The 68,784-nt window shown below is 55.4% G+C and overlaps 3 protein-coding genes across 13 annotated transcripts; 1 reads left to right on the top strand and 2 right to left on the bottom strand.

The window, feature by feature from the left end:
- The first annotated feature begins 8,664 nt into the window (after positions 1 to 8,664).
- On the top strand, positions 8,665 to 35,224 carry LOC142074973 (carbonic anhydrase 9-like). Its single transcript, XM_075135975.1, has 9 exons — positions 8,665 to 8,764; positions 23,086 to 23,115; positions 28,756 to 28,926; positions 32,062 to 32,204; positions 33,503 to 33,595; positions 33,891 to 33,957; positions 34,330 to 34,487; positions 34,629 to 34,770; positions 35,121 to 35,224. Exons 1-9 carry the CDS (start codon positions 8,665 to 8,667, stop codon positions 35,222 to 35,224), a joined length of 1,008 nt encoding a protein of 335 aa, XP_074992076.1.
- A 3,079-nt stretch (positions 35,225 to 38,303) lies between these two features.
- Positions 38,304 to 51,139, bottom strand: LOC142074655 (gamma-secretase subunit Aph-1b-like). Its single transcript, XM_075135415.1, has 7 exons — positions 50,935 to 51,139; positions 49,773 to 49,943; positions 39,810 to 39,883; positions 39,530 to 39,652; positions 39,064 to 39,191; positions 38,658 to 38,781; positions 38,304 to 38,417 (listed from the first exon to the last, which is right to left on the bottom strand). The coding sequence occupies exons 1-7, from the start codon at positions 51,045 to 51,047 to the stop codon at positions 38,380 to 38,382; spliced, it is 771 nt and encodes a 256-aa protein (XP_074991516.1). The 5' UTR covers positions 51,048 to 51,139; the 3' UTR covers positions 38,304 to 38,379.
- Positions 51,140 to 54,112: 2,973 nt separating this feature from the next.
- Positions 54,113 to 68,549, bottom strand: LOC142074660 (tropomyosin beta chain). Of its 11 annotated transcripts, none has more exons than XM_075135419.1 (9): positions 68,411 to 68,549; positions 67,489 to 67,614; positions 60,825 to 60,958; positions 59,617 to 59,734; positions 59,409 to 59,479; positions 59,097 to 59,172; positions 58,375 to 58,437; positions 57,598 to 57,667; positions 54,113 to 54,417 (listed from the first exon to the last, which is right to left on the bottom strand). In XM_075135419.1, the coding sequence occupies exons 1-9, from the start codon at positions 68,522 to 68,524 to the stop codon at positions 54,335 to 54,337; spliced, it is 855 nt and encodes a 284-aa protein (XP_074991520.1). In that variant the 5' UTR covers positions 68,525 to 68,549; the 3' UTR covers positions 54,113 to 54,334. The 11 variants fall into 11 exon arrangements, with proteins under 11 accessions (XP_074991520.1, XP_074991522.1, XP_074991523.1 ...); XM_075135421.1 differs by lacking the exon at positions 59,097 to 59,172 and adding an exon at positions 58,569 to 58,644; XM_075135425.1 differs by lacking the exons at positions 54,113 to 54,417; positions 59,097 to 59,172 and adding exons at positions 54,625 to 55,742; positions 58,569 to 58,644.
- Between the last annotated feature and the right edge of the window lie 235 nt (positions 68,550 to 68,784).

Raw genomic sequence — 68,784 nt, 5'->3', positions numbered from 1 at the left:
ACAGACAAGATCCTCAACTCTGCTTATTTCTTATTCATTGAGATGTTGTTTCTCTTTCCCTAATGCCAGTTCACACTGTGACAACAGACAGGGGAGTAACTTGGTAGTTTCCTGTGACTATAACGCACTTCAGAGTTTGCTAGTGGCTTCTAACAGAAGCCACTTGCACCAGCCACTGCTTGCTCAATTTAGACATCCAGGGAACTAGCCTGAGTTGATGGTCATTAACATTGTTTCTTAGACATGGGGAAATTATTGTATACAAGCTGGTTAGAGAAAATAACCTTATATTGAGTGATAAAAAATTAATTACATAAAGTAGAAGGTTAAAAATGTTTACAGTCAAGATTCTTAATTTCAAGGACAGCAGTTAGAGAAATAAATTACAGAAACTAGTTAATGAAGTCACCTGGATGGAGAAGCATGAGGACTTGGCATGGAATAGAGAGCGGCATGGAATTTTTTTGTTCACTTAGTACAAAAGCTGTCTGAAATTTGTGTCCTGAATAATGTGTAAATATTTTAGGGGGTGACTCCAGCCCTCAGTGGTTGTATAACTACAGTGAATGATACTGAGAATGAACAAAGAATCTGCTAGCAGCAGTAAAAGCGGTGGATCAGCGGTGGATCACCGTGGCTTGGAGGTGAAGATGCGCATGGAAAAACCTGAGAATCGTTCCCAGTCGAGACCCTACAGAGGAAACTCTAATACTCCACAAAAGGGTCTTTAGTAGTATTTGAAGGGGATTGGGGGAACAACAGAGGGGAGATGGCCCCTATGTAAAGAAAGAAAATTAAACTTCAGGTGTGACTCCACAACTGAAGTATTTGCCTCCATGTTGCTAGACATAGGAACAGAAGCAGAGGACCCAACAAAAAGCAAGTATAAGAACAAACCACCCCATCCAGAAAAAAGTTCAGAGATTAAGGCATTCAAATGGCTTGGAGTTCACAACCTGAGAGCTGAAAGAAGCAACAATCAGCTTGCAGGTCTGGTGTCCAGCTGAAGGTGGTGCCACACGAGAGAATAATAAATATACCTCACTTTCAGTGGAGAAATGGGATCTAGATATCTTTAGATGAAGGAAAGTTATAGAATAAGCAGGAAGAAGGATAAAATGGAATACATATTTGCTAAAATGATTTTGTACCAAACTAATCTAGTATCTCTCTGTGATGCAGTAGGTACAGTCTGTTACAGTACCTCTTATTCCATACTGCTCGCTTCTTTAATTCTAAACAATGAAGACTTGTTGCTTAGGAGTTAGGTAACTAGCAGGTATTGTGTTTGCAGGTGTGTAGCATTGTTAGACCCTAGTAATGATTAACCTTGAAATTAAGAACCATAAATGAACGTGGTCCAGACATGGCTCGGAGACAAACCCCGACCTTATAAGGAAAGAAAGGAACGGGTTCATGAAGAGTTCACTACCCTACCGACCACCAGAGACCACTCGAGACCCTCAAGAAAACCCTAAAGACTTTAGTGCGCATGTGTCTAGGATGATGTAATATTATAATTAGTTCTCGGAAATTCAATGAATATGTAAAAGAGAAACTTAAAATATGCATGAGAAGCATGGATATAAGCAAAAAGGTGATTAGACCAAGTGTGCTTGATTTGTGGCAAGTCCACCGAGCACCCAGGCCTGAATACAACAATATCTCTCCTGAGCGTGTGGAATTGGTTACTTGCACGCCGGGCACGAATCCGCTTTTCGGACAACATCTGGACAAAGGAAATGTTCTGGGTTACTTTACCAGGATTTCATTAAGTTATTTGATATAATTTCAGGTGTAAGTATTAATTAAAGTGAAGAGGATAAGGACTGTAAAGTAAAGATTTAATAAAACAGGGAAAAATAATAGATCATCTCCAGAAAAGAGGCACTGAGCAGTAAAGAAGATATTACTGAAGTTCCTCAAAGATTGGTTTTAGGACCCACTTTCATAAATATTGTTGTTAGGGACCTTCACAAAGTGCCAATTAAATGAAGCTGGGAAACTGCTGTTGCAGTTGAAAATCAAGCTATTGCAGCAGGGTTGTGAAGACTGTCTGTAGTAGCACAAAACCTCATATTCCTGAGTGCTGATGAGCTGCTAATGAGAACTCCTGATATAAACTAGTGTAGGAAAACAAAAAAGAAGAACAGGCAAACCACTTGATTGTGTGCTTGCTATGAGCAGTTTCACATGTAGCAGGAGAAGTATTTTCCATATAGATTAAATGTATAATTTAGCATGTGTACATTCAGAAAAGATTAACTAAAACTTAAAGAGTTGCAGAGGGTTAATGGGATCAGGAGAAGAACGGGCATTTATTTTCTGATAAGCTAAGCTCTTTTGGACTTCTGTCTAACCCTTCAAAACATAGTTTGAGAAAGGATAGAGTTGCTGCCTATAAATACATCAGGGAATAAATGCTACCGAAAGGGCAGCCTTCACATAGGAACAAATAAATACATTTTAATGGAAAAATCAAAGAAGATTCATAAACACTGAGGTTTTATAATAAACCCAAGGAAGTACAGGGCAGGAGGAGGACACTGCTTTCCATGTATAGCTCGAGCAAGTCATGAGAGAGGCCACATAGTTGCTTTTTACCAAAGGGGGATTGGACTTAGTGCCCAGGCAAGCGCTGTCAGTCCTAATTTGCACATAGCTATAGGTAAAATCTTGTTCTGTTTTCTGTAATTAAAAAGATTGACTTATTCACTGCTTGAGAGAGATCATGGTGCAGCTCACTGCTCTTGGAAGTGTTTGCCAGCTCCAAGTCTTCACATTTTTATCCTGCTGGGACAATGCTATAGCTGGTGTTTGCCAGAAGCTGCTGGGGAGGTTGCTTGCCTACCTGGAACAGACTGACACAGGGGTCCAGAGGCTCCTATGTAGAACTTGCCTGAAGTCAGACTTTCTAGTCTCCAGAAGTTTTGGTATTTTGAAATTCAGATTTGGAAGCAAATCTCTTAAAAATAAAATAAAACTCAGTTTCTCATTACTCAAGTGTCCTGGTTCTGGTTGGGACAGGGTTAACTTTCTTCCCAGTAGCTTGGGGGGTGTGCTGTGTTTTGGGTTCGGTGTGAAAGGAGCGTTGATGGCCCATTGATGCTTTGGCTGTTGCTGGGTGATGCTTGCACCGGGAGGGGGGAGCACAGCCGGGGTGGTGGACCCAGCTGGCCAATGGGGTATTCTATACCATGTGACATCATGCTCAGTATAAAAACCAGGTGTGTGGGGGGGCTCGCCCCCCGTTCGTGACACGCGGTCGGCGGTCGGTGAGCGGTTGTGTTGTGCATCGCCTGCTTTGTGTATTCTGTTATTGTTGTTGTTCTCATTGTTATTATTACTGTTCTACTTAGTTTTATTTCAATTATTAAACTGTTTTTATCTCAACCCGGGAGTTTTCCTACTTGTGCCCTCCCGATTCTCTCCCCCATCCCACCGGAGTGAGGGGGGTGATCGAGCGGCTGCGTGGCGTTTATTTTTGCTGGCTGGGGTTAAACCACGACATCAAGATTTTTTTTTTGTTTTACTGTTAGGTAACAATGGATGTGTAAATATTATACATTATAATTGTATACAGAAACACGAAAATGTATATTTTTAAACAATCACTACTAGAGCTGCTAGAATTCATAGCTCCAAAACTGCTGCCATGCCACAGGGGTGGCCCTGGTCCAGGAGCTCCCAGACCAACTGGTTCCTCTGGCTACTTGCTTCCTACAGTTTGGTTACAGAGAAGAGCAGACCAGGATCTGGCCAGACTGGGTCTAGAGCCCCATAACACAGAGGTGCTGGGGTTACTCTGAAATTAGGAACTATTATCCTGGAAAATCAGGGGACATCAACAAGCTAATTAACACTCTTGCCTCCTACCCTTAGGCACTGCAAGTTGGTTATTTGCTGGAGATAAGCTATGCACTGCGGCGGTTGGAGGGCTTGGGGGGGCTGACGTTAAAAGCACAATAATGTACAGTGTGATGGAGCATTTGCTATGGAGATGTGCTGGGTTTCCCATGTAACACGTGTGAGGGTGGCCCCACTCTTTCAATGAATGTCAGCAAGGTGTATACTTTCTACAGCTCCTGCTAACTTTCCTACCTCTGTAATGGAAAATATACTTACTAGAGCACTTGTTCATCACTGGTCCTTGGAAGCCTCCCTTCAGGTAGCCTAGCTGCTGTATATCCTTTTTTTAACAACATACATAATGAAAGTGGTCACCAGGCCATTCCTGTCATGATAGTGGGTCTGCATGTTCCCATTTTCAGAAGGCACTCGCTTTCTCCAAATGGCTTTCTACATAGAAGTAAACTGCTTGTAAAGTTTGAGCAAAGTCATAGAATCATAGAATCATTAAGGTTGGAAAAGACCTCTAAGATCATCGTGTCCAACCATCAACCCAACACACCATGCCCACTAAACCATGTCCCTAAGCGCCACATCTACACGTCTTTTAAATACTTCCAGGGATGGTGACTCCACCACTTCCCCGGGCAGCCTGTTCCAAGGCCTGATCACTCTTTCAGTAAAGAAATTTCTCCTAATGTCCAGCCTAAACCTCCCTTGGCGCAACTTGAGGCCATTTCCTCTCGTCCTATCGCTAGTTACTTGGCAGAAGAGACCAACACCTACCTCGCTACAACCTCCTTCCAGGTAGTTGTAGAGCGCGATGAGGTCCCCCCTCAGCCTCCTCTTCTCCAGACTAAACAACCCCAGTTCCCTCAGCTGGTCCTCATAGGACTTGTTCTCCAGGCCCTTCACCAGCTTCGTTGCCCTTCTCTGGACACACTCCAGCACCTCCATGTCCTTCTTGTAGTGAGGGGCCCAAAACGGAACACAGTATTTGAGGTGCGGCCTCACCAGTGCCGAGTACAGGGGCACGATCACCTCCCTGCTCCTGCTGGCCGCACTATTTCTGATACAGGCCAGGATGCCATTGGCCTTCTTGGCCACCTGGGCACACTGCCGGCTCATGTTCAGCCGGCTGTCAACCAGCACCCCCAGGTCCTTTTCCTCTGGGCAGCTTTCCAGCCACTCTTCCCCAAGCCTGTAGTGTTGCCTGGGGTTGTTGTGGCCCAAGTGCAGGACCCGGCACTTGGCCTTGTTGAACCTCATACAATTGGCCTCAGCCCATCGATCCAGCCTGTCCAGGTCCCTCTGCAGAGCCTTCCTACCCTCGAGCAGATCAACACTCCCGCCCAGCTTGGTGTCGTCTGCAAACTTACTGAGGGTGCACTCGATCCCCTCATCCAGATCATTGATAAGTTAAGTACCTCAGCCTTTTCCTCATCCTTGGTGGCAATGTTCCCCCCCACATCCAATAAAGGATGGAGATTCTCCTTGGCTCTCTTTTTGTCGTTAATATATTTGTAAAAACATTTTTTGCTATCTCTTACGATAGTGGCCAGATTGCGTTCTAGCTGGGCTTTTGCCTTTCTAATTTCCTCTCTGCATGACCTGTACTCTTCTTGAGTTGCCTGCCCCTTCTTCCACAAGTGGTAAACTCTCCTTTTTTTCCTGAGTCCCAGCGAAAGCTCCCCGTTCAGCCAGGCTGGTCGTCTTCCCCACCCGTTCTTCTTACGGCACATGGGGACAGCCTGTTCCTGCACCTTTAAGACTTCTTTCTTGAAGAACGTCCAGCCTTCCTGGACCCCTTTGCCCTTCAGGACTGTCTCCCAAGGGACCCTCTCGACCAGTGTCCTGAGCAGGCCAAAGTCTGCCCTCCGGAAGTCCATGGTAGCGGTTTTGCTGACCCTCCTCCTTACTTCTCCAAGAATCGAGAATTCTATCATTTCATGGTTGCTAAGACCAAGCCGGCCTCCGACCACCACATCTCCCACCAGTCCTTCTCTGTTTGTAAACAGCAGGTCAAGTGAGGCACCTCCCCTGGTAGGCTCGCTTACCAGCTGTGTCAGGAAGTTATCTTCCACACACTCCAGGAACCTCTTTGACTGTTTCCTCTCTGCTGTGTTGTATTTCCAGCAGACGTCCGGAAAGTTGAAGTCCCCCATGAGAACAAGGGCTAGCGATTGTGAGACTTCTGCCAGCTTCTTGCAGAATGCTTCATCTGCCTCTTCATCCTGGTTAGGTGGTCTATAACAGACTCCCAGCAGGATATCTGCCTTGTTGGCCTTCCCCCTCATCCTTACCCACAAGCACTCGACCTTATCATCACAATCATTGAGCTCTATACATGCTCTATACAAGATGCCTCACAGCAAAGAAGGGCACAGAGCTGGGCTGCTTACAGGGGCCTGAATCCAGCTGACCAGATCTCCTCTGACAGAAGTCTACCAGAGAAGCCTGGAGGACACCTTTCGGTGAGGATATTACATTGGTGTGAACCTTGTAGAGGACAAACGCTGTGCTCTTCCACCTGGCCTGCAAGGCTCGTGGGATGGGGCCGTGATCCACAACCCGTGGCGTTCCCAGAAGGCACATCCAGACAAAGTGCCCTGATGATGGAGTCACCTTTCATTCTAACAGTGTCTGCAGCTGCCAAGTATCATCTCTACAAAAAAGCTGACAAAGTATAAGAGATCGTAGGTGGAAGGAAGACATGTGCGATTACAGCTTCTGTGATATGATACGTGCAGCCTCGAAGAGTAATGAAGAGGGAGGACAATGAAACCTAAGAAAGACAGGGCAGCAAAGGTGACGGCTCCACAATTACTCCATTTGCGCAGAGTCGAAGCAGGGAACGCAGGGTAACCTGTCTGGGGGAAGCAAACAGGTGTGAGGTGGGAACCGCATGGGGCTTGTCCTGAAAAAGGGATAGACTGAGCCTGTCCTTCCTCTACCATATCCAGCTGCCTTCTTCCTCTTCATTCAGGATAAAGACCATTAATAAGATAACTACAGGAACGTGAGAAGGAGAGAGTGTTGGAATTGTGTTTTATGGTTTGTTTTCCCCCCACAGTCCTGTTTCCTTGAGCCTTGATAAATGAATGTCATCTTATCTGATGGTTCAGCTTATCTGGTGTTGGGAGGAACAAGGTGAATCAGGATACAGTCTGCAGTTTGGGAGCGCATTGATCCTACTTGCAGGTCACCGCCAGTGACAGGGCTCACTGGAGAGGCCAGGTGCAAGGGAACGTCCATTAACTTGTCCGATATATTCTTGCGCGTGCACAAATTACATGTTTGGGGAAAGGAGTTCCCCCATTCCCTTCTGCAGCGCATGAAAAAATATTTTGCTGTTTGGGATCAAACTTCCTGCTTGATGATTTTGGTTGATTGTGCCCTAAGTCCACTATCCCGAGAGAGTAAGTGCTTGTTCCCGATCCCGTACGAGCTTGGGCACAGACTTCACTTCACTGGCTGGGCAGCCATACCTGCTTTGCTCCTTCCTTGCATGGAAACCACCCCTGCTGCCGAACAGCCCTGGTGCCCCGTGCCTGCTGTTTCTGATTCTGTCCCTTTTGTGATGGGAGAAACAAAAGCGTGGGCAATAACTGAGAGGAGGTTTCACCAAAGATTTACACAACAGCAGGATGGGGGTGGTATTTTGTTCTTTGTTTCTTTCTTGATAATCCCTGATGTTTACTTCACTTTTTTCTTGGCAAGCAGTGAGCTGACATCACCACGACTCTCTGATCTCTTCTGCGAGTTGCATTAGCTAATTTAAGTCCACTCTCATGCAGTGCATCCTTGATTACACCACCTGTGCACCACTTTGCATCTACCAACATGAACTGCAATCTGCTGTTGATGTGCCCAGTCACTCAGCACCATTATTGCCCCCTTGAACTCTTCAAGGCATCTTCAGTCCTTTACTGCCCTAAATTAGTGTTGCAGCTAATTCTGTCCCATCACTGCTCATGTGCTTTTTCAGACCGTTTATGAAAATGCTGAAAAGCACAAGCCCTAGTGCAGCTCCCGGGGAGGCATCACTGGTACCTCCCTCCACCTTGAAAACCGACCTGCCATCCTACCTTCCATTGCCTGTCTGCTTAACTACAGAGACCAACGTGTTATAGGATGAGACGGACTAAAGACATTTGGTGCAGAAACTGCTTCAAAGCTTTTTGGGATCCAGGTACGCTACGTACAAGCTGCACCTACATGCTTCCCACCTCTTCTGAGGAGCAGCAGAAAGGCAGGACTTCTGTCCGGAGTGGGGTTGTATCATCCTTTGGCCTCAACAGAAAGAAATGCTTTTCTTAACTGTACATCGCAGAAGAGAAGGGACACCCACCGCTGAAGGGTCCCTCATCCACTGCTGAGGAGAGGGGATATCCACCGCTGAGGGGAGGGGATATCCACCGCTGAGGGGGTCCTTCACCCCTCGCTGAGGAGAGGGGACACCCACCGATGAGGGGTCCGAGGGGCCGACAGGGTCTCCCGACCCCGCGCAGGGGCCCGGCCGCGCGCCCCACGCAGGTGCCGGCGGGGGGCTGGGGGCAGCCCCCCCCGCTCCCTGGGGGCGCCGCCGGTTCGAGTCCTGCGTCGGGTGGCTCGCCGGGCCGGGCCGGGCCGGGCCGGGCCGGGCCGGGCCGGGCGGCGACAGACTTTGCCTCCAGCCTCTATAAAAGGTAACGGCGGCGTGAAACACAGTTGCCGCCTTCTTCCTGCCCGCTCTCACGTACGCGTGGCCCTGCGGGCAGGCACACACGGAGCTGCCGCCGGCCGTCTCGCGCCGCACCTGCGTACTTGCTGGAGATGAGCCGCGCCGCGGGTCTCCCTCCTGCTCCTGGCCGCGCCGGCAGCGAGCAGGAGCAGGAGCACGGCGATAAGGACCCCCCGCATGCCCGGGAGAGAGGTGAGCCGGGGGGCGCCCCGATGCACCGGGCACTCTCGTGCTGGGTTTGGGGTCCCTGGTGCATGGGCACCTTGATGTGTGGGGCACCCCAGTACTGAGTTTGGGGTCCCTGATACATGGGGTTCCCCCCCTTGCTGGGTTTGGGGTCACTGATGCACAGGGCACCCCAATGCATGGGATCCTGGATTTGGGCTGCCAAATGCTTTGGGGGGGTCCCCAATGCTGGGGGGCTCCCCCCCTTGCTCGGTTTGGGAAGGTTGCTGTGCATCCTGCTGCACCCCTGTTAGAGGCCCAGGTGTTCCCCAGTATGGGGTGCCCCTGTGGGGCTGTGCCCACCTGGCATTGCTTAGCTGTGGGAGCTTGCTCTTCCCCCCCCCCCGTACATCCCTGCTTTTGTCCTTGTTCCTGCCAACTCCTGTGCAGCCTGGCCCCTGCCCAGGGACTGGGGGCCACTGCCTTGAGTGCAGCCCTTTTCCCCTGCTAAGTCCCTCTTCCACCAGATCAGGGGGCTTATGTCTGCCAGCACAGGGGCAGCTGGGGCTGAGCAGTGCCTTGCTGGGTCCAGCCCTGGACTCCAGCATTGTGGGATGATGGCCAGGCCCCTTTGTCCTGCAGCGTGGCCTCTCCCTGATGGGGTCTACTGTGTCTGGCCCCGCATCTGTGTCATCCACCCACAGCCTGGTGAGGACAGGGTCCGGCCCTGCTGTGGAGTTGGTGGGGGTCTGCCCCATGGTTGGCAATGGGGAACAGGGGATGTGCCTGAGCTCAGGGATGGATGGTGTTCTGTGCTTCCCCCTGCTCCCCCATGCCAAGAGCTGTCTTGCTGGCGATGCAGGGGCTTTCAGATTTCAGGGTCACTGTTTCAGGGGAAGAGTCCTGGGTCTCTGGTCTTGGTCCCTTCTCTGACCTGGGGATTGTGGTCCTGCTAGCGCTCAGCAGGGATCTGGGGGTAGTGCCACGCATTTGCTCGCTTGGGGCTGAGCCCCTGCGCTGGGACGTTCCTGTCCCTGGCTATGCTCCTTGGCCCAACTTTGCCTGTGGATTTTTCTCAGGCTCAGTCTCATAGCGTGTGCTTGGTTTTGCTTCTGGTAAGGAGTTGCCCTGACCTGTGCTGGGACAGCTGCCCTGTGGTACGGACCAGCGATTGTTTGGTGCCAGGAGCTGCTTTTGGTTTTGCAATGAATCACATTTCTCACCAGAGCTGCTTTTGCCAGGCTGAGCACTGGACAGAGATGGGGGTGCAGATGTCCTTGCCACAGAGATGAAGTAACCCAGGCTACAAGGTGGGAGGGTGTCAGGCGTTCAGCATACTGGTGTGGTGCGCTGGCAGCAAGCGGCAGGGCACAGCGTGGGGTTTGGGGTGGGTGGGGAGTTTGGGATGGAGATGGGAAAAGGAGGTGAGGGGTGGGAGGCAGGTAAGGAACAGGCAGCCTGGCCCATGTTGTACTGGTGTTAGAGGCTGAAGATCTGGCTAGAGTCCCATGAGGGAGCAGGTCTTGGCTGGGACCCACAAAGGCTTCTGCCAGGCACTAGAAGCTGTGTGCCTCTGCACTGCTGCTGGGTGATGTGCTGGCTCCCTTTTCCTCGAGGCTTGTGTGTGAGGTAGGGCTGGTGGCCCCCCAGGCACTTGACACAAGCCAGGGGTTGTCACTGAGGCTTTCCCATGGGGTTGTTCTCTGAGAAGCCTCTGGCTTGCTCAGACTGAAGTCCTGTGTTATGGGTGTCTTTGGGAAACAGTAACTCCCTTTCCCACTGCAGCCTGTTTCCTTTCTCCCTCCTATTCAGACCTGCCCTGCTCTCTGTGTCCTCTTCTTGATTATTCCCCAATACCCTTTTCCTCCAGCTGAGCCCATTTCACTTGCTTAATCCCCCTTATTCATCTCATTCCCCAGCTCCAAGCACTGATCTGTCCCCTGGGATTTCCCCATTTTTATCCCTTCTGCTGGGATGGCCCTTTCTCTGCAGTGCTCTGACTTTCCTCTTTCCCCTGGTACTTGCTGGGGCAGTTGGTTTCACAGGGAGCAGAAATGTGCCCTGGTATAAAGCCTGCCCTATGCCTTCCCCCACCCAAACCCTTGCCCCTCTGTGGGGGAGCTGGCCTGGTCTCGGGCCCTGCAGCCCAAGCAGTTCTCCTCCAGGAGCATAAAGAACAATCCCTGTGGCGACCTGCGCTACTGGTGGCAAATTAAAGGTTGATCCCAAAGGCTTGCAGTGGGTCAGAGTTTATAAACACGAAGGGGCTTTAATGCAGCCAGGCTTGGGAGGGATCAGTGCCCCCATGGGTAATACACAGGGCAGTGTCCTGGGCTGAAAAGAGTATGGGCTCTGCGTGGGGTGTGTCTGGATGGAGAAACCAGGGCTGTGTTTGTGGAGGTAGGGCTGGGAAGGCACAGCCCTCCCGTAGAGAGGATCCTCGGGGGGGCTTGGCAGAAGGATGGTTGGGTTGTGTGCCCTGCTGCCCAGACCCCGTGCCAGCACTGTGCTTGCCACAGACTGGCCTGGGGAGCTGGCTGTGGGCAGTGTGAGCATGGCAGCACAGCCTAGGTACTGTGATCAGGTTATCACTTTCAAGGGACAAGGTGCTTGGTTGTGTTTTGTAGGCTGGGACCTGGCTGCTGTGGCTGGTCCCTGCTTTGGGACTTTCACTCTGTGTATCTCGGCAATCCTGGTTAACAGGGGAGGTCCCGGACAACTGGAGGCTTGCCAATGTGATGCCCACACATTCTGCCAGCTCCCTCAGTACCCTTGGGTGGATCCCATCTGGCCCCATAGACTTGTGAGCGTCCAGGTGGTGTAGCAGGTCGTTAACTGCTTCCTCAGACATATAGGGCAGACCCTTTGGTCATCTTCTGTATTGCCTAGCTCTGCTGAGGGGTGCCTATTGCTCCATGCAAATGATTAGGAGTCCCTTGGGTGCATGGTCCATCCCTACGTCCCTGTGGTGAAGTCTCCTCCTGTGAGCAGCCTGCTCCATCAGTGCCTTTCCTACATGGGATTAGCAGTGGCCTGTGGTTGTGCTGGTTCCTCACCCTGCCGAAAGCTGCTCCTGTCCTTTCTCCCAGGCTGCAGGACATGCTGAACAGCACACTGGTAATGGCAGCGTCTGCCTGAACTCAGCAGGAAAGTGTTGGATGTCAAGGAGGGAAGGGAGCTGGTGCTTGCGGCAGCGCCAGTATCCCAAAATGGGAGGGCTGAGAGGGAGCGAGCAACGGGAGGAGAAAGCATGGAAGAGGGGGCGAGTGAAAGGGGGAAACTCTGCTGGATTGTGGGCTGCTGGGGTGTCGTGGTTTAACCTGGCAGGCAGCCAAATACCACGCAGCCGCTCACTCACTCCCCCCGCCCCCCCAGTGGGACGGGGAGAGAATCGGAAGGGTAAGAGTGAGAAAAACTCGTGGGTTGAGATAAAGACAGTTTAATAGAACAGAAAAGGGAGAATAATGATAATAAATAATGATAGAATATACAAAATGAGTGATGCACAATGCAATTGCTCACCACCCGCGCTGACCGATAACCAAGTAGCGATCGGTACTTCCTGGATCACGCCTACCCTTCATATACTGAGCATGACGTCACATGGTATGGAATACCCCATTGGCCAGCTGGGCTGGCTGTCCTGATTATGTTCCCTCCCATCTTGTGTACCTAGCTCAGTCAGTAGGCACGGGAGCTGTCCTTGGACTAGGAGGGCACTTAGCAACAACTGAAAACATCAGTGCGTTATCAACATTCTCCTCATACTAAATCCAAAACACAGCACTAGGAAGAAATTTAACCCTATCCCAGCCGAAACCAGGACAGTATCCACCCCTTATTCCATACCATTTACGTTATGCTTGGGTCTCACATTTTTCGATACCTTTCAATTAATCACCACTATCTTTTTTATATATATACATATATAATACATATACATACATATATACATATAATACATATACATACATATATATACATAAATATATATAAATGTCCATTGAGTTCTTTTAGTCCACAACTTTGGGCTCCATCTGTCATAACAGTCTTTCAGGGCCAGAAGGATGGTGTGTGGTGTTGGGCTGTTGCATCCTGAAGCCAGTTCTCATTTCGGTACTGCTGCACTCGTTCAGTTCTATCATCGTTGCACTTTGCTCGGTTTCATCGGAGTTAGTTCATTCTTCATTAATCTGGGTGATTTTTCACTGCTACACCATTGATAGCAACCATAGAAATAATGATATACAATATCATATAACAATTGACATCATAAAATTCAGTTCATTGGCTATTTTCACCCAAAATCAAATCCCCTTGAGGTACACACCGGACTTGCCCATCCTTTCGCATCACCCACCAAGTGCACCCAGGTCCTTGAGCAAAAGCAATCCCACGGATGGGTTTTCCCTTGCCAGAGGCAGGAGTAACCCAGACTGTCTTCCCCAGCATATTTCTTATGTGCACGACAGGGACTTTATCTCCATCTACAGTACGTAAAAGTCTTGATTGGGCAGGGCCAGCTCGATTAACAGACCCCCTAGTGTTGACTAACCAGGTGGCTTTTGCTAAATGTGTATCCCAATGCTTGAATGTCCCACCACCCATTGCCCTCAGTGTTGTCTTTAGCAGCCCGTTGTATCGTTCGATTTTCCCGGAGGCTGGTGCATGATAGGGGATGTGATAGACCCACTCAATGCCATGCTTTTTGGCCCAGGTGTCTATGAGAGTGTTTCGGAAGTGAGTCCCGTTGTCTGACTCAATTCTTTCTGGGGTGCCATGTCGCCACAGGACTTGCTTTTCAAGGCCCAGGATGGTGTTCCGGGCGGTGGCATGGGGCACAGGGTATGTTTCTAGCCATCCTGTGGTTGCTTCCACCATGGTGAGCACATAGCGTTTGCCGTGCCGGGTTCGTGGGAGTGTGATATAATCAATCTGCCAGGCCTCCCCATATTTGTATTTCAGCCATCGTCCCCCATACCAAAGAGGCTTTACTCGCTTGGCTTGTTTGATTGCAGTGCACGTTTCACATTCATGGATAACCTGTGCAATAGCGTCCATGGTTAAGTCCACCCCTCGATCACGAGCCCATCTATATGTTGCATCTCTTCCTTGATGGCCTGAGGCATCATGGGCCCACTGGGCTATAAATAATTCACCCTTATGTTGCCAGTCCAGATCCACCTGGGCCACTTCAATCTTAGCAGCCTGGTCCACCTGCTGGTTGTTTTGATGTTCTTCAGTGGCCCGACTCTTGGGTACGTGAGCATCTACGTGACGTACTTTTACAACCAGGTTCTCTACTCGGGCAGCAATATCTTGCCACAGTGCGGCGGCCCAGATGGGTTTCCCTCTGCGCTGCCAGTTGTTCTGCTTCCACTGCTGCAACCACCCCCACAGGGCATTTGCCACCATCCATGAGTCAGTATAGAGATAAAGTACTGGCCATTTTTCTCGTTCAGCAATGTCCAAGGCCAGCTGGATGGCTTTCACCTCTGCAAACTGGCTCGATTCACCTTCTCCTTCAGCAGTTTCTGCGACTTGGCGTATAGGACTCCATACAGCAGCTTTCCACCTCCCATGCTTTCCCACAAGGCGACAGGACCCATCAGTGAACAGGGCATATTGCTTCTCGCTTTCTGGTAGTTTATTATACAGTGGGGCTTCTTCAGCACGTGTCACCTCCTCCTCTGGGGATATTCCAAAATCTTTGCCTTCTGGCCAGTTCGTGATCACCTCCAAGATTCCTGGGCGACTGGGGTTTCCTATTCGGGCCCGTTGTGTGATCAGCGCGACCCACTTACTCCACGTAGCATCGGTTGCATGATGTGTAGAGGGGACCCTCCCTTTGAACATCCAGCCCAGCACCGGCAGTCGGGGTGCCAGGAGGAGCTGTGCTTTAGTGCCAACCACTTCCGAAGCAGCTCGAACCCCTTCATATGCTGCCAATATCTCCTTCTCAGTTGGAGTGTAGCGGGCCTCGGATCCTCTGTATCCCCGACTCCAGAACCCTAAGGGTCGACCTCGAGTCTCCCCTGGTGCTTTCTGCCAGAGGCTCCAGGTAGGACCATTCTCCCCGGCTGCGGTGTAGAGCACATTCTTCACATCTTGTCCTGCCCGGACTGGCCCAAGGGCTACTGCATGAACTATCTCCTGTTTAATTTGTTCAAAGGCTTGTTTTTGCTCAGGGCCCCATCTAAAGTCGTTCTTCTTCCTGGTCACTTGATAGAGAGGGCTTACGATCTGACTGTAATTTGGAATATGCATTCTCCAAAAGCCCACAACGCCTAAGAAGGCTTGCGTTTCCTTTTTGCTAGTTGGTGGGGACATGGCTGTTATTTTGTTGATCACATCCATTGGAATCTGACGACGTCCGTCTTGCCATTTTATTCCTAAAAACTGGATCTCCTGTGCAGGTCCCTTGACCTTACTTTGTTTTATGGCAAAACCGGCTTTCAGAAGGATTTGAATTATTCTCTCCCCTTTCTCAAAAACTTCTTCTGCTGTGTTGCCCCACACGATGATGTCATCAATGTATTGCAGGTGTTCTGGAGCCTCACCCTGTTCCAGTGCGGTGTGGATCAGTCCATGGCAAATGGTAGGGCTGTGTTTCCACCCCTGGGGCAGTCGGTTCCAGGTGTACTGGATGCCCCTCCAAGTGAAAGCAAACTGTGGCCTGCACTCTGCTGCCAAAGGGATGGAGAAGAAGGCATTAGCGATATCCATTGTGGCGTACCACTTGGCTGCCTTTGACTCCAGTTCGTATTGAAGTTCTAGCATGTCCGGCACGGCAGCACTCAGTGGCGGCGTGACTTCGTTCAGGCCACGGTAGTCTACTGTTAGTCTCCACTCTCCATTAGACTTTCGCACTGGCCATATGGGACTGTTGAAGGGTGAGCGAGTCTTGCTGATCACTCCTTGGCTCTCCAGTCGACGAATCAGCTCATGGATAGGGATCAGGGAATCTCGGTTGGTGCGGTATTGTCGCCGATGCACTGTTGTGGTAGCGATTGGTACTTGTTGTTCTTCAACCCTCAACAACCCCACAACAGAAGGGTCCTCTGAGAGACCGGGCAAGGTGGACAGCTGCTTAATTTCCTCCGTCTCCAGGGCAGCTATACCAAAAGCCCACCGGTACCCTTTTGGGTCCTTGAAATACCCTCTCCTGAGGTAGTCTATGCCAAGGATGCACGGAGCCTCTGGGCCAGTCACAATGGGGTGCTTCTGCCACTCATTCCCGGTCAGGCTCACTTCGGCCTCCAATACAGTTAACTCTTGGGATCCCCCTGTCACTCCAGAAATACAAATGGGTTCTGCCCCTTTATAGCCTGATGGCATCAGGGTGCACTGTGCACCGGTGTCTACGAGAGCCTTATACTCCTGTGGCTCTGATGTGCCAGGCCATCGAATCCACACAGTCCAGTAAATCCGGTTGTCCCTTTCCTCCACCTGGCTGGAGGCAGGGCCCCTCTAGTTCTGGTCATAGTATCCGCTTCTCACTTCTTGCAAACGTGAGTCAAGAATTCCTTCATTACAGTCCAAAGTAAGATCAGCCCTTCTACTCTGTCTGGGGAACTGTTCACTGGAAACTGGACCGTCGTGAGACAGGTTTTTCCTGAAAACTGGAGCAGCATTTTTCCTGAGAGAACCCCCTTGTGTGATTGTTTTTCCTTGCAACTCACGTACACGTGCCTCTAGGGTCAAGGTAGGTTTTCCATCCCACTGCCTCATGTCTTCTCCGTGGTCACGCAGGTAAAACCACAGGGTGCCCCGTGGTGTGTACTTTCGATATCCTCTCTCTTGAGGAGAAAAACGCTGACTCCTAATGGCTGAGATACTGGTCCGTACAGGTGGAGAATAGGACCTATCGTCTTTGAGTTGCTGGACCTCTTGGGATAGTTTCTCTACAGCTGAGACAAGGGAGGAGGAGATAGTTTCTTCGAAATCCCGAAGTCTGCTAACCACCTCATCCACCGTTGGTGCTTCTTCCTCTTTCCAGCACAGTACTGCCAACGAACTGGCGTACGATGCTGGTGCGCTCCGTACCAACTTCCGCCACATGGGTCGGGTGCACTGGACGTCATCTGGATCTTTGGGTGTTCGGGTGTCGTCCAGGTCACTATAAACCACCTTCAGCACGCCTAGTTCTCTCAGGTACTGGATACCTCTCTCCATAGTGGTCCATTTGCCTAGGCGATATATAACATCTTCCTTGAAGGGATACCTTTCCTTTACGCCTGACAGCAGTCGCCTCCAGAGGCTGAGGACCTGCGTCCCTTTTCCGATTGCTTTGTCAATACCCGCTTCCCTAGCAAGGGATCCCAGCTGTTTGGCCTCCTTCCCCTCTAATTCCAGGCTACTGGCCCCATTATCCCAGCATCGGAGCAGCCAGGTAACAATGTGCTCGCCTGGACGACGGCTGAAATCTTTCCGCATATCTCGCAGCTCACTCAGGGATAGGGATCGGGTGGTTTCCGTCTCGTTTATGAGTTCTTCCTCTTCCTCCTCCCCTCCTCGTGATGGCCCTGGTCTTTCATCATCCCTTTCTAAACGACCTGATCTCCGCTTCCAAGATTTCCTCTTCTGTACAGGGGCAACGGATACCAGCAAGGGTTGGTCCTCTGGTTCAGCTGCAGTGCCTGTTGCTGGGGTTTGGGTAGCTGCAGTGCTTGTCATGGGGGTTGGAGTAATTGTAGTGCCTGTTGCCAGAGCTTGAGTGGCTGCAGTGCTTGTCGCAGGGGTTGGAGAAGCTACGGTGACTGTTGCTGGGGTTTGAGTAGCCACAGGGGTTGTCATGGGGGTTGGAGTAGCCGCAGTGCCTGTCGTGGGGTTTTGAGTAGCCACCGTGTCTGTAGCCGCCCCCGAGACTCGCCGCTCCGCCCGCCCCAATGAGGCACCGCTGCTTGCCCTCCCTCTTTTCTTGTTCCTGAGGGTTGATCTCTGGACAGTATTCCTGAATAGTTGTTTAACCCTAAACAAGACCTGAACCATATTCAGGAGACATAGCAATAGGAACATGCTTGTTTGAGCATCCCAAGGATATTCAAAATTCTCAGGGAATATTGTGGACATCTTTGTGAAGAGGATAGAAGAAAAAGGAGTTTCTGACGATATGGAAGGGAAGATGAACAAGTGGGAGAGAGTGTCCCATCCCGTCTCCCCCTTAAATTCATTCTCCGAGGAGGAACAAGTGCAATTACCAATAATTTCTAAGAGGTGGTTCCCGAGGTACAGAAATGACGGCAGTGCCGAGTGCAGATACCAGATTAGACTTACGACCAACGATTTTATCACCTCATAAAACAGCAACAAAATGATAATCTTGGCCCAGTTCCAAATAATGATAAACAGCACAAACGGGAACATATACTGCAAGCAAGGTATTACATGACCCAACATTGAGAGCCAGCCCCACAACTTTGACAGCCAATACATCAACATTGTGACCAATCAATATAATGGATGCTTATAACAATTTTGCCTTAACACACTTTGATCAGATCTATCGTTATCTCAACCCTTCGAGCCCCACGTTGGGCGCCAAAAAGGACTGTCGTGGTTTAACCTGGCAGGCAGCCAAATACCACGCAGCCGCTCGCTCACTCCCCCCGCCCCCCCAGTGGGACGGGGAGAGAATCGGAAGGGTAAGAGTGAGAAAAACTCGTGGGTTGAGATAAAGACAGTTTAATAGAACAGAAAAGGGAGAATAATGATAATAAATAATGATAGAATATACAAAATGAGTGATGCACAATGCAATTGCTCACCACCCGCGCTGACCGATAACCAAGTAGCGATCGGCCCTTCCTGGATCACGCCTACCCTTCATATACTGAGCATGACGTCACATGGTATGGAATACCCCATTGGCCAGCTGGGCTGGCTGTCCTGATTATGTTCCCTCCCATCTTGTGTACCTAGCTCAGTCAGTAGGCATGGGAGCTGTCCTTGGACTAGTAGGGCACTTAGCAACAACTGAAAACATCAGTGTGTTATCAACATTCTTCTCATACTAAATCCAAAACACAGCACTAGGAAGAAATTTAACCCTATCCCTGCCGAAACTAGGACATGGGGGAAGGGGGGCTCTGTGTGGCTGAACACAGAATCATAGAATCATACAGGTTGGAAAAGACCTCTAAGATCATCATGTCCAACCGTCAACCCAACACACCATGCCCACTACACCATGTCCCTAAGGGCCTCATCTACACATCTTTTAAATACTTCCAGGGATGGTGACTCCACCACTTCCCTGGGCAGCCTGTTCCAAGGCCTGACCACTCTTTCAGTAAAGAAATTTCTCCTAACGTCCAATCTAAACCTCCCTTGGCGCAACTTGAGGACATTTCCTCTTGTCCTATCGCTAGTTACTTGGCAGAAGAGACCAACACCCACCTCGCTACAACCTCCTTTCAGGTAGTTGTAGAGCGCGATGAGGTCTCCCCTCAGCCTCCCCTTCTCCAGGCTAAACAACCCCAGTTCCCTCAGCCGCTCCTCATAAGGCTTGTGCTCCAGGCCCTTCACCAGCTTCGTTGCCCTCCTCTGGATGCACTCCAGCACCTCCATGTCCTTCTTGTAGTGAGGGGCCCAAAACTGAACACAGTATTTGAGGTGCGGTCTCACTAGTGCTGAGTACAGGGGCACGATCGCCTCCCTAGTCCTGCTGGCCACACCATTTCTGATACAGGCCAGGATGCCGTTGGCCTTCTTGGCCACCTGAGCACACTGCTGGCTCATGTTCAGCTGGCTGTCGACCAGCACCCCCAGGTCCTTTTCCTCTGGGCAGCTTTCCAGCCACTCTTCCCCAAGCCTGTAGCGTTGCCTGGGGTTGTTGTGGCCGAAGTGCAGGACCCGGCAACATGAAGGCTTTCTCACCTGCAACAGCAGTCAGCTTCCGTTGGTGCCCTGCTAGGTTTTCCTGCTGGGACCCCTGCAAGGAGTCCTCTTCTTGCATGTTATCTCCCAGTGTGCTCATCACAGCGGTGGGCAGCAGCTAGGTTGTTTCCCTCTACATTTTTGGGAGTGCTTTGCAGCTCCTGCTGGGGCTGTGGGTGTTCAGAGGTAGGGCAGGGCGCACAAGAGCTGCAGCACCTGCCACTGAGGCACAGCCACCTCTTTTGTGGTGAGTGGCAGCAGTTCAGCAGAAAGGAGACCTGGCACCATGTGGCTTTTCCAAGGGAAAAGACGTGCTTCAGCAGGGAGTGTGGGAGGCAGGCTGAAATTATGCAAATTGACATTTGGGCAGGGCAGTGGGTTAATGTTCACAGCAAAGGGCTGCAAGATTGCAAATGCCCCCACGTGGAAGGGACTAGAGTATTGCAAGGCTCCTCTGAGCCATGCTGAGGCCAGGGCAGATGCTGAGAGCCCGACCCAGTGCCTGGGCTGGGCTTGCCTCGATGCTCTCTTGCAGCGCTTGGTGCATGTGCCAAGGGGGCCCAACCCTGCACAGCTGGGCTTGCGAGATGCTTCCCCAAGTGGGTGGCCTGGCTGTGCTGTAGCTGTGTCCAGATCCATGGGATGGGGAAACATGCTCAGGTGGCTTCAGTGTGTGGATAAGTGCTTGTGGGTGCTCTTGGCTCTGATGCCAAGAGACCCCTGGGGAAGTCTGTTGTGTTGGGATGGATCAGACTGACTCCTGGGTGCAGCTGCAGCCTTTGGGGTGTTCAAGGCTGCTGAGCTGAGCCAGTGGGAGGCCATGAGGAGGGTCTGGAGCCCCCTCGGCTGCAGGAACAGATGGGCACGGGGACATGAGAGCCTGGGGTGGGTGGCATGGTGCTGGCGCAGCAGGGCAGGTGCCAGCATGGTGCCATTGCGCAATCTATGATCTGATGTTTGAGTTGCTTTCTGTCAAGGCAGAGTCCCTGGAGGTGAGCAGAAAGTGGGGTGCTGGGGTGGGCCGTGCCAGTTGAGGCATGTGCAGCAAGCCAAGGCACTGCATGCCAACCCCGGGCTGCTGTGTGTTACCTGTGCCAGGTGTGTCCCAACACAGGTGCCCCTTGGAGGGGCTCCCCATGCTGATAGGCACCCTCATGCTGCAGGAGGGGAATCCTGCCTAGGAAGCAGCAAACATGGCTCTTGTGTGCAAGCCATGACCACCTTGTGCAGATAGTGCCAGGTGGGACAGGAGAGTGGGGACAGGGTGGGGGAAGATATGGGGTGTTTCCAGAGGAGGGGTCTGTGTAACCTGAATTTTGATGCATAATCAATGTCAGGGAAGTAGGTAATGTTTGTGTGAGCAAGGCAGGCAGGATGAATCTCAGCTTGCTGCAGCACAGATGGGTGCATCCCAGGGCAGTGCCATGCAAGCAGGCATGGAGCAGGCACTGCAGCATGTCCTGGAGCACACACGTTCCTGCCTGATGCAGGCAGCTACTGCTTGCCTGGCCCTCTGCTTGCTGCCCCTTCTGCATATGCCTTTGGGAGTACCCGGTGCTTGGGCGAGTGACTCCTGAGCATCGCTTCTGAGCATCAGAAGTACTGCAGAGATGAGTCACCGGAGATGCTGGAGGGAGCCCTGAGGGCTGTTCCCATCTCTGCAACTCCTGGTGCCCCTGAGCACCCTCCAGCCCTTACCAGCCTGGTTTTGCCGTGGCCATCTGCTCTCCAGGGCGGCAGCTGGCAGCACCTGTGCCTGGATCCTTGCTGAGAGGAGGGCAGGGTCCTGCTGGGCTTGGGGCCTCACATAGGACATCTGGGCCTCAGAAAGTGTGCCTCTTCCTTTCTCACCCCTGAGCTGGAATCCACTCCTATTAATAGCAAGTGGCTGTCGATAGCCGTTGTCAGCAGCAGGGATGGGGACTGGAGCAGCGCCTGCCAAGCCACTCCTGTATCCTGGCTGGGCTGGCAGGCATTTGCCCCACTGAGGGATGGAGACCATATCGGGGTTGGACTGTACCTGCTAAATGCTCTTCCATGTCCTTGTACCCTGGGGAGCTGAAGGAGGTGGGTGTGGGTGCTGCCCCTCGCTGCTGGGTGCATGCGCACCCTTGCCCCAAGCCTGTCCTACCCCAGGTGGGACAACAGCCCATCTGCACCAGTTCTGTGCTCATAGTGAGCATGCTGGTAAGGACAAGTCAGAGGAGGAGCCCATGAATTACCTGTTGTGCCAGTCAGGGCAGGGGCGTAATCCTTATGGGCTGCATTTCTCTGCTTGGGGCAAATCTAAGTCCTGTCCCCCTTTGCCTGGAGCTGGTTGCTTGTGGAAGGGCTGGTGATAGCCAAGGTGTTTGGTCAGGGGTGTCCGAGAAGAGGCTCTGGGGCACCTCTAAGGCCAGCTCCAGTGACATGCTGGGAGCCTGGGCTTTGCTGGCAGCTCCAGAAGAGTGATGGTGTGTGGAGTACTGTCATATCCTCAGAACCTGCCCCAGGAGGGCTTTGCTCCCTCCAGGTCTGCACACCAGGGGCACCTCCAGCTGTGGGAGGCTTAGGGCATGCCAATGTGTCCCGCACCAGAGCACATCCTTGCCCTGCCATGGCTGCTGTGTGCCCTGGGGGGGGGGGTGCAGAGGTCCTGGCACAGGCTCCCCCATCCTCCCCTCTGCTTTTCCTAGGGAAAGGGTTTGCATGCGGTAGGACCCTTATGCACCTCTGTGTAGGAATTTGGGTGGTTGGGTGAGTTGGGGCAGGGAGCTGCTGGGATGGAAGCTGCGTGTTTGGTCTGGCACGTTTTACTGTGGCAGTCTGCCCCTGTGGCTAGGGCACTCGTTGAGGAAGACGAGGTTTTGGTGCTCATTTGCTTCCTCTGCTGTGAGTCCCAGGGCTGCTTTCCCCAGTGGGAGGAGGGTGTCTGCGTGGTGCAATGCAACTTACTACCCAAATTCTTCGTGGTGCGGGAGCTGCTCTTCCCCCACACCTCCTCCAGCGCTTTGGCATTGCAGGAGTGCCACCAGGACAGCCACTTCCCTGGCTCCTCTTGCTTACAGAGCCTGAGCAGGGAAGCTGCAGACCTGTCTCATTAAGTGCTTTGTCTTTGGATAGTGGGAGGTTTTGGCTGCTCCAGAGTAGCTGCAGGAGCGCTGGTACAGCTGCTCAATGACGGAAGCCAATATCTGTTATCATCCTTATAATGGAAAAATCACAAAGTGTCAAGCCCCAGGGTTTTCCCTCTGGCAGAAGCATGTAGGAGACCTGGCTCTGCTCAGAGGAGGCAGTGCCCTCTGGGAGCATGCCTCTCGCTGGGACAGGGGGAGGAGTGGGAAAGCAAAGGCAGGGAGGGGAATTGAAGGCAGAGGGGTGTAGTGGGAGCCCAAGTACCTGCTGCTGGGGCTGGGAGCGCTGCCTGGCAGAGGTGTGTTTGCTGCCAACATTTCCTTTCCATTCATGTGGAGTTTTTTCTCCTTTTCAAGGTCCTGACCACAGTCACTGGAGCTATGAAGGTAAATACCCTGCAGTTACTCCTGCTTTTTTCCTATCACCTGGCAGACCCTGGGCCTGAGCCAGCCGTGGTTAATGATTACAAGGCTCCTGTGCACACTCGGCGGCTTACCCTTCCCTCCTGCCTGACCCTGACACCTCAATGGTGCCTGAACCTGGGCACAGATGGGCTGAAGAGCCAGGGGTTGCTCTGATTTGAGCAGGAAGCAGCAGCTGCATCAAGGGCCCCCTGAGTATGGGGGGATGCCCCTCAGGGCAGGGCTCCTCCCTGAATGGGCGCTTGCCTGATCCTGTGCCAAACTGGGAAGCAGCTTGGGCTCTCCAGGCTGGACTTGCAGCCTGTGCTGGGACTTTGACCTGCTCAGGGATTAGCTTGTGTCCTCACCTCTATCCTCTGTCCCCCTCCCTCCCCATCCTGCCTGGCCCTGCTCTACCACCATGGCTTGGGGGGCTTCTCCATGGTACCTGTAATGGGCATTGCTGCAGCTCTAGCACAAATGCACCCCTTCCTGCCATGGTGGTGGGCCAGGCCCTGGCACCATCACTCTGCTTGGGACCAGGGGCTGGCTCGGACCTGCTAATGCCCAGCTCAGTCTTTACAGGGGTCCTATGAGGGGCTGGCGAGGTGAGCCTTGGCTTGCACTGGCCTAAGGTGTGCTAGAAGCAGCCCCTGTGGTGCGAGGGGAGGTTTTGGGGGCATCAGCCATGCTTATCTCAGCTATGGAGCTGTGGAGAAGCAGCAATTTAAGCAGTCACCCCAGCCATGTGAGCTGGCCCTTTGCAGGGCTGTACCAGCACAGCTACAGCCGGGAACCCGTCAGAACTGTGGCTGTGGACTCACGTGATCCCAGCAGCACTGTGGCACCTCGCTCGTGGGGCTCGGGTAGCAAAGCAGGCGAAGTGGTAGGTTGATACCTGCCAGAGGCCAGGCTGTGCAAGGCAGCAAGCGTGTAATGAGCTGCAGAGAAGCAGCTCCTTGGCTTGCCAAGTCCATTTGTAAATGATCTTGTGCTCTTCCCAAACACTCACAAAATAGACTTTCCGAGACTTTTTCGAAGCCACCGAGGCGAAGGGCTCTGGAGCGGAGGATCGCGCCGGGGGACCCTTCCTGAAGCGGCAAAACCGCGGCAAAAACCGCAAAGGCAAAAGCGCAGGGAGCGAGAGGGTGCCCCAGCCCCCCTCCCCCGAGCCGGAGGAGGGAGCTCCTGACGAGCGGCAGCTCTGACTCGGCGTGGGCGGGGACACGAGGGACCGCGGCCAAACCCCCTCAGATACAAGAGCAGCCCCCAGGGCGTGGCGCGGCAGTTTGCGCCGGCAGGGCGTGCGAGCAGGGCGCAGCCCCCCTCCAGGCTCCAGAGGCTAGCTCAACTCGTGGTCGTCACCCTCCCAGAAGAGGACCTGGCCATGGTTTCCACTCGGCCGAAAGCCATCCCCAGGAGAAACGTGGCGACCCAGACGGAGCCCCCACGCAAACACACATCTGTCCAGGTCTCCGGCTGCAGGGAGTGCCTGAGCCTGTCCCTTGTACAGGAGGGCAGCAGAGACGATGCCTGTGTGCGCTGTGACCAGGTGGATGATCTGCTCAGCCTGGTGGCAGAGCTGAAGGAGGAAGTGGAGAGGTTAAGGAGTATCAGGGAGTGCGAGAGAGAGATAGATTGGTGGAGCTGCACCCTACCATCCCTGAGGCAGCACATGGAGGCTTCGCAAGAAGCGGAAGAACCCCTGCCCTCTTGCCGCCAGGCAGAAGGAGGAGACCCAGGCGACAGGGGGGAATGGACACAGGTCCCTGCTCGGGGTGCCAGGCGAACCCCCGCCCGGCCTCCCTCACCTCAACCTTCCCAATTGCCCTTACAGAACAGATACGGGGCTCTGGATCTTGAGGGCCAGACGAACGAGGACGCAGATGAAGGCCCATCCAGGGGGTTGCCCGAGGCGAGGCAGCCAGCCCCACAAATTACGACTGCCTCCGCTAAGAAAAAAAGGAGGATAATTGTCATTGGTGATTCCCTTCTGAGGGAGACGGAGGGCCCAATTTGTCGGCCAGACCCATCCCACAGGGAAGTCTGCTGCCTCCCTGGGGCCTGGGTGAAGGACATTACTAGGAAGCTCCCTAGTCTCATGCAGGCCTCCGATTACTACCGGCTACTGGTTATACAGGCTGGCAGTGAGGAGGTTGCAGAGAGAAGTCCTGAAGGGATCAAAAGGGACTTCAGGGCACTGGGGCGACTGGTGGGAGGATCGGGAGCACAGGTAGTGTTTTCCTCAATCCCTTTAGTGGCAGGGCGGAATACTGAAGGGAACAGGAAAACTCATCGGATCAACACGTGGCTCGGGCTGGTGCCATCGGCAGAATTTTGGCTTCTTTGACCACGGGGAGGTTTACACGGCACCAGGCCTGCTGGCGACGGACGGAGTTCAGCTGTCTCACAGGGGGAAAAGGATTCTCGTGTATGAGTTGACGGGGCTCATCAAGAGGGCTTTAAACTAGGTTCGAAGGGGGAAGGGGATAAAACCAGGCTCACTAGAGAAGAGCCTAGGGACCGCACGCCAATGTCGGGGGAGAAATCGGCAGCCCAGCTCAAGTGCATGTACACCAATGCACGTAGCATGGGTGGCAAACAGGAGGAGCTGGAAGCCATTGTGCAGCGGGGTAGCTATGACTTAGTCGCCATCACGGAAACATGGTGGGATGAGTCTCACGACTGGAGTGCTGCAATGGATGGCTATAAGCTCTTCAGAAGGGACAGGCGAGGAAGGAGAGGCGGTGGGGTAGCCCTGTTGTATGTTAGGGAGTGCTTCGACTGTCTAGAGCTCGATGGTAGTGATGACGAGGTCGAGTGCTTGTGGGTAAGGATGAGGGGGAAGGCCAACAAGGCAGATGTCCTGCTGGGAGTCTGTTATAGACCACCTAGCCAGGACGAGGAGGCAGACGAAATATTCTACCAGAGGCTGGCAGGAGTCTCCCAGTCGCTAGCCCTTGTTCTCGTGGGGGACTTCAACTTTCCGGATGTCTGCTGGAAATACCACACGGCAGAGAGGAAACAGTCGAGGAGGTTCCTGGAGTGTGTGGAGGATAACTTCCTGACACAGCTGGTAAGCGAGCCCACTAGGGCAGGTGCCTCGCTTGACCTGCTGTTCACAAACAGAGAAGGACTGGTGGGAGATGTGGTGGTCGGAGGCCGGCTTGGGCTTAGCGACCATGAAATGATAGAATTCTCAATTCTTGGTGAAGTAAGGAGGGGGGCCAGCAAAACCGCTACCATGGACTTCCGGAGGGTGGACTTTGGCCTGCTCAGGACACTGGTCGAGAGGGTCCCTTGGGAGACAGTCCTGAAGGGCAAAGGGGTCCAGGAAGGCTGGACGTTCTTCAAGAAGGAAGTCTTAAAGGCGCAGGAGCGGGCTGTCCCCATGTGCCGCAAGAAAAACGGGTGGGGAAGACGACCAGCCTGACTGAATGGGGAGCTCTGGCTGGGACTCAGGAAAAAAAGGAGAGTTTATCACCTTTGGAAGAAGGGGCAGGCAACTCAGGAAGAGTACAGGGATCTCATTAGGTCGTGCAGAGTGGAAATTAGAAAGGCAAAAGTCCAGCTAGAACTCAACCTGGCCACTGTCGTGAGAGACAACAAAAAATGTTTTTATAAGTATGTTAATGACAAAAGGAGAGCCAAGGAGAATCTCCATCCTCTATTGGATGTGGGGGGGAACGTTGCCACCAAGGATGAGGATAAGGCTGAGGTACTCAACGCCTTCTTTGCCTCAGTCTTTAGTAGTCAGAGTGGTTATCCTCAGGGTACTCAGCCCCCTGAGCTGGAAGACAAGGACGACGAGCAGGATAAACCCCCTATAATTCAAGAGGAAGAAATTAATGACCTGCTACACCACCTGGACGTTCACAAGTCTATGGGGCCGGATGGGATCCACCCGAGGGTACTGAGGGAGCTGGCGGAGGAGCTTGCCGAGCCGCTCTCCATCATTTACCAGCAGTCCTGGTTAACTGGGGAAGTCCCGGACGACTGGAGGCTTGCCAATGTGATGCCCATCTACAAGAAGGACCGGAAGGAGGATCCGGGGAACTACAGGCCGGTCAGCCTGACCTCGGTGCCGGGGAAGATCATGGAGAGGTTTGTTTTGAGGGCGCTCACGAGCCATGTCCGGGACAACCAGGGGATCAGGCCCAGCCAGCACGGGTTCATGGAAGGCAGGTCCTGCTTGACCAACCTGATCTCCTTCTATGACCAGGTGACCCGCTTAGTGGATGAGGGAAAGGCTGTGGATGTGGTCTACCTGGACTTCAGTAAAGCCTTTGACACTGTCTCCCACAGCATTCTCCTAGAGAAGCTGGCGGCTCACGGCCTAGACAGGTACACTCTTTGCTGGGTAAAAAAACTGGCTGAACGGCCGAGCCCAGAGAGTTGTGGTCAACGGAGTTAAATCCAGTTGGCGGCCGGTCACGAGCGGTGTTCCCCAGGGCTCAGTACTGGGGCTGGTCTTGTTCAATATCTTTATCAATGATCTGGACGAGGGGATCGAGTGCTCCCTCAGTAATTTTGCAGGTGACACCAAGTTGGGCGGGAGTGTTGATCTGCTCGAGGGTAGGAAGGCTCTGCAGAGAGACCTGGACAGGCTGGATCGATGGGCCGAGGCCAACTGTATGAGGTTCAAAAAGGCCAAGTGCCGGGTCCTGCACTTGGGCCACAACAACCCCAGGCAACGCTACAGGCTTGGGGAAGAGTGGCTGGAAAGCTGCCTGGAGGAAAAGGACCTGGGGGTGCTGGTTGACAGCCGGCTGAACATGAGCCGGCAGTGTGCTCAGGTGGCCAAGAAAGCCAACGGCATCCTGGCCTGTATCAGAAATAGTGTGGCCAGCAGGACTAGGGAGGCGATCGTGCCCCTGTACTCGGCACTAGTGAGGCCGCACCTTGAATACTGTGTTCTGTTTTGGGCCCCTCACTACAAGAAGGACATGGAGGTGCTGGAGCGTGTCCAGAGGAGGGCAACGAAGCTGGTGAAGGGCCTGGAGCACAAGCCTTATGAGGAGCGGCTGAGGGAACTGGGGTTGTTTAGCCTGGAGAAGAGGAGGCTGAGGGGGGACCTCATCGCGCTCTACAACTACCTGGAAGGAGGTTGTAGCGAGGTGGGTGTTGGTCTCTTCTGCCAAGTAACTAGCGATAGGACGAGAGGAAATGGCCTCAAGTTGCGCCAAGGGAGGTTTAGATTGGACATTAGGAGAAATTTCTTTGCTGAAAGAGTGGTCAGGCCTTGGAACAGGCTGCCCGGGGAAGTGGTGGAGTCACCATCCCTGGAGGTACTTAAAAGACGTGTAGATGAGGCCCTTAGGGACATGGTTTAGTGGGCATGGTGTGTTGGGTTGACGGTTGGACACGATGATCTTAGAGGTCTTTTCCAACCTTAATGATTCTATGATTCCTGGCAGCTCACCACACTCCAAGACCTTTCCTGATACAGCTGCACACAGTCACATGGTGGCACAGAGCTGCTCCCAAGCTAACTTGGTGGAAACTAACCTTGCATGCATGGCTTATTCCCTGGCCAGTGCCCTTCCCTGCCACCCACCAAACCTCCTTTCTGGCAGGCTTCTTGCCTGGGTGGTCTCACTGACGCTCTCTCCCTCCCTGTACCAGACTGGGAGCACTGGGGTGTGGACTACCCAGGCTGTGTAGGCACCATGCAGTTGCCCATCAACATCGACATGGCCAGGACCATCTTCAGTCCCCAGCTGTGGCTGATCCAGCTCTCTGGCTACAGCCTGCCTGCCAATGAGAAGCTCAAGCTGAGGAACAGCGGGCACACAGGTGGGTGCAAAGGCACAGTCTGGAGCACAGGCAGAGCCTGCTTAGCCTTTCCTGGCAGGACCAGGCTTCTCTGACACCCTTCCCCTGGGCTCTGGGAAGGGGATTCTCTTGCAGGCTGCAGTCGCGTTGCCTTCAAGGCCAAAAGGGAAGCATTGGACTACTGAGCCTGTATGAGTCCATGTGCTTTCCTGGCTGGAGGGGAGAAACCAGGAGATGGAGAACTTGCTGCTAGCTGCCTTTGGGAGCTCGCTCGAGGAATTTATAACCCACATTTCCTTTAAAAATATGTCCCTGGTATTTCTGATGCAGGTTTGCAGTAACTGGTTCCTCTCCTGCATTTCACTTTTAAAGGACTATTCAGTCTCTGATGTGGTTTAGCCTTTAAGGTACCTACCTCTCAGTCTTTTAGGACCCAACATTGGCCAACTTATTTAAGTCTGAGCTTTAGGATGCTATCTCAGGATCTTAAGATGTTTTGTAGGTTTTTTCTTTTCCAGTTTTAGAATTTTTTTGGAAAGTCTGGACACAACTTATTCACATTATTTTAGTATCAGTCTCACCATGCCAGATATGGAGGGAAAAACCCATTTCCTTCCTGCTCACCACCCCACAGCTGGGGATGGTGGTCCTGGTTGCTACTGGCTCTTTCTGGGAGCACGTTGAGTGTTTTGTGTGTGCTGGTGTCTGCCAGTCCCTGAGCTAAGAAAAGCTGGCGGAGACAGGGACTTAAACTCGCTGAAGGTGTGATAAGAATCATAGAATCATAGAATCATACAGGTTGGAAAAGACCTCTAAGATCATCGTGTCCAACCGTCAACCCAACACCACCATGCCCACTACACCATGTCCCTAAGGGCCTCATCTACACATCTTTTAAATACTTCCAGGGATGGTGACTCCACCACTTCCCCGGGCAGCCTGTTCCAAGGCCTGACCACTCTTTCAGTAAAGAAATTTCTCCTAATGTTCAATCTAAACCTCCCTTGGCGCAACTTGAGGCCATTTCCTCTTGTCCTATCGCTAGTTACTTGGCAGAAGAGACCAACACCCACCTCGCTACAACCTCCTTTCAGGTAGTTGTAGAGCGCGATGAGGTCTCCCCTCAGCCTCCTCTTCTCCAGGCTAAACAACCCCAGTTCCCTCAGCCGCTCCTCATAGGACTTGTGCTCCAGGCCCTTCACCAGCTTCGTTGCCCTCCTCTGGACACGCTCCAGCACCTCCATGTCCTTCTGGTAGTGAGGGGCCCAAAACTGAACACAGTATTCGAGGTGCGGCCTCATCAGTGCCGAGTACAGGGACACGATCACCTCCCTACTCCTGCTGGCCACACTATTTCTGATACAGGCCAGGATGCCGTTGGCCTTCTTGGCCACCTGAGCACACTGCCGGCTCATGTTCAGCCGGCTGTCAACCAGCACCCCCAGGTCCTTTTCCTCTGGGCAGCTTTCCAGCCACTCTTCCCCAAGCCTGTAGCGTTGCCTGGGGTTGTTGTGGCCCAAGTGCAGGACCCGGCACTTGGCCTTGTTGAACCTCATACAGTTGGCCTCGGCCCATTGATCCAGCCTATCCAGGTCCCTCTGCAGAGCCTTCCTACCCTCGAGCAGATCAACACTCCCGCCCAACTTGGTGTCGTCTGCAAACTTACTGAGGGAGCACTCGATCCCCTCGTCCAGATCATTGATGAAGATATTGAATAAGGCACCGCCTTGCCCTAGTAGCTAGCGAGATGGAGCTGACCTGTGTATACAGCAAACTCAACAGGTCGGACTTGCTGTGCATGGTCAGATCAGCCACGCAGTGCATGCACAGAGCTTTATATTATTGCCTCCTGCCCTAGCGTGCCTGCAGAGTTAAACTAGTTGCTATTTTAGACACCTTGGCATCTGGTGTTGCTTGGTGTTCAGAAAAGCAGTCAGAGCATTTTCATTGGGGTGGGGGGAAGTAGTTTCTCGCATGCTTATAAGTTGCCTTTTTTTATTCTGGCAACTGCCGGTCTGCTTTATGAAAAGCCATAAATAAAAAGTTGCAAATCTACTAAGATATTTGTACAGTTACTCCTTTTTGTAATATAAAGTATATACACTGTATAAGCTTTTGCAAGGGCCTGAAAATGACTCTGGTAACTAGTAGAAGGAATGTACTGATTTAGATATACAAAAGAAATGTAAAAGTAGATAAATTCCCAGGGAGGGAGCAGTCCCCTGCTTCTGGTATTTGAGTTTTGTATCTCTGAGCCCAGTGGCAGGGAACGCCACAGAGGACAAATGATTCATCACAGCCCTGTTACGTTGTTAATCCCAAATCTGTGCCCTAGTTCCGTGATGTGACTAATAGACATTTCACCTATAAAGGAGAAGGTAGGAAGAGTTGATTTTTAAAAATGAGGAAAAGGTGCTTAGAAGGATAGGACAGCCTTTCTCAGGGTCCAGGGACGCTCCTGATATTTTTACTGCATGTCCAGGTAACTCAGCTTTTAGATCTGCCACACTGCTGTATGAGTCCAAGATACCTGGCTAAACCACATTAAAGTAAAAGGCAAAACCAAGTATGTATTTACTGTACCCAGAGAGGCAAATTTTTAGCTCTAAATGCTTTCAGAAGATTTAATGCTTCTGTGTCACCAGCTCCAGTGCTGGTCAGACACTCACAGGCCCCTTTGTTTGAATGGTCCCAGCTTCGCCAAGTGCTGCAGCTCTCTGTCCCCGACTGTCCTGCTCTCATAGGTATTCACTACTGCCAGTATCTTTCTCCATGAATTTTGTCCACAGTCTCTTTATATTATTCTCACTGAATAAATTGTCGGATAACATCTGGCTTGGAGCTGGCCCCTGGGAGTCTCGGGGCGGGCGGGGGGGGGGCTGTTCACTTTCCAGCATTTTCATAGCAGCTATTTTTGAAGCTGATGTATTTACCAGGGTGTTTTGCTACCTGAAGTGGAAAGTTGAAGCCTATTGCATTGGCACAGCTCTGGGCATTGACCCACCCATAGCCTCATTAAATATGGAAAGCAAGCTTGTTTGTTGTGGCAAATTTCCACAAGTCCAGGGTGACTCTTTCCCTTGAGACATCTCTGTACCTGTGGGATGGACTGGGCTTTGTGTCTTACTGACTGACCTCTTCCTTCTGCCCTTGCAGTTGTCCTTGAGCTGCCTGAGCCACTGGCCATCACCAGTGGCTATGCCCAGCAGTACCAAGCTGTGCAGCTGCACCTGCACTGGAGCTCCCTGTTGGGACCTGGCTCGGAGCACACTGTCAATGGGTGCCACTTTGCTGTGAAGGTAAGGAGCCCTTGTGGCGGTGGATGTATCCTTTCCTCTCCTGGTGCTGGAGTGCTGTCCTGCTCCTAGCCCATGGTCCTGGTTGCCACTGGATGAATGCTGTAACCACTTGGCCAGGATCCCTGCTCCCCGGGCAGCTCTGCAGCAGCAGAGTTCAGTGTAGGAGCCCACGCTTTGGTACCAAGTGCCCAAAACAAGAGCCAAACTCATGCTGCAGCCTGCGGTGCAGAGGTGAAGAGGAGATAGGATGCTCTGCCCACAGGTGGGCTGGGGCTGGCCATGTGTGAGCAGTGCAGACTGTCCTTGTGCTGCAGCCTGGTCCTGGGCTGATGGAGCAGGAGCCACGGCGGTCCCCAGGCTGGGGGAGCCAGCTCCCTGGGCAGCCGTGAGCAGCCTGCTCTGGGAGCTGCAGGGACTGTTTACTCTGTACACACTGTCTTCCTGCTCTGCAGATCCCATCTGGTTTTATTTCTCCTTCACTAGTGCTGTCCTCAAACTGAGCCCAGCTCTACGGTACGACCCCCCAGTATCTAGGTGTCGTGGTTTAACCTGGCAGGCAGCCAAATACCACACAGCTGCTTGCTCACTCCCCCCGCCCCCCCCCCCCAGTGGGACGGGGAGAGAATCGGAAGGGTAAGAGTGAGAAAAACTCGTGGGTTGAGATAAAGACAGTTTACTAGAACAGAAAAGGGAAAATAATAATAATGATAATGATAGAATATACAAAATGAGTGATGCACAATGCAATTGCTCACCACCCGTGCTGACCAATAACCAAGTAGCGATCGGTACTTCCTGGATCACGCCTACCATTCATATACTGAGCATGACGTCACATGGTATGGAATACCCATTAGCCAGCTGGGCTGGCTGTCCTGATTATGTTCCCTCCCATCTTGTGTACCTAGCTCAGTCAGTAGGCATGGGAGCTGTCCTTGGACTAGGAGGGTACTTAACACACTGATGTTTTCAGTTGTTGCTATCAACATTCTCCTCATACTAAATCCAAAACACAGCACTAGGAAGAAATTTAACCCTATCCCAGCCGAAACCAGGACACTAGGGCAGAATACTCGTTTGCTGTTTGTGACTGGGGAAGTTCCTGTGGGCGGCTCTTCACGCTTGCTGCCTTGCAGTGGCACTTTCTTGGTCCCACCAGCATATTCCCTTCCTAGGAGGAGTGCTCTGCACGGGTGCATGTCTCTCCCAGCCCTTGTTCCAGCAGGCTAGAGCCCCATGAGGATGAGCACCTCCTGGAGGTGCCCATCCTGCATCAGGGTTGCATGTTTCCCTTCCAGATCCACGTGGTCTGCTACAACACCAATTATGACAGCTTTAAGGAGGCAATGGTCCACCTGGATGGCCTGGCTGTACTGGGAGCCTTCCTGGAGGTGAGTCCCATAGCTCAGCCCTGGGCAAGAAGGGGTAGGAACAGTGCTGGGGGGGAGTGGGACTGGGGGGGCAGAGTCAGGCACAGTTTTAGGGACAGGCAAAGGCACAAATGTACCTGTGGAGAGAGAGGGCAGTACCAGAGGGCAGGGCAGCCCTGACAGGAGGAAGGGGTCACTGGGACAGGGTGCCCCTCACAGGGAGCGATTCTTCCCTGCTGGCACTGCCATCACCACCTGGTCTCTGTCTCTGTTCGGCCCCTGTGCTTGTCATTTCTGTGGGGTCTCTGTGTTGCAGGTTGGGCCAAGGGAGAACCCATACTATCAGGAAATACTTGAGCATCTATACAAAATCCAAAGAGAAGGTAAGGCCCTGTCCCACCTAGTACTTATCTCAGGGGGGCTGCAGCCCAGCAGAGAAACCTGCTGCATAGCAGAGAGGCTGCAGCAGGTGTTTACTCTGTGTATGTGAGAAGGGGAGCATTGCACAGCTTGTACAGAAACAGCTTTCCAAGGTGCCCTCTGCTCGCATGTGCTTTCCCCTGCCTCCAGGGCAAGCCTACTGCCCTTTCTCCAGCACACTGGGTGCAGCAGGGTGGACCCTGGCACATGTGGTGCCAGGCTGGGCTGGGGGGATGCTCCAGGTCAGGTCTGTTCCTATGATCTCCATGCTGGTCCTACCTGTTGTCCTCCAAAGGGTTGCCCCACTCTTGCTATCATGTTGTTTCTTCTCCCAGGCGAGGAAGTCTTGGTGCCTGGATTCAACATTGCAGGCCTGCTGCCTGCCAACCTGAAACTCTACTTCCACTACAGTGGCCCTCTGACCACCCCTTCCTGCTACCAGATGGTGAAGTGGATGGTCTTCAACCAGACCATGCTGCTCTCTCATGACCAGGTCCATCAGGGCAATGAGCTCCATGCTCAGTCTTGCCCAGCCTCTCCTGCAAGCATGCACCATCCGCGTCGGTCCCCTGGGGCTCGCCTGGCTCGCGAAGGCAGGACACACCCTGCTCTGCTCGTGCTGCTCTCCTTCCAGATGTCAGTGCTGGTGACAAGCCTGAGGAACGATGACAGTAAACCTCTGCAGAACAATTTCTGGCTGGTGCAGGACCTGCTCAGGCGGTGGGCGCTGGCAAGTTTCCAGACCACCCTCCTTTTGGCAAAGCAGCTGCCTTCTGGTAAGGAGCGTGTAAATGTGCTCAGGCTGCACCCAGCTGCAGGGATGCAGGGACAGGGCAAAGAGCAGGAGTTGAGGCTTCGTGTCTCTTTTGGAAATGTAGCATTTGCATGGGTTAGCCCTGCCCGGCAGGTGACTTGTGGCAGCACTGGTCTCGGGGTCCCACTCTCCCCCATTTCTGCGCTTGTCTCTCCCTGCATGGGGAAGATCGGTTTCTAGGAACTATTTTGTCCTTGGTCTTGCAGAAGCAACAGTAGCATGGCTGGGGGATGTATGGTCAAGGGCGAATGGCCAACTCCTAGCATCCTAGCCAGATTCTTCATACCCAAACGCAATAGCTAAATTTGGTAGGAGCTGCAGAGGTACAAGCTTGCAGCGAGCACCCCACTGCCAAGTGCCAAGACCTGCAGAAAGGGCAGTGCAGAGGACCCCTCCTGAAGGCTGTGCTCTGCTAGTGGGGCAATGCAGCCATCCTGGACAGGTGCACAGTTCCCTGCCTGACACATCCCCATCTGCCTGTCCTTGGTTTGTCCTCGAAGGCCTTTCTTGCATTGGTGGTTTCCAGTGATGAGTAGAAATTCCTGTTAACCCTCAGGTGTGACTATCGCTCTGCATCGCTGAATTCTTGCCCGTTGCTGCTCTCTGAGGTCACTGGGGTTTTTCTGTCCAACATCCTGTTCCTTTTCTGTTTTGATGGCATTTTCTACACCTTGTGTCAAGGTGACTAATAGAAACAGCACACAGGCTTGGTTACAGGCCCTTGGGCAATGCCTCAGTAACTACACACCAGTGCAGGGCACTTCCCACCTGCAGCCAGCTCACTAATGGCCGTAGGCTTTTAATCAAGTGGTCTTCAGCCTGGCTAGCAGTTTCCCATGTGGCACCACATCAAATGCTTCACTGAAGTCGGGAGAGATAAAATCTACCGCATTTTCCTTTGTCTAGAATATCACTTATCAAAGAAGGATATCAGATTAGGCTGGCATGCTCTATCTTTGGTAACCTGTTAGATACTTTATCATATTTTTCCACTTACCTCCAAGCCTTTCTTTTGCTACTTTCTCACAGAAGCTGTTCCAAAGCCTCCAGCCACTGAGGCTGGGGCAATGGGGGATGGCAATGGCCAGCTGCCTCCTCCCAGGGAGCTGCTCACCATCTTGCTGCAGGCAGCCATCCCTGTGGTTGCTGCCTGCTGGGCTCACCCCATGCCCTTCTCCAGGGTCTCCTGCAGGGCTTGGTGCGGTCATGGGGTGCTGCAGTGCTCTGCTCCCTGCCTGCCTGCTTCCTGGGCAGTGGCAGCTGCGGTGGGGGAGTTTCTAGCTGGACTCAGTGAGGCTTTTGTGTGGGCTGTGGTTCAAGGAGTATATTACTTTTCCCTGTGGTTCAAGGAGTATATTACTTTTTTTTCCTTCCTTTCCCTTAATGCTTTTGGTGGGGGTGTTGGGGCCAGGCTTGTGAGCTGCTGGGGATGCAGAGGGCAGCTCTCCCCTGTCTGCTCATGGGCAATGGGGAATCTTATAGAATCATAGAACAGTTTGGATTGGAAGAGACCCCCTGCCATGGGCAGGGACATCTCCAACTAGATCAGGTTGCTCAGAGCCCCATCCAACCTGACCTTGAATGTTTCCAGAGATGGGGCATCTACCACCTCTCTGGGCAACCTGTGCCAGTGTTTCACCACCCTCACTGTAAAAAATTTCTTCCTTATATCTAGTCTAAATCTACCCTCTTTTAGTTTAAAACCATTCCCCCTTGTCCTGTCGCAACAGGCCCTGCTAAAAAGTTTGTCCCCGTCTTTCTTATAAGCCCCCTTTAAGTACTGAAAGGCCGCAATAAGGTCTCCCTGAAGCCTTCTCTTCTCCAGGCTGAACAACCCCAACTCTCTCAGCCTTTCTTCATAGGAGAGGTGTTCCATCCCCCTGGCAGAGACAGCAGCAGCCTCTGTGCCCCAGGCAGAGCTCTAGAGCAAGCAGTGCAGGGCTCCTTGCACGGCCTGGCCCTGCCCTCTGTTGCTGTGGAACTTCTTCCTCTTATTTGTGCAAAGTGTTGGAAAAACAGCCGTGGCTTGGTAGGGCTGGAGAAAGGCAGAGCTGAACGTTGGCAGAGCCACAGCTTCCTTGCTAGCTGGCCCCCACTCAGCTCCCCTCTAGCTCTGACATAACTGGAGTGGTCCCTGACCCATAGCTGCCTCCCACCTTTCCTGGCAGCTCCAGCACAGCCAGAGCCAAGCCCTGGGGAGCTCCACAGCCACACCGAAGCCAAGAGAAATGGGCTGGACCTGGGAGAGGGGAGGAACCTGCAGGTCTCTAGCTCTCAGCAGCCTTCACCTCAAAGCAGTAAAACCAGAGAAGGACAGAGCAGGAGCAAGACCTTCAGGCAACTGGGGTCTGCAACTGCCAGACACCCCCTGTGGTCACACCAGCACAAGCTACTGCTACCGGCAGTGGTACACACACACCCCCCCCTGCCCCCACTAACCTATGGTACTTTTTGTTGGTGTAAAAGCCCATTGTGGACTTCTCAGCCCTGAGTCTGATGGCAGTTTCTCCCTCCCAGCCCTGTGGCACAGCATCAGGGCTGATGCCTGCCTGAAAATCCCTCTCTGAGGGCAGGAGATGGCAATGATCCACTGACATGGCCCCCTGAACCCCCCCCCCCCAAGCTCTGCTGGCACCTGTTGTGGGGTTGCATCTCCTCCCAAGCCCTCTGCGATAGAATCACAGAATCATTAAGGTTGGAAAAGACCTCTAAGATCATCAAGTCCAACCGTCAACCCAACACCACCATGCCCACTACACCATGTCCCTAAGCGCCTCATCTACACGTCTTTTAAATACTTCCAGGGATGGTGACTCAACCACTTCCCTGGGCAGCCTGTTCCAAGGCCTGACCACTCTTTCAGTAAAGAAATTTCTCCTAATGTCCAATCTAAACCTCCCTTATGGCACTGTCTTCTCCCATCCTCCTGCCCTGGATGCTGTCAGCCCCCTTGGGTCCCCTGTTACTGGTGGCTACTCCCGACACACCATCCTCCCCTGCCCATCCCTTCCTAGGCCAGGATGCCAGCTCGCTGCAGTTACCGCAGTCTGGTGTGGGGGACTGTGGCATCCAGGGCAGCAAGGCTAGGCCAAGAGGCAGAGAAAGTATCACCACAGCAGTCAGCCCCAGCAGTGCTTTGCAAAGCCACTTCCTCCACCCTGCAGTGAGGAGGTGGCACAGGTTTCCCCCTGCCCTGGCACAGGGGACAGCACATCTTCTGTGGCAGGAGGTGAAGTGATGGGTTTCCTTGGGCTCAGGCCTCCAGCAGTCCAAGGTAGCATCCTTCCCAGGCAAGCTAACTGGGGCTCCACTTGTGGCGGGGCCAGCAAAGCTGAGTCCCCCAAAACTGAGCTGTTCTCTGGGGGCTCCCAAAGGGGTGGTGGAGTGAGCCAGCCCCAGCCACACCAGTCAGCTGGCTGCTGCAGCCAGACCCCAGTGCCTGCCCCACCGGGACTGGCCAGGGTCCACCAGTCCAGGAAAAAAGATATTGCAGAGAAGGTGATGGCTGCTCTTGCTGCCAGGACAGAGGGGAGGGCAGGGGCAGCTGGGGACAGGAACATCCCACGGGGCCTCAGGATTCCAGCTGAGGGCTGGCTCCACTCCGTAGACCTGCGGGAAGCAAGAGAGGAGGGGGGCAGTTTTCAATAGACTCCTTGCCCCATCTACTTCCCTCAGGAGAAGCAACAACCTGACCATGGCCCCAAACCCCAGCATCTCCTCTAGTCTGGCAGCCAAGGGGATGATGCCCTTGCTCTAGCCCCTGGGGCACCCTCTCCCCGCCCCAGTGCTGGTCCAGGTACCCAGAGGAACCTGCAGGGTCCCCTGTCCCCATTACAGAGCAGAACTTACAGAGCAGGAAGCGCCGCAGGTTCTGGGCAGAGCCCCCTGAGAGCACGTAAGCCCAAGTGGCGGCGGTGGCCATCAGCAGGTAGGAGGGTACCAGGCTGCCCATGTACAGGGGGTTGCAAAATGTCTGGGAAGAGAGGTGGGAGATGGGAGGGGTAAGAAGGCAGGAGAGGACAGGGCCAGGATGGGTGGCAGTGTCACCACCTCAATGAGCGGAACAGGACAGGGGACACCAGCTTTGGCATTCAGTTTGCGAAGGGCCTGTCCCGTGTGGGGACGGCTGCAAATCCCCAAAAACCAACTGCTTCGCTAGTGCCGAAGGCCGTTGCCCCCTCAGCACAGGGACCAGCACGCACCACGGCCATCCCCGAATATGTCCCAGTGCAGGGCTTTGCTCCCGGCTACTCACCAACCCTGAAACGGCGAGGTGCATGACGACAACAGCTGTGATCTCCCACCAGCAGTGGTGCTCGCAGCCATGGAAGAAGAGGATCCCCCAGAAGGTGTGAAGGAAAATCAGCACCATGGTCATAAAGGCTGCAGGAAGCAGCAGAGAGTGTCACCAGGGAGCCACCCGCCCTAGCAGGCTCGGGAAGGGATGGAGAGGAGCTGGGGGAGGGGAGTAGGGGCACTGCTGGGTCAGACTGGGAAGCACTGGGAGGGATGGGGAGAGGAGCAGGGAGGGTCGCGGGACAGGGAGAAGGGTTTGGCACAGAGAGCTGTGACAGGAGACCACAAAGGGCTCAGATGGGTACGGGGAGTGGCAGCGGGGTGCAGTACGGAGGAGAGAGCACAGGGGGGTAAGCCCCAGCCCCCCTGGGTCTGCCACTTCTGTGGTGGGGCTGAGATGTGGGTGAAGGGTGCCAGTCGCTCACCTGAGGTCAGGAAGTAGAGCTGCGAGTCCCCGTGAATGCCCACAGCGCCGGGCCCTAACGCGTCTGCCAGGAGATTGATCATGGAGAAGGCGCCGCTCATGAGCCCAAAGCCCACACCAGCCACTGCCGGGACAGGGATGCCATCAAGCCCTGAGCCACCCAGGGCCACCCCAGGCACCTCCCAGCCCCTCGGAGGACCCAGCCAGCTTCAAGGTGAGAAACGTCCCTTTCCCCCCGGCACCGTGCCCAGCCCTGCCTGGCTGCTCTGCGCAGCACTCACCGTATGCCATTTGCTGGATGGAAATGGGGGAGCAGCCGTCCTCGCTGAGGGCCACCAGCCCCTCAATGGCCTTCCTGTGGAGGGGAGAGCACGCTGGAGGCCAGCACAGCCTGACCGCCTCCCGGGGCACGGTGCAGCACCAGGACAGAGTAGGTGGGAGCCGGGGTCTCACTCTGCACCATCCCACCATCCTGGTAACCTCCCCATCACTGAACCGCAACACCTGCTGCAGAGAGCATCCGCAGGACCACCCTGAACCACCAGACAAACCACACATGTGAAAACCACGTGAAGACATATAGAAAGATTTCCACAGACGGACGTGAGTGCAAGCCCGTCCTGCAGAGCAGGGGTGGGGCGAGTGGGATGTCGGGTGCAAAGCGAGCAGCACCCGCACAGAAAACAGCCCCAGCACCGGCATGGGAGGCGCACGCCGGGAGGGTGTATCTGATCTTGGCAGTTATACTCTGTCTTGGTTTTGGCTGGGATAGAGTTAAATTTCTTCCTAGTGCTGTATTTTGGATTTAGTATGAGAAGAATGTTGGTAACACACTGATGTTTTCAGTTGTTGATAAGTAGTCTGCTAAGGACTTTTCAGCTTCCCATGCTCTGCCAGGTGCACAAGAAGCGGGGAGGGAGCAGAGCCAGGACAGCTAACCCAACTGGCCAACAGGGAATTCCACACCATGTGACGTCATGCTCAGTATATAAATAGGAGGCGTGATCCAGGAAGTAGCGATCACTGTTTGGTTATCGTTTGGTGGGAGGTGAGCAATTGCATTATGCATCACTCATTTTGTATATTCTATCATCATTATTATGATTATTATTATTATTATTTTCCCTTCCTTTTATGGTTGTCCAATCCTGGTGGTTTAAGCTGGCAGGCAGCCAAATACCACGCAGCCGCTCGCTCACTCCCCCACCCCCCAGTGGGACGGGGAGAGAATTGGAAGGGTAAGAGTGAGAAAAACTCGTGGGTTGAGATAAAGACAGTTTAATAGAACAGAAAAGGGAAAATAATGATAATAAATAATGATAGAATATACAAAATGAGTGATGCTCAATGCAATTGCTCACCACCCGCGCTGACCGATAACCAAGTAGCGATCGGCACTTCCTGGAACGCGCCTACCATTCATATACTGAGCACGACGTCACATGGTATGGAATACCCCATTGGTGAGCTGGGCCAGCTCTCCCGGCTTTGCTCCCCCCCAGTGCCTGTTTTGTTTTGGTTTTTTTTTTTAAGCTGAATGTCCTTGACTAGCAGGGTACTTAGCAACAACTAAAACATCAGTGTGTTATCAACATTATTCTCGTACAAAATCCAAAACACGGCACTACACCAAATACTAGGAAGAAAATTAACTCTACCCGAGCTGAAACCAGGACAAGTCCTGTTTGATGCCCAACAAGGGGCTCAAGGGGTTGAGATAACAACAGATCTGACCAAAGCGAGTTAAAGCAAAATTTTTTATAAGCATTCATTATATTGGATTAATAGTCGCTGGTCACAATGTTGATTTATTGGCTGTCAAAGTTGTGGGGCTGGCACTCAATGTTGGGTTATTGTCCTGGTTCCGGCTGGGACAGAGTTAACTTTCTTCCCAGTAGCTTGGGGGAGGGTGCTGTGTTTTGGGTTTGGTGTGAAAGGGGCGTTGATGGCCCATTGATGCTTTGGCTGTTGCTGGGTGGTGCTTGCACCGGGAGGGGGGAGCACAGCCGGGGTGGTGGACCCAGCTGGCCAATGGGGTATTCTATACCATGTGACATCAGGCTCAGTATAAAAACCAGGGGTGTGGGGGGGCTCGCTCCCCATTTGTGACACGCAGTCGGTGGTCGGTGAGCAGTTGCATTGTGCATTGCCTGCTTTGTGTATTCTGTTATTGTTGTTGTTCTCATTGTTATTATTACTGTTCTACTTAGTTTTATTTCAATTATTAAACTGTTTTTATCTCAACCCGGGAGCTTTCCTACTTGTGCCCTCCCGATTCTCTCTTGTTCCTCTGCGTCTTTCCAGGTCATTGTTGCCAATGAGTTTGCATACGACGCTGGTGCGCTTCGTACAAACTGCCACCACATGGGTCAGGTGCACTTGACTTCATCTGGATCTTTGGGTAACTGCTCGTTGTTCAGGTCATCATATAACATCTTCCTTCCAGGCTACTGGCCCTGTTATCCCAGCATCGGAGCAGCCAGGTGACAATGTGCTCGCCTGGAGGACGGCTGAAGTCTTTTCGCATATCTCGCAGCTCAGCCAGAGATAGGGATCGGGTGGTCACCATCTCATTTACGGGTTCTGCCTCCTCCTCCTCCTGTTCTCCTGATGGTCCTGGTTCATCTTCATCCCTTACTAAACGAGCTGATTTCCTTGTGTATTTTCTTTTTTGTATCAGGGCACGGGTTGGCTTTCTGTCACAGGGGGCAGAGCAGCCGCCGTGCCTGCTCTGGGGGTTGGGGTAGCCACAGGGCATGTTGTTTTGTCATCAGATGCAGAGACCTTTTCATCCCCTTGAGGGTTCTGCGTGGTGTTAAGCAGGGCTCAGTAGGCATGGGCCAGGCCCCAGCACATTGCAGTGATTTGTGTCTCCCTAGAATGGCCAGGGTGACAGCATAATTTTTCCAAATATTCTACTAATTTTTCAGGATTCTGCACTTGCTCAGGGGTGAAGTTCCAAAACACTGGGGGTGCCCACCGTCCTAGGCATTTGCCCATGCTATCCCACTCGCCCTGCCACTCATAACTATCCAGCCTTGGGGCAGATCTCTGGATGACATTCTTAAATTGCTTATTAACCTTGGACAAAACTGAAACAATATTCCCAAGGAGTACCAATAGATGTATCTTAACTACCCAGGGATGTTCAAGGTACTGAGAAGTTTTTTTAATGAAGGAGACGACATCATAGAGGAAGGTAGTAAGGGTGCCATTCTCTATTTCCTCCATAAAAAATCTCTCGGAGGAAGAGGTATAATTGCTAATGGTCTCCATGAGGTGGTACCCGAAATACAGAAACGGCTTCATTACAAATCCCAAATACCAAATAACCCCCAATGCCAGTGTTTTAATAACAAATCTCCCAGGCAAAACATCATTAATCACTGCAGAGCACAGCAGACTACAAAACCCAACTCCAATCTTTAACAGGCACAGCAAAAACAAGAGCATGGTGCAGATCAGATAAATTAATATCGAGAACAGATGAATCAATATTGTGACCAGCAACTTTTAACAGATATTAATTCCTTAATATGCTCTAGTTAATCTGTTGTTATCTCAACCCTTCGTGCCCCACGTTGGGCGCCAAAAAGGACTGTCATGATTTAACCCCAGCCAGCACCTAAACACCACACAGCCGCTTGCTCATCCCCTCACTCCGGTAGGATGGGGGAGAGAATCGGGAGGGCACAAGTAGGAAAACTCGCGGGTTGAGAAAAAAACAGTTTAATAATTGAAATAAAACTAAGTAGAACAGTAATAATAACAATGAGAACAACAACAATAACAGAATACACAAAGCAGGCGATGCACAATGCAACTGCTCACTGACCGCTGACCGCGTGTCACGAACGGGGGGCGAGCCCCCCCACAACCCTGGTTTTTATATTGAGCATGACGTCATGCATGATGAAGCACAGCCATCATGACAACAGGAGGAGGAGGAGGCAGAACCCGTAAATGAGATGGTAACCACCCGATCCCTATCCCTGAGTGAGCTGCGAGATATGCGGAAAGATTTCAGCCATCATCCAGGCGAGCACATTGTCACCTGGCTGCTCCGATGCTGGGATAACGGGGCCAGTAGCCTGGAATTAGAGGGTAGGGAAGCCAAGCAGCTGGGATCCCTTTCTAGGGAAGGAGGCATTGACAAAGCCATTGAACAAGGGGCACAAGTCCTCAGCCTCTGGAGGCGACTCCTGTCAGGCGTGAAGGAAAGGTATCCCTTCAAGGAAGATGTTATATATCGCCCAGGCAAATGGACCACCATGGAGAGAGGTATCCAGTACCTGAGGGAATTAGCCGTGCTAGAGGTGGTTTATGACGACCTGAACAACGAGCAGTTACCCAAAGATCCAGATGAAGTCAAGTGCACCTGACCCATGTGGTGGCAGTTTGTACGGAGCGCACCAGCGTCGTATGCAAACTCATTGGCAGTAATGACCTGGAAAGACGGAGAGGAACATACGGTGGATGAATTGGCTGGCCAACTCCAGCAATACGAAGAAAGTCTCTCTTCCTCCCTACGGGCCTGTGTCTCTGCTGTGGAGAAACTGTCCAAAAAACTGTCTCAGGAGTTCCAGCAACTCAAAGAAGATATGTCCTACTCCCCACCTGTACGGACCAGTATCTCAACCATTAGGAGGAAGTGTCCCTCTGCTCAAGAGAGAAGATATCATGGATGCACACCCCGGGGCACCCTGTGGTTTTACCTGCGTGACCACAGAGAGGACATGAGGAAGTGGGATGGAAAACCTACCTTCATCCTACAGGCACGGGTACGTGAGTTGCAAGGAAAAACAACCACAAAAGGGGGTTCTTCCAGGAAAACTGCTGCTCCAGTCTCCAGTGAGCAGTTCCCCAGGCAGAGTAGAAGGGCTGATTCCACTTCCGACCTTAATAAAGGACTTTTGATTTGCATCTACAAGAAGTGGGTAGCGAATAGGATGACGAGGACTAGAGGGGCCCTGCCTTCGGCCAGGTGGAGGAAAGGGATAACCGGGTTTACTGGACTGTGTGGATTCGATGGCCTGGCACATCAGAGCCACAGGAGTATCAGGCTCTCGTAGACACCGGTGCACAGTGTACCCTGATGCCATCAAGCTATAAAGGGGCAGAACCCATTTGTATTTCTGGAGTGACAGGGGGATCCCAAGAGTTAACTGTATTGGAGGCCGAAGTGAGCCTGACCGGGAATGAGTGGCAGAAGCACCCCATTGTGACTGGCCCAGAGGCTCCGTGCATCCTTGGCATAGACTACCTCAGGAGAGGGTATTTCAAGGACCCAAAAGGGTACCGGTGGGCTTTTGGTATAGATGCCCTGGAGACGGAGGAAATTAAACAGCTGTCCACCTTGCCTGGTCTCTCGGAGGACCCTTCTGTTGTGGGGTTGCTGAGGGTCGAAGAACAACAGGTTCCGATCGCTACCACAAGGGTGCACCGGCGACAATATCGCACCAACCGAGACTCTCTGATCCCCATCCATAAGCTGATTCGTCGACTGGAGAGCCAAGGAGTGATCGGCAAGACTCGCTCACCCTTTAACAGTCCCATATGGCCAGTGCGAAAGTCCAATGGAAAGTGGAGACTAACAGTAGACTACCGTGGCCTGAACGAAGTCACGCCGCCACTGAGTGCTGCCGTGCCGGACATGCTAGAACTCCAATATGAACTGGAGTCAAAGGCAGCCAAGTGGTACGCCACAATGGATATCGCTAATGCGTTCTTCTCAATCCCTTTGGTGGCAGAGTGCAGGCCACAGTTTGCTTTCACTCGGAGGGGCGTCCAGTACACCTGGAACCGACTGCCCCAGGGGTGGAAACACAGCCCTACCATTTGCCATGGACTGATCCACACTGCACTGGAACAGGGTGAGGCTCCGGAACACCTGCAATACATTGATGACATCATCGTATGGGGCAGCACAGGAGAAGAAGTTTTTGAGAAAGGGGAGAGAATAGTCCAAATCCTTCTGAAGGCCGGCTTTGCCATAAAAGAAAGTAAGGTCAAGGGACCTGCACAGGAGACCCAGTGTTTAGGAGTAAAATGGCAAGATGGACATCGTCAGATCCCAATGGATGTGATCAACAAAATAACAGCCATGGCCCCACCAACTAGCAAAAAGGAAACACAAGCTTTCTTAGGCGTTGTGGGCTTTTGGAGTATGCATATTCCAGATTACAGCCTGATTGTAAGCCCCCTCTATCAAGTGACTCAGAAGAACGATTTCAAATGGGGCCCTGAGCAACGACAAGCCTTTGAACAAATTAAACAGGAGATAGTTCAGGCAGTAGCCCTTGGGCCAGTCCGGGCAGGACAAGATGTGAAGAATGTGCTCTACACCGCAGCCGGGGAGAATGGCCCTACCTGGAGCCTCTGGCAGAAAGCACCAGTGGAGACTCGAGGTCGACCCTTAGGGTTCTGGAGTCGGGGATACAGAGGATCCGAGGCCCGCTACACTCCAACTGAGAAGGAGATATTGGCAGCGTATGAAGGGGTTCGAGCTGCTTCGAAAGTGGTTGGTACTGAAGCACAGCTCCTCCTGGCACCCCGACTGCCGGTGCTGGGCTGGATGTTCAAAGGGAGGGTCCCCTCTACACATCATGCAACCGATGCTACGTGGAGTAAGTGGGTCGCACTGATCACACAACGGGCCCGAATAGGAAACCCCAGTCGCCCAGGAATCTTGGAGGTGATCACGAACTGGCCAGAAGGCAAAGATTTTGGAATATCCCCAGAGGAGGAGGTGACGCATGCTGAAGAGGCCCCACTGTATAACAAACTACCAGAAAAGGAGAAGCAATATGCCCTGGTCACTGATGGGTCCTGTCGTCTTTTGGGAAAGCATCGGAGATGGAAGGCTGCTGTATGGAGTCCTATACGCCAGGTTGCAGAAACTGCTGAAGGAGAAGGTGAGTCGAGCCAGTTTGCAGAGGTGAAAGCCATCCAGCTGGCTCGGATATTGCTGAACAAGAAAAATGGCCAGTACTTTATCTCTATACTGACTCATGGATGGTGGCAAATGCCCTGTGGGGGTGGTTGCAGCAGTGGAAGCAGAACAACTGGCAGCGCAGAGGGAAACCCATCTGGGCCGCCGCACTGTGGCAAGATATGGCTGCCCGGGTAGAGAACCTGGTTGTAAAAGTACGTCACGTAGATGCTCACGTACCCAAGAGTCGGGCCACTGAAGAATATCAAAACAACCAGCAGGTGGACCAGGCTGCTAAGATTGAAGTGGCTCAGGTGGATCTGGACTGGCAACATAAGGGTGAACTGTTTATAGCTTGGTGGGCCCATGACACCTCAGGCCATCAAGGAAGAGATGCAACATATAGATGGGCTCGTGATCGAGAGGTGGACTTGACTATGGACGCTATTGCACAGGTTATTCATGAACGTGAAACATGCGCTGCAATCAAGCAAGCCAAGCGAGTAAAGCCTCTCTGGTATGGAGGACAATGGTTGAAGTATAAATATGGGGAGGCCTGGCAGATTGATTATATCACACTCCCACAAACCCGACACGGCAAGCGCTATGTGCTCACCATGGTGGAAGCAACCACCGGATGTCTAGAAACATATCCTGTGCCCCATGCCACCGCCCAGAACACCATCCTGGGCCTTGAAAAGCAAGTCCTATGGCAACATGGCACCCCAGAAACAATGGAGTCAGACAACGGGACTCATTTCCGAAACACCCTCATAGACACCTGGGCCAAAGAGCACGGCATTGAGTGGGTCTATCACATCCCCTACCATGCACCAGCCTCCGGGAAAATCAAACGATACAACGGGCTGCTAAAGACTACGCTGAGAGCAATGGGTGGTGGGACATTCAAGCATTGGGACACACATTTAGCAAAGGCCACCTGGTTGGTCAACACCAGGGGATCTTTCAATCGAGCTGGCCCTGCCCAATCAAAACTCTTCTGTACTGTAGATGGAGATAAAGTCCCTGTCGTGCACATAAGAAATATGCTGGGGAAGACAGTCTGGGTTACTCCTGCCTCTGGCAAGGGAAAACCCATCCGTGGGATTGCTTTTGCTCAAGGACCTGGGTGCACTTGGTGGGTAATGCGAAAGGATGGGGAAGTCCGGTGTGTACCTCAAGGGGATTTGATTTTGGGTGAAAATAGCCAATGAACTGGACTGTATGATGTTCATTGCTATATAATACTGTATGTCATCACTTCTATGGTTACTATATGTCATATCAACGGTATTGCAGTAAGAATCACCCAAATTAATGAAGAATGAACTCTGATGAAACCAAACAAAGTGCAACAATGATAGAACTGGATGAGCACAGTGATAACGGAACCAGAACTGGCCTCAGCATGCAACAGTCCAACACCACACACCATCTCTCCTGCCCTGAAAGACTGTTATGACACATGCAGCCCAAAGTCATGGACTAAATGAACTCAATGGACATTTTAGAGGGATGGCCCATAGACTAAGGGAATGATATCTGTGTGTATATATCAAAAGGCAAGAAAGGTGGTGGTGCTTAATTGGAATGTATTGGAAAATGTGAGACCTAGGCATGACATAAATGGTATAGAATAAGGGGTGGATACTGTCCTGGTTTTGGCTGGGATAGAGTTAAATTTCTTCCTAGTGCTGTGTTTTGGATTTAGTATGAGAAGAATGTTGATAACACACTGATGTTTTCAGTTGTTGCCAAGTACCCTGCTGGTCAAGGACTTTTCAGCTTCCCATGCTCTGCCAGGTGCACAAGAAGCTGGGAGGGAGCATAGCCAGGACAGCTAACGAAACTGGCCAACGGGGTATTCCATACCATATGATGTCATGCTCAGTATATAAATAGGAGGCATGGTCCAGGAAGTAGCGATCGCTGCTTGGGTATTGGTCAGCGGGTGGTGAGCAATTGCATTGTGCATCACTCACTTTGTATATTCTATTATTAGTAGTAGTTTCCCTTCCTTTTCTCTTCTCTTAAACTGTCTTTATCTCAATCCACGAATTTTACTTTTTTTTCCGATTCTCTCCCCCATCCTACCAGAGGTGGGGGGAGTGAGCAAGCAGCTGTGTGGTGTTTGGCTGCCTGCCAGGTTAAACCACAACATACTCTTAGAAGATGTTGGGATGAAAACAGAGAGGGTGCAGGGAAGAGCTCAAAGAGCTAGAAAAATTCTTTGTGGGGAGAAACTGAGAGAGTTGGGTTTCATAAGTTTTATCATCTAGAGGTGCAGTAGGTGAGGAGGACACCAGACAGCTCCACAGCGCCGGGAGGACAGCAGCGTTTGCAGCCAGAGATCCGCAAGGCAATGAAATGCAGTGGTTTGTGTTAGAGGCCGCACCGTGGAGCTCTGCTACCCTCTGCCTGCCCACCTCCGGCAGCGCCCTGCTGCAGGGAGCGGTGTGAGCCTCCGTACCCACCCCCCCCCAGTCTTCCCCCAGCCCCTCGCCAGCGCCCAGCCAGCTGGGAAGGTGGGGACTGCTGCGGGAGGGCAACGAGGGATGCCGACTCCAGCATCGCCTCCCCTTGTCTTCCTGCCCGGCCCAGCGCAGCATCTGTCCGTCCATCCAAAAGCAGTACAGGGTGCAGCGCGTGCTCACCCAGCAGGTGGCACAAGCTCCCGCACTCCAGGCCGGCGGCGCCAGGGAGGCCGGGAGCTGCTGAGGCTGCGCCTAGACTTTGCCCCGGACTGGCCAGGGCACTGAGCACGGGGCCGGCAATGATGCGCCACCCCGCAGAGTGCCGAAACCACTTTCAGGCTGTCCCCGCTGACACAAAGCCGTCCCTAAGAAAGGAACAAGACTTGCCAGGAGACGAGGGCAGATCCCTAACCCTTCCCCATCCCCCACGCAGCAAAGCGAGCATTTCCTGGTGCCTGGCATACCCCCAGCGTCCGTCTGAGCTGCGGGAGCACTGCTGGTGCTAGTCACCAGGCGGTGGGGCAGAGAGGATGTTACACGTCCTGCAGCAGCCCAAATCCACAGCCTACCTGTCCTGAATTCAGGAAGACGCTACCAGCCACCTCAGCCCTGGGTCCTCCAGACCTTAGGGCTGCTCTGCTCTGCCACCCGAGACCCGCTCGAGGTCAATGTACCGACACAGGTACCACCCGCGCGCTCCCAGCAAGGACCAAGGCGGCTTAGTGCCATGCTCTGCACCCCCCTGCCCAGGAGCTCCCAGACAAAACCCGGACCCGCCATAGCTGGGAGGGTAGAAGGACCATCCGGCAGCGCTGGAGCAGGGTGGGAGATGCCCTTACCTGAGGAGCTTGTAGTAGAGGAAGCGGAAGGCCTCCTGCAGCAGCACAGAGAACATCACCCCAAATATCAAGAGCCCCTTCTGCAACGGCTCATCCCGGGGGTCGCTGGCTTTAACGGCGATAAACCAGATGAGGGAGGAGAGCAGCAGCGACACCAGCCAGAAGAAAGCCCTGCAAGAGAGAGAGCGCCTGCTGGCACCAGTGCCATGCCAGGACTGGTGCCGGTGCCAGTGCCATGCCCGTGCCCATCGGCACTACGCCTGCACCCCTCTGTGTTGGTACTGGCACTGGCAGCAGTGCCCCAGCCTTGCCCACTCTCCTACCAGTACCAGTGCCAGTGCCATTCTGGCACCAGTGCTGGGCAGGTGGTGCCTGTACTGGTACCGCTGCTGTGCCTGTACTCCTCCTCTGCTGGTAACCAGAACTGGCACCAGTGCCCCTGCCAAGCCCACACTAGTACCAATACCAGTGCCAGGCTCATATCTATGTCAGTACCAGTACCATACCCTACTGATCCCACGGTGGTACTGGTACCACTGCCACTGCTGTGTGCATGTCAGTACCACTACTGACCCTGTACTGGTACCGACCCCATTCCATTACCAATACCAGTGTCCCTCTCTATCACGCCCACACCACGTGGTGACCACAATGGTACCAGTACAATACCAGTACTGGAGCCCCTGTTGTGAAAAGAATGGCACCAGTACAAGTACTGGTGCCCCTGTTGTGCCTGCAATGGTACCAGTACAAGTATGGATACTGGTGCCCCTGTCACATTCGCAAGGGTAGGAGCACCATTACTGGTCATGCTCACAACCACACCAGTAGTACTGGTGTCCCTGTCGTGCCCACGATGGTACCAGTAAGAGAACCAGTACTGCTGCCCCTGTCATGCAAGCAACAGTACCAGTACAAGTCCTGGTACTGGTGCCCCTGTCGTGCCCATAACAGCACCAGCACTAGTCCCCCCGTTGTGCCTCTGCCAGTACCAGTCACGTCCCTGTCACGCCCATGCTGGTACCAACACCAATACTGGTGCCACACCAGTACCGATACCAGTACCAGTGCCAGTGCCCCCTCCACGCCCACACCAGTACCCACGGTGGCACCAGTGCCCCTCCCGCACCGGTACCGGCACCGGTGCCGGTGCGGGACTGACCCAGCGATAAGGATGATGATGCGGAGCGGGTCGCGGGCGATGGTGAAGAGGAAGAGGCCGAGCGCCGGCCCGAAGGCGATGAAGGTGCACCCGAAGAAGATGGCGAGCGTCATGGCAGCAGGGCCCAGGACACGGGACCGAGGACGGGACCCGGCGGCTCGGCTCGGCACAGCTCGGGCCCACGCCCCCCCCTTCCTCCCCCGCCTTTCCGGGGCCGCCTGACGTCACACGCCGCCTGCGCGCGCCGCCGCCGCCTGAAGGGCCGCGCTGGGTGGGGGCGGGGTCTGAGCTGAAGTGGGGCGGGGCTAGGGTCTGTTATGCGGGGGCACGGCCTGTCACCGGGGGGGACCTGGGCCTGTCATGGGGGGACATGGCCTGTACCAGGGGGCTCAGGTCTGTCACAGGGGGGCAAGGCCTGTACCAGGGGGACATGGCCTGCACCCAGGGAGCTTGGCCCTGTCACCAGTGCTCTCACAGGGGCCACCCAGTGAGGGGGGCCCTGCGCTGCCCCCCCAGGACCTGGGCCAGCTGGGGGTGCCCAGGCTTGGGTGAGGTATGCTGGCTGTCCCCAAGGGTCCCTAGCTGCCTGTTGCCCCGACACAGGCCTGCCTCGGTGCAGGGGGCCTCTGGCACTGCCCCCAGGCCCCCTGCAGCCCCCGAGCATGCAGGGCAGGGGCCACGTGCCCCCCGCCCCCCATGCTGCTCCTCCTGCAGTGCCCACTCCACACTCACAGCTCAGCCCCGATGTGGGGCACAGTACCGAGCACTGCATATGGGGCATATTTAACTCATACAGAAATGAGACAGTGCCGCGTGGTTATAACCATCTGCATTTTCCTCCAGCTGCATTGTCCTCTGGTGGGATTGATAAATCAGTAATATTGATTATACTGACTCGGAGCTTCGTGTGGTGCTTGGCTTTATGTGGCCTGACCTGTTCCGAAATCACCCAGAGCCCTGCAAAACCCACACAGCTCGGCAACACGGCTCTTCCTGCCCTCACCCAAATGTCTCAGGCTGTACATGCGGGGGTAATCACACCCAAAGGAGGGTCTGGGGGGCGGCAGTGGTTTGTGTCCAGCTCTGCATGGCTCAACGTGTCTCATCAAAATGTGTTTGTGATGCTCTTTGTGTGGTCCTTCCCCTCCAGCACGTAGTTCAAGGATTTGAACAGGAAGGATTCAGAGATGAGATGAGGCACCAGAGCAATGAGAAAACTGGAGAGCGGAGGTGAGAGGCTGCCGGAGGTTAATATGGTGGTTTATCAAAGGGGTGACAGCCTACACCAGGGCTGAAAGCGCTTCGGGGATATCTTCAGTCTGTCAGGCCAAGATAAACAAATCCAAAGGTTGAAATTCAACGGGAAAGGTGCAAGGGGAGAGAGAGAGGAGGGGACGGGCCCTGTGGTGGTCCTCAGTGTGGGTCTGAGTGGGGAGACATGCCTCCAGGTCGAGCCCCCTGCTGCCCAGCCTCCCAGAGCTTCTTTCTGCAGGACCACAGGGGGGAAAAGCAGATGGGCGGGAGGATGGAGAAAATGAGAAGCTTTGCTCAACTGTGAAAGATAGCCTCACATCTTTGGGGTAGAGCATCACCTGGGAACAGCAGCCAGGATCTCACTGCCAAACCACAGAAAGTTCATAGGGGAAAAAAGGCCCTTGCAGCAGGGTGTAAACGGTTAAGTTAAATGGACTGGTCCAGACCAGGAGGCTGGGCAGCTAATAGAGAAAAACACTGGGTGTGAAAGGGCTTTTTGTCCCAGCAGGAAGGCAAGGGCACACAGAGGCTGGGGACCCATCCTGATAGGAGTGCAGGGCAGGCTTGTTTGCAGTGCGGGGCACCGCTTGCTGGGACAGGCTCCCACAGAAGAGGTGGTTTTGCACTTTTGTTCCTTTTGCAGCCAGACAAACCCCTGCCTGGAAGGTGCTTTGACCAAACAACAGAACGGTTCAGCTGATATGTTGTGGAAAAGCAAGGAGGACCCAAGGAGGAGCCCCAGCCCTTGTGCAGGGCCAGCTCTGCTGCCCAGGACAGCTGTGCACTACGTCCCAGGGAGGGAGGCTGCAGCTCCCAGCAGGTCCTGCACCCCAGGAGGACAACCAGAAAATGAGTACCCCATGCAAGGGGAGCCCTTTTCCCTGTAGGAGAAGGTCTTGGAGCCACAAACCAGAGGTGCTGGGCCAGGGGGAGGGCAGGAGGCTGGCAGCACCTGGGCGGGAAAGAGATGCAATCTCACCACCCTCCTTTCCTGAGCTGAGAGGTGCAGCAAATAAAGGAAAGCAAATAATGAAACCTATCCCTGCCAGCCACTAGCTGGGGCAATGGCCTGGCTCAGCAAGGGGTCAGCATGAATTGTGTTTCCTGGCAGCGTGAGGCTGTGCATTTAGAGGGATATTTGCCGGGTAGTGTGGGACAACAGGGCTCGGCGCACATCGTGGAGGGGCCCGAAGTGGAGGGCAGGACTAGATCATGACTTTGGGCATCCCCAGGGAATCCAGCCTTTTTTGGTGACAGCGATGAGACACATCCTGCCACTCTTCTCTTTGTGTTGGAGAAAACACAGCAAGCCAGGAGAAAACTTCCTGAACGCTTTGGAAATTGGTTGCCTACTGCATTAATATTTGCTAGTTTATACAGCTGTCCCTCAGGCAGGCATTCAGCGACTGGTAATAGAAAATGCAACTAGTACGTGGGGTAAGCAGCTAACCACAGACCTGGAGAAGACCCTGGTAAGTAATAGTATGTGCATGCATGGTCACATGCTTGTATGTGTGCTCAAATGGCATCATGAAATGAACCATGAAGCAGACTCCATGAAGAGATCAAAGACCTTGTGGCTTCCCCAAGTGCCAGGCAGGTAACATGCCGGCTGTGGAAGGGGACATGCCAGTGACATACCTCTATCACCATGCACTTGAAGAGGATGGTCAGTTTGGACTGAGCTTGAGACACGAAGGTTTTCTGTGCATCCCAAGGAGGTGATGGAGACGTGGGAACACAGCCCAAACTGTGCACGTTATCGCTTCCAGCCCCCCACAGCCACGGAGGACATCCTTACGCTGGCCATACCCGCCCCAGACCCAAGACCCTGCAGAGCCTCCTTGTGCGAACTGGGCAGGGAGACCCCCACCATGTCTCCCAGTGCCTGTGCCTGCCCGCAAGGACCAAGCACACCCATCCATCTTGTCAAACTGCTTTAATATTTGGACATGAAGACAGGACAGAGCCAGTCAGGCTGTGCACAGACAAGACACCCCTGAGCCATGGTGTAAGGCTGCAGGGCTTCCCTTCTCAATGGGTGTGTGGATTTGGCCAAGACACAGTTCAGCTGATGACATCCTGATTGTGCCAGTGGGGTGCACGTGTGGGGTAGGGAAGAGGGATGGGGGCTCCCCAGGGCAGCTCAGAGGTTGTTCAGCTCCAACAAGGTCTGGTCCAGGACCTGGTGGATGCCCACGTTCTCCTCTTTGGCACTGGCCAGACTCTCTGTGAACACAAGGGACACGCAGCCAGCCACACATATGGACACAGCCCAAGCGTACCCAGGCGCAGCCAGACCCATGCACACCACACCAAGCACAGACACACGCACACATACAGACATTTCAGTATGGCGCCAGTCTCCAGCTGCACAGGGTGTCCCTGCGGAGCAGAGTCTGCGCAAGCAGCCCCACCACCGGCAGGGATGAGTCCAGCTGCTCCGAGATCTGCTGGGGTGGCCAGGCCAGCCGGGCCGGTCACTCGGGGCAGGCGGTCCCCGCTCTTTGGCATTTCCATCCTCCCATGGCGCCCTGTTGCCCATGGCCAGGCCCTCCACAGCATGGATACCACTGATGGGTACCCCTCCCCAGCCAGCCACCAGCACGGCCCCGTCTCCCTGCTCTGCCCACAGCACGTCCTGCCTCGGGGCATCACCACCGTCCAGCTGTGGGCTCACACACAAACCCTTAGCCAGCAAAAGAGGAGAGCCAGTGCCTGCTGCATGACCCAGTGGTGCTCTGTGAAGAAGAGAGTGAGACAGCAGCCCGGGAAGGCGGGCAGAAAGGACAGCAGAGAGAGAAGGAGCAGAGCTAACAAGGCTGCAGGGATGAGCTCTGCTGGGCAGCCTGCTGCCAAGGCAGCCTCCTCTGGCTCTTGCTTCCAAACAACATCCTCCTTCCCTCTAGAGACGGGGATAGGACGAGAGCTCTGCCCACCCAGCCCCGTCTCCCAGCGCTGCCGGCCAGGCCCTTCCTCATCCCAGGTTTGGGGCAACGGGTGCTGCCGGGTCCCCAGTTCCTGTCCCAGCCCTCCCAGCACCCTGCAGGGACCCCGCTCCGAGGGGATCCTCCCTGCATAGTTTGGGGTGACCAGAGTGAGGGGGAAGAGGCTGGCCGATGACTCCTGGGACAAGGGGAGGAAGGCAGTGATACAAGCCACTGCATCCCTCCCTGGCAGGGCCAGACTGATGCCAGGGGACAGCCATCACTGCATGGGCATCCCAGGACATCACAAAAACCCTCATTCCTCTCCCAAGAAAAACCAATCAGCTCCAGAGGGCTCCCCGTGCCCCCCCAAGCAGGGCGGTTACCCCCGGGGGGATAAGCCAAGGCTCCATGCACCATCTAACCCCAGTGGGGAGCAGGGAGGGGCTCCCAGCCCCGAGCCAGCCTGGCCGAAACGAGGCAGGGAGTGGGGCCAGTGGCAGCCTGGGTGTGGGAGGCTGGGCTGGGGCTGGGAGTTCTCGGCAGTTCAGTTGTTAAGTTCGGTAAGGATGACCCGCAGCTCGTTAGTGAGAATGCAGTTTTTCTCGGCCTCCTGCTGGGAGCGCTCTAGAGAAAATGGAGACGTCAGTGCAGCAGAGGGAAGAGAGAGAGAAAAGCGAGTTAGTGAAAAAAGACAGTGTTCCCCAAAGCCCTCGCTGGAAACCCTATTGCTGCCCAGCCAGCAGCAGGGAATGAGCTGGGCTGGCAGGAAGAGGCAGCCAGTCCTGGGGCAGGGACGGGGCTGCGGGTCCATCAATTCAGGGATGGAGTTGTGGGGCAGGGTAGGATGCTGAGGAAGGAGGAGGAGGATGGGGATCAGGGACCCATTTAGGGCCAGGGATTGCTGCTGAAAGGTAGGGTCAGCCCCTTCAGCGTGGGAGGGTGATGCAGGAGAGACGCCAGGGCTGAGACTGCTGCTTGTGGGCAATGTCTGGGCGTGGGGACAGGGAATGGACAGGACCAGGTCTAACCCTGCTATTTCAGGCCAAAAGAGTCATGGAGAAGGTGGCACGAGATGAGGAAAGCTGTGTCCGAGAGCCGGGGGGTGGTGGGGGGTCATCCCCTGGGCTGAGGCACAAAGGGCCCCGTCCCACTCAGCCTGGCAGTGCGGGAGCTGCTCAGGGCTCAGCCACGGCCATCTCAGGGGTCCCGCGGCTGCAAGCTGCCTGCAACCACCTCCTACCACCCGGCTGCTGGCACCCACATGAGACAGGCAGAAGATGAGGGACAAAGCAGCATGAAGAAAACAAAGGAGAAACGGAGGAGAGAAAATGCTTTATTGAGACCAACTCAGTAACCCAGAGGGACAGAACAGAAAAGAAAAAGTCATGACATGCAAACTGAAGAGCGATATGCAAAGGCCAGAAGGGAGACAGGGGCGAGGGAGGAGCAGGGGTCTGGGGGCTGCCTGCCTGGGGATGGGCTGCCTGCACAGCCAGACCCGCCCCCATCCCCCAGGCCTAAGCCCTCCTCTCTGTTTTGGCAGTGGAGGTGCCGCTTCCCCTGTGCAGGTCTCCCCCACCCTGGGCTCAGCAAGCAGAACCAGGGAGCTTTGCTGGGGGGATGTGGGGGGCAGGTGTCCCCCCAGTGCCAGAGCTGTGGGGTACCCGGTGTTTGTGCTGCTAGGGAGTCAAGGAGGGAGCTAACTGAAGCGAAGGGCTCCTGGGCACAGCTCTGTTCCCCGCCGGGCGATGCTGGGGCATGGACCTGCAACTGCATGGGCACTGTCCACCCAGCACGTGGGGGTCCTGGGGGCTGCTCCCCTTCCCCACCAAACACCCCTAAGCACCTACACCTCATCTCCCCACAAAGAGGGGTATTGCGGGAACACCCCGGGCTGGCTCCTGTCCCAAAGGAGCCGACAGACAGGCGCAGGCTGGGAAGGACAGAGGGGACAGAGCAGGCAGGGAGAGCGGTGGGATGGCTGGGCAGGCAAGCAGCTGAGCTGGGGAGGGGTGAAGCAGGCAGGGGGGTGCGGTGCTGGTGCCTGGTGGGGGGGTCAGAGAGAGGTGATGTCATTAAGCGCATTGTCCAGCTCCTCGCTGATGGCTTTGTACTTCATCTTCTGCGCATACACTTCATCTGCAGGCGGGGGGCGGGCAGGGGGCAGGCAGTGGAGCAAGGTTGGGGGGCGGGCAGCAGAGAGAGAGAGAGAGAGTGGCTGTGAGCGGGGGGCCAAGGGCAGCAGGAGCATGCAGGCACAGGTGGTGTGGATGCAGCCCTATTCCCCACCTGAGGGCAGAGCCACAGACCCCAGCAGCTCTGTGCCCCCACACCAGACACCACAGCATCCAGCCTCCCCCCTCCCGGGACCCCTGCCCACCCCCTCACCCTGGCCAAGCCCTGTCCAGCCCCACCAGGGGCACATCCTGGCCAGTGCTCCCTGGGAAAGAGGGACATGGGGCCGGTGAGGACATTTTACCTTCTAGATCATCGATGGTTTTCTCCAGCTTCGCCACAGACCGCTCTGCAAACTCTGCCCGGGTCTCAGCCTGCAGGAGTGCAGGGGGGAGAGGGTGAGCTGTGGGGCACAATGGGGATGGCACAGGCTGCACTGCACCCCAAATCTGCCCCATCTGCATCTCCCATATCCCTCCCCTGGGAAAGGCAAGGGACAAGAGCCCCATGGACCCCCACGCCCTAAACCAGCAGCAGGGGTGAGAGCTTGCCCTCAAAGGAGGCAGCTGGGCAAAGTGCCTCCATGTTGGGCTTCCCATTTATCCCAACCTGTCCTGACCACCAAAAGCAGAGGCGTCATGGGAGCCCGCATGCTTCACAGGTTGCATGTGCGACCAACACTAGACAGATCACCCCAAATCAGACATGGCTTGAAGTTGGTGTGTGCAAGGCATGAGCTCCTGTCAGCGCATGTCCTGGGAGCAGGACACCACGCGGGGCAGAGGCGAGCGGGGCAGAGGCGAGCAGGGCATGGGGCTGCAGGATGCACCCCAGCAGGGCTGTGCTCCTTGGGGATGCAAACACCAGCCCTCCAGATGGGACAGGGACACTGTCTGGGGTAGCAGGACCCCACGGGGTCATCCCAGACCCAACCACCCGCCATGCTGCAGGGCTGCAATTTGGGGAAGGGTGAGAGGACACAGGCATAACAGGGTCAAAACCCACATGGGATGGCAAACTCGTGTCTGCACCGATGCAGTGCCAGCCCCTCTCTTGGGGGTCCCGACCCCACACCCCTTACCTCCTTCAGTTTTTCCCCTAGAAGCTTGATTTCCTCCTCGTACTTGTCCTCCTTGGTGGAATACTGCAGAGACAGAGACGGGCACCCATGAGCCCCACAGGACACCTCTGGCCATCCTTCGCCCTGGTGGGGGACCCCAGCACCCCCAGACCCCGTGCACTCTGCCCAGCCCCAGCAGCCCTGCCAGGTCCTACCTTGTCAGCCTGGGCCTCCAGGGACTTCAAGTTGTTGGTGACAATTTTCAGCTCCTCCTCTAGGTCACCACATTTACTACATCCCAAGCAGGGGCCACCAGGTAGGGGAGCAGGGCCGGAGGGCAGGTGAGGGGGGGGAGCAGAAAGAGCAGGTGCGGGGAAGAAGGAAAGAAAGAGAGAGAACAAGTTGAGAGAGAAGAAAACTCAGGCAGCGCAGGCGGAGAAGGAGCAGAGCTGCTGCGAGCGGAAGCTGCCAGGACGCATCCGTTCATCTGTTCCTCGTGCCTCCTCACATGGACGCCCCATGCATCACTGCTGGCCGGGCTCCCACCAGCCCCACTGAGAAAGAGAGCAGGCACAGAGGGATGGAGGAGCATGCCCAGCCTGTGCCTGCCAGAGAGGGAGGCGAGGGGAGGTCGGTGGCAGAGGCAGTGGTGCAGAGAGGAGAGAGGTGGCTCACACGGTTCGAGAGACAGCGACAGAGAGAGGGGGGCTGCTGCACGTCGCCCTGCGCCCCTGCCCCAGTACCTCTTCCTCTGAGGCAATGAGGGATTTGAGAGTCTGGTCCATGGTCCGCAGCTCTTCTTCCAATTGTCTCACTCGGCTGGGGTGGAAGAGGAGCACCCCGTGGGGGGGGACAGCAGAGAACAGGGTCAAGGATGTGCTGCCAGCAGGCTGGCATCCCCCTGCCCCCAGCCTGTGAGCCCAGGGACCACCCCAACAGCAGACCCTGCTGCTCCCGGGGAGGGACATCCCCGTCCCCACGCAGACACACAGCCGCCCCCCAGCTGCCAGGGACTCAGAGACCCCCGCACACTGCCTGCTGGGAGCCCCGCTCACCTCTCCGCCACCTCTGCCCTCTCCTCCGAGCGCTCCAGCTCTCCCTCAAGGACAACCAGCTTGCGGGCGACCTGTCGACAGCAGCAAGGGGCACGTGTCAGCCCCGCGCTTCCCCTGGCTCAGGGCACAGGGCTGTGGGAAGGCAGCCCCGGGTGCCACCGGGGGGGTCAGCACTGGGGGAAGGGGGCATGCAGGTGCGGGCACGCACCTCCTCGTATTTGCGGTCAGCCTCCTCTGCTATGTGCTTCGCCTCCTTCAGCTGCATTTCCTGGAGCTCCATCTTCTCCTCGTCCTTCATGGCCCTGTTTTCGATGACCTTCATACCTCTGAGGAAAGCCCAAGCCAGAAGATGTTACTGCTGTGGGTTGAGGTGGCACCTGCACCTCCCGCCCACCCACTGTGCCCTGACCCCGCCATCCTCCAGCTCCAGAGACTTGGGACACCAGCACTTGCAGGCCACCTCACACAGTAGGGTCACACCAGCGGTACCCTAAGGATGCTCCTGTGCACAATTAAAGCAGCGGAGCTGACCCCAAGGCTATCCCAGGGCCGTGTCCCAGAGCGAGATGTGGCCATGGTGCCTCTCAACCAGGCAGGTCCTGAACCCATCATCCAGGGGGGGTGGTGGTGGTAAAAACGTGTGCAGCCCAGGACGAACTGGCTGCAACCTCCACAAAAGCAGCCTGACAGGCCAGCAACCTTTAGGAAATGCTAGAAAACATCCCGTGGCAAAGCCTTTTCCCATTCAGGGGTGATGCTCACAAGCAGGGGGTCACCAAACCCCCACGAACCCCTGCGGCAGGGACTCCTGCAGACTCTTCTCCTCTCTCCCAGATGCTGTTGCTCAAACTGGTCTTTGCCAATGGAGGGAAGAGCTCATGTAACTGTCAGGAATGCCGTGACATGTCTGGGCATTCCCATACAATCTGAGTGCCCTCGCCTGCACGGCTCCTGCCCAGTAAACCTGCTTGCCGCGAGGATGGGGAAAACACTCTGCAGGACTTTTTTTTGAATGAGGCTGGTTCGTTCTCAAAGGTCAACTGCAGTTCCCAGGTGCAGAAGTCCCCTCCTGGGCCGTTGCTCAGCTCTCAAGCGGAGGAGGCTGCTCTGGGGCAGAAAACAGGCTCCGAGCACCCTCTGGCTTCGGTTACAGACCGATATTTGTATAAGCACCAGATCAAATTTTTCAGGATTTTATGGGTGCCCTGGAAATTTCAAAGCGTGCCAAGAATGCCCATATCTGGGGGACTTCTCTGCATCATGGCTTTGCTCTTTCCCTTTGGGGTCTGCAGGAAAACCAACGCAAACCCCATAAGATCACTTCAGGGGGATCCCCAAACCCCACTGCAAAACCAAGGGGGCTGCCTGCAATCAAGGGTGACCTGACGCCACCCTCGCTGTCCCTCCCCATCACACCTCTCGCTCTCATCAGCCGCCTTCTCAGCCTCCTCCAGCTTCTGCAGGGCGGTGGCCAGGCGCTCCTGGGCTCGGTCCAGCTCCTCCTCCACCAGCTGGATACGGCGGTTCAGAGAAGCCACTTCAGCCTCGGCCTGGGGGAGCAGAAACCCCTTGGTCACCTCATGTGACATATACATATATATATATATATAAAAAAAATATATATATAAAAAGCATTTTTGGCAGTTACTTTTGCATTCGCTATCCAGAACACCCCTTGGCGCTGTGCAACAAGCCCGGCTAGGGCACGCATCCCATCGCCTTTCTATAGGGACAATGGGGCTCTCTCCATCCCTAGCGCCCTGTTTGACGCTGGCTCCTCCCGGCCACGCAACCCGAGCCCGGCACGTGCAGCCCCTCCACCGCGTCCTCGTGCCTCCGGCTCCCGCCTTGGAGAGGGACGAGGTGCGTTCGCCAGGGTAGGGTGGCTGGAGCAGCTGCGCCGTCACGGGGATGGTATTTGGGGTTTGCAGAGCAGTGAATAAAGGGGGAGTAATGCCCTGTGTGGCTTTGCTCCCGAAAAGGAGATTGGAGCCGCTTGTGGATTTCCTGTTTACAGAGGCAGCGGAGCAAGCTGGGAGCCTATTCTGCGGGGACCCCCCCTGGCCCTGCGCAAGAGGGTAGCCCAAAGTCGAGCACAGCCCCCCCCCCGCCCCCAACTCCTCCCCCCAGCTGATGTACAGTGCAGTGCTGGGGGCAATGGAGCGAGTTGCCCTCAGCAGGCTGGAGCCCGGCCAAGCCGCAGCTGCTGGGGCCCGTGGGACCGAGGCTCCCTGCTTTCCCAGGCTCCCCGCACATGGGGCCAGGAGCCAGGGCCAGCTGGGAGCAGTGGCCCTGGCCCCCACCAGTCACTTGTCGCCTGGCCCTGCGCTCTTTCCATTTGGTAAAGGCCTCCTGCCTGCTCCATCACCACCACCGGAAAATGCTGCCTCAGCAGCTCCTGGCCCTGCTCCCCGCCAGGGGGGCTGCAGGGAATTAAAACCCCAGATGCAAAGAGATGAGCAGCAATGAGACCTTGCCACGGGGAGCAGCCCCATGCACCAAGATGCAGGGAGGCATGCGCCAACCTGGGGGATAATGTCTCCTGCTTATTCATAGGCTGGAGCAGGCCTGGCTGGCTGCAGTGCCTGGCCCCGGCCGGCCTCGTGCTCCAGCACCGGGAATGCCCCAGGGGACATTGGCCAAGCAGGGGGACCGTGGGAGCAGCGAGGGGCTGTCACCCTGCGTGGCCCCGCTGAGCACCTGTGGTCCCCTGTGGCAAGCCAGCAGGGTGGGGACAGGCGCAGCAGGCACCGCTCCAAGCGGGGCAGCCCAGTGGTGTGCTGGGTGGGCAGCTAGCCCCATGGCTGGCACAACAGCCGCCTCCACCTTGTGAACACCCTCTTTCTGGGCTCACCAAGAGCTCATCCCCAGCCAGACTGCCCAACGGGGAGCTGGGGCTGGCCCCCGCCAGGGCGATGTTCTGCTTGCGGCATCTACCTCACCCCGGCAGGAGCTTTTTTCCCAGAGAATCGTCCCCAAAGTGAGTCAGAGCTGCCCGGATGGACACTCAGGAACACGAGCTCTCCGGCAGCGCCCAGTGACCGGGGAACCCAATCTGGGGCTTCAGGAAGGGGCCATTTCCTCTGCACACAGCCCGAATGACAACAGCCCAGGTACCGCACCCAGCTCTGCCACCCCGACATGGTGAGGATGTTAAAGGAGTGGGCATAGGAAAAAGAGAGAAAAAAACTCACAAGCTCCAACAACAATAAAAAAGCCAAACCAGGAACAAGCTGCAGCCTGGAAATGCTGTCCCACTGCCACAGAGTGGAAATTTTGGCCCATGGCAGTGCAAAGGGGTGGCTTGTCCCTGCAAAGGAACATGCTGGAGAGCCAAAGGCTCTGCAACTGCTGCGGCCCAGACCGCAGAGCCTGCTGGAAGCCAAACAAGAGCCTGGGTGTGGGATTTTTAGCCGTGTACACAGCCAGCCTCCGAGGGAGGGGATCCTTTTCCAGGATCTGCCTGACCCCAAGCAGAGCCAAGGCAGAGCTGGCCGCTGACTGCTCCCCCGTGCCCCACCAGCCGGGGAAGCCCTGAGGAGCCCCACTGCAGGGAGTATCCCTAGCAAGACCCATGAAGGAGGCAGCTGGAGGAGGCAGCTCGGAGGCAGGGACACTGCCGCGGCACCTGGATGGCAGCGCCCTCCAGCTCCCCCGGGACCTCCCGGCGCTCCACCCCGGGGGCAGCCAGCCCGGCTACCGGGGCGGGGGGGGGGGGCGGCCGGGGCCAGCTCGCAGGGAAGAATGCCGGCGGCAGGGCCGGAGCCGGTGGGGAATCCCGGGGAGCTGCCGGGGCGCCCCCCGCCCCGCCGCACCGTGGCCCCCCCCGGCGGCCCCCCCGCCCTGCGCCTTACCCTCTCCCGGGCCTGCCGCTCAGCATCGGCCTCCCGCTGCAGGTGCTCGGCGCGCTCCTCCGCCTCGTCGGCCACCTGCTGCAGGCTCTGGATCTTCTTCTTGACGGCATCGACGGAGCTGGTGCCGGCCATGGCGCGGGGCGGCCGGCAGGGAGGCCGCGTCGCCGAGCCCTTTGTGGGATCCGCCCGGCTCGGGCAGGAAGCGATCAGGCAGCAGCCGCTCCCGCCGCCCGCCCTGCCTCCATCCCTTCCTGCTCCTCCTCCTCCTCCTGCTGTCACGGACCGACCTGGGCCGCCGCTCACCCGGGCAGCGCACACAGACCCCCGGGCAGTGTGCACGGTGCCCACCCCCGGCAGGGGACAGTCCCCCATCAGGCGGGGTGCGCAGTCCCCCCCACCCCAAATAGGACATAGTATGCCCTCCTGGGCAGGACACATGGTCCTCCCCAGGCAGGGGTCACTGTCCCTACCCCCCCAAGGCAAGATGCACAGTGGCTTCTGGACAGGGCACACCGTCCCCCCACCCCAGGCAGGGTGCATAGTGCCCCCAGGCAGGGCGCATCGTGCCCCCCAAGCAGGGTGTATGGTGCCCCCTCCCCGACAGATGCACAGCGCCCATGGGCAGGGCACATGGTGCCCCCAGGCAGGGCGCATCGTGCCCTCCAAGCAGGGTGTATGGTGCCCCCCTCCCCGACAGATGCACAGCGCCCATGGGCAGGGCACATGGTGCCCCCAGGCAGGGTACATGGCGCCCCCTAGGATACAGGACACAGCCCCCCCAAAGCAGGGCACATAGTCCCCTCCCTGGGCAGGGTGCATGGTGCCCCCCAGGATACAGGACACCCCCCCGAAGCAGGGCACATGGTGCACCACCAGACAGGAGTGCACAGTCCTACCAAGCTCCCCCAGAGTGATGGAGAGGAGCCCAGGGAGTCTGGGGGTGCCAGAGCCTGGCCCCTGCGAGCCCCTATGGACACGGGAGCAATGTACCCATGGGTGCTCCCCAAGCTCTGCCCCCCACACCCCCTGTTGCAGAGCCGGGGGGGTCATGGGCTTTTGCCCCATAGGGTCCATGGGGCAGAGTCCACTCCCGGGCATCCCCCCGGGGGACCTGGGGCTGGAGCTGTGGGGCACAGCCAAGTCCCCAGCAGCCATCCCACTCAGCCCCTTGGCATCTGCTCCCCCAAGTGGGGACCTGGCCGGCAGGCCCGCAGAGACCCATGGGGCCCACAGAGCCCCCTGCACCCCCCAGCTGCCCTGGGGGCTCTGCCCCATAGGGGAGGCCGATCCCCAGCTCCCGGCTCTGCATTCTGGCCGGGGCATATGCCCTGATCCATAAGGAGGGGCTGGCGCTGGTGGCACTCAATCCTCCCTTAAGGAGTTCCGACAGCTCCCGGGCAGCCCCGGCTGCACTTCACACCTGCCTCCAAGGACGCCAATTTCCGGGCTGACTCCGCCGGCTGCCCTCGGCTCTGGGATCTGGGGGCCTGGGGGGGACCCGGCCACACCGCCGGCAGAGCCCTGCAGCCCCGCGTCCCCCTGCCAAGCGGCGGCGGAAGAGGCGGCGCTGCGGATTCCCTGGGAGCACGTGGCCTCGGGCTTGGCCCCGGTCCTGGCCGGTCCTGCACCGCTCCCAGCCCGACGCCTGTGTGCCGAGAGCGCTCCCAGGTTGGAGTCCGGGGCCCGGAGCAGAAAGTGGGGTCCCCGCCAGCAAAGGGGCAGGGGCGAGCTGGCTGCGGGCAGGCAGGGGGTAGGTTGGGGGCAGCCGCCCGGCCGGGCTGGGTGCCTCCTGCTCTGACCCCACCCAGGGATGCAGTCACTTCCCAGCAGAGCCCCGTTCCCTCCCACCGGCTCGGGGAATCGCCAAATAAGAGCAAAGTCTCAGCCGGGGAGAGCAACTGGGGCGGGAATTTGGGTGAAGCCTTTGGGATCATGGCCTGGGAACTGCGGAGTTTCCCTGAGCCCCTGCTGCACCCTGCGGGGTGGCCGGGGACAGGCCACTAGCTGGGGACGCGGGGGGCTGGAGGGGGCTGCTCTGGATAAACCTGCTGTCCCAGCTGCACCGTGTCCAGCAGCCCCTGCCAGCATCCTGCCGTGGGCCCCACGGGCTGTCCCTCCTGGGTACAAGGAGGTAGGGGGGCCACAGTGGCCTCGCAGAGCTGCTGGGAAGGGGCTACCAGTGCCGTGGAGCTCTCTGGTCTGTGCTGCCATCTGACCCCCCCTCCAAGTGCCTGGGGAGGTTGCATTTGCACCCCTTAGTGCAGTCCCTGTGGGCTTCGTGCGCTGCCACCCCATGCCGGAGGCAGGGCGGTGCTGGAGCGGGGGGAGATTTATTCTTTTAAGGCATTTGTTGACATTTTTGCCGAGACCAGCAGCCTGCCTGGATCACTGTGATGGGCCCTGACCTGGCCGAGGGATGGGGACGCTCTGTGCTCACAGGCACACACTGTCCTGGCAGCCAAGGGGTCATGAGGGTCCCCGGGGAGATGGGTTGGGCTCTGGGGGTCTACCCTGCGCTTCCTCTGCCAGAGCTGGGAGCAGCCTTGTCCTGGGGAGGAGGTAACACCAGCCCTGGCACTTAGTGACCTGGTGACTCCCAGTGCCCCGCACACAGCACAGCCTGTCCAGGCTTCGGCATGGTCCCAGGGTGGCTGTGCTGGTGATGGGCTCCCAGCCCTGCCCGCAGCACCCACCTGCAGCCAGCCTGCCCTCCCTGACACCGCAGGAGTGCTCCTTCTCCATGCCTCCCCGTCCAGCCCTTCCCTGGAGGGGTTGGTGGCTCCCGTCCCCCGTATCTGCTGGGACAGGACTCTCCTTGCCGAAGCCTACAGACTTGCTGAGTCACTGTGGACCAAGAGCGCGGCAATGCACCCTCCCTGCCCAGCACAGTATCGCATGCCCCGCTGCCAGCATCAAACCGCTCCGCACCTCATGGCCGATGTCTGTCCTGTGCCACCATTTGCCCCTTCCTCTGAGCCCCTCACCGAGGACATCCTGTCCACGCTCAGCCAGATCCCGCACCAAGCTTGCCCTGTCCCGCACCAGCATGGATCCAGTCAGACCAGTACAGACCCCCGCTACACATGGCAACCACCCTGCCCATCTTGACGTGTCTGCCCCAAGCCAGGATAAATGTGCCCTTCCAGAGGATTTTTAATGTTTTAACTACTTGGTTTAGTATCTAACTAAACTGGGGCAGGTCTGTAGGGTCAGCAAACAACGCTGGGGAGCCCCCCAGCCACTCCCCGGGGGCTCCAGGCCGCCCCGGAGACTTGTGCTACTGCTGCTCATCCTTGTCTGCTTGCCCCTGTCCTTGGCGACCGTCTCAGAGATTTGACGCATCTCCCCCATTTAGCTCCATAAACCAGCTGGGATTGGATTTTTTGTTCTCAATCCTAAAAAGCCTGGCTGTGCCCTGCTGGCCACAGTCCAGCCGGCTCCCCTTTAGCTTCTCCTCCAGTTTCCAGGGTTGGTTTTCATCAAAGAAGGGCTGGCTATCAAAAGGAGGATTTATTTATAGGGTGTCAAATACCCTGTGTGGCACCGCAGGTCATTATACCCCGTTCCTGAGCAGCTCCGTGGCTGCACACAGCTGTTCCACCCTTCATCCTGGCCAGGCACAAGCCAATTTCAACACCTTCCTAACATCTCCCTGGTGGGATCCATTTCCCAGGAGAAACATCAGTCACGGCACTAAATAAAACTCTTCCTGGCCTTGCCCTTCCCAGGGTACAGGGTGGCACATTGGACCCCAAAATGACCGAGCCCCCCCCTGCACCCCAAGCATCCTTCCTTGCAGCCAGCTCTCAGCAGCTGGCCACGGGCAAGAGCTTTTTCCATTTCTCTGCTCTTTTTTGCTTTCCTGCCAGTTTAGCAAGCGCTGCAGACTTTTTTTCTACAAGCATTGCGGAGGCGCGTGCCTGGGGACCGGTGACACAGCTCGGGACACTCGTCCCTGTTAGCTTTGGGGAGCCGGGCAGGTGGCTGCCCACGAAGCTCCAGAGCTGACCGAGCGGTGCCTGCCGCAGCTTGCCTGGCCCCCATACCCCAAGCAGGATCCGGCCGGTCCCTGCCCTGCATCTCAGCTGGGTTCAGTGTCAGCGTCACAGGAATGGGATCCTGACAGTCTTCCCCACAGACGCTTTCCATATAAGGCCACCCTCTTCCTTCACCCCCCTGAGGTCCGGCGCCTGTGCAGGGGAGGAATTGCTGGCACGCCTACATACATCTGTAGCTTTCTTCTCCGCCTGCTCCAGCTTCTCCTGGGCCTCCTTGACGGACTCGGAGTACTTCTCCACCTCATCCTCCGTGCCCTTCAGCTTCTTCTGCAGGCCTTGCTGTTCCTCCTCCAGCTGGGGAAGGGACAGAGGGCGGGGGTCAGGGGGGATGGTGGTGCCCACAAGGCTGGAGAAGGGATGGCCATCCTCCTCCTGGGGTGGCCGAGGCTGGAGGCACAGCAGGAGCATGCAGACACGCTCACTTTGTCAACTTTGGGGCCACATGTCCTCAGGGAGCCCTTGGTTCCCAGGGCCAGAGCAGCCCCCAGCACCCCTGAGCCTGGTGGGGGCAAGGGGATGGTGGGCTGTGCTGGAGAGGTCCTGACTGGGGGACACAGCTCCGGGGGCACTGAGAAGGTTCCCATCTCTGTGGCTGGGGTGGGAATATGCTGTCCCCAAGGGTCTCCCTGGCAGAGGGATAGGGAGGTGGCACTGTGGTGTCCCACCGAGACATGGCATGTCTGGGGGGGACTGATGTGAGCGGTCAGGGGCAACAGGCTGGAGTGTTGGTCCCTGGGGATGGGCACCCAGCAGGGTGAGGTCCCCAGGTACAGGCACCCAGTGGGGTGAGATCCCAAGGGCTGGGCACCCCTAGAGCTGGGATCTGCAGGCTGGACACCCAGTGGGGCAAGGTCCCCAGGACCGGGCACTCCTAGGGTGGAGGGTCCCCAGGCTGGACACCCAGCGTGTGGAGGTCCCCAGAGCTAGGCACCCCTAGACTAGACACCCAGTGAGATGGGGTCCCCGGGGCTGAGCACCTCTAGGTGGAGGGTCCCCAGACTGGACACCCAGCAGGATGGGGTCCCCGGGGCTGGATACTCTTAAGGCAGGGGTCCCCGGGCAATACCGGGGGGGTCCGTGGGACACCCACCTGCTTGCAGCGGTCCTCCGCCTGCTTCTTGTCGGCCTCTGCCTGCTCGGCGCGGTCGATGGCGTTCTCCTTGTCCAGTTTCAGCATCTGCATCTTCTTCTTGATGGCCTCCATGGTGGCGGCGGGGCGGCGGCGGGGCGCAGGGCGGCGGGGCGCGAAGCACCGGGGGCGGCGGGAGCACCGACACTGCGCCCCCCGCCCCGCCGCGCCGCCTAAGAGCCGGGGAGGGGCCGCGCCGGGCGGGGGCCGCCCCGGCACCTCCCCCGCTGCCCGCTAGCACCTTTTAGGGACAGGCTCGCCACCGGCCCCGCCGCGCCGAGCGGGACGGGAAGGCGGCACCCCCGGCGGGCACCACCGCAGCCCCGGCGCCGGGC

The sequence above is a fragment of the Calonectris borealis genome, chromosome W (genome assembly GCF_964195595.1).
Source record: "Calonectris borealis chromosome W, bCalBor7.hap1.2, whole genome shotgun sequence".
Lineage (NCBI taxonomy): Eukaryota > Metazoa > Chordata > Aves > Procellariiformes > Procellariidae > Calonectris > Calonectris borealis.
Note: the sequence above shows the minus strand (reverse complement) of the source record. Positions and strands in the feature narration are given on the sequence as shown.

What these genes read in the sequence shown, in the direction of transcription:
- LOC142074973 (XM_075135975.1), top strand. Translation starts at nt 8,665, where the DNA reads ATGAGCCGCGCCGCGGGTCTCCCTCCTGCTCCTGGCCGCGCCGGCAGC. An exon ending in TACTGGGAGCCTTCCTGGAG is followed by an intron (nt 33,596 to 33,890) that starts GTGAGTCCCATA and finishes TCTGTGTTGCAG; the next exon opens with GTTGGGCCAAGGGAGAACCC. An exon ending in TGCTGCTCTCTCATGACCAG is followed by an intron (nt 34,488 to 34,628) that starts GTCCATCAGGGC and finishes CTCTCCTTCCAG; the next exon opens with ATGTCAGTGCTGGTGACAAG.
- LOC142074655 (XM_075135415.1), bottom strand. Translation starts at nt 51,047, where the DNA reads ATGACGCTCGCCATCTTCTTCGGGTGCACCTTCATCGCCTTCGGGCCG. An exon ending in ATCATCATCCTTATCGCTGG is followed by an intron (nt 49,944 to 50,934) that starts GTCAGTCCCGCA and finishes TCTCTCTTGCAG; the next exon opens with GGCTTTCTTCTGGCTGGTGT. An exon ending in CATCCAGCAAATGGCATACG is followed by an intron (nt 39,653 to 39,809) that starts GTGAGTGCTGCG and finishes CTGTCCCGGCAG; the next exon opens with TGGCTGGTGTGGGCTTTGGG.
- LOC142074660 (XM_075135419.1), bottom strand. Translation starts at nt 68,524, where the DNA reads ATGGAGGCCATCAAGAAGAAGATGCAGATGCTGAAACTGGACAAGGAG. An exon ending in AGGGCAGAGGTGGCGGAGAG is followed by an intron (nt 59,173 to 59,408) that starts GTGAGCGGGGCT and finishes CTTCCACCCCAG; the next exon opens with CCGAGTGAGACAATTGGAAG. An exon ending in TCATTGCCTCAGAGGAAGAG is followed by an intron (nt 58,438 to 59,096) that starts GTACTGGGGCAG and finishes CTGTCTCTGCAG; the next exon opens with TATTCCACCAAGGAGGACAA.